Source organism: Numenius arquata, chromosome 1 (assembly GCF_964106895.1).
Source record: "Numenius arquata chromosome 1, bNumArq3.hap1.1, whole genome shotgun sequence".
NCBI classification, from domain to species: domain Eukaryota; kingdom Metazoa; phylum Chordata; class Aves; order Charadriiformes; family Scolopacidae; genus Numenius; species Numenius arquata.
Window position 1 is genome coordinate 139,344,987 of NC_133576.1, and position 60,948 is coordinate 139,405,934.

The 60,948-nt window shown below is 51.2% G+C and overlaps 2 protein-coding genes and 3 non-coding genes across 6 annotated transcripts; 1 reads left to right on the forward strand and 4 right to left on the reverse strand.

Annotated features, from left to right (window-relative positions):
• Positions 1 to 33,891: 33,891 nt before the first annotated feature.
• Positions 33,892 to 42,149, forward strand: SERPINH1 (serpin family H member 1). 2 transcript variants are annotated; one of them, XM_074150812.1, is made up of 6 exons: positions 33,960 to 34,013; positions 35,743 to 35,786; positions 37,938 to 38,551; positions 38,699 to 38,797; positions 39,109 to 39,341; positions 39,510 to 42,149. In XM_074150812.1, the coding sequence occupies exons 3-6, from the start codon at positions 37,969 to 37,971 to the stop codon at positions 39,810 to 39,812; spliced, it is 1,218 nt and encodes a 405-aa protein (XP_074006913.1). In that variant the 5' UTR covers positions 33,960 to 34,013; positions 35,743 to 35,786; positions 37,938 to 37,968; the 3' UTR covers positions 39,813 to 42,149. The 2 variants fall into 2 exon arrangements, with proteins under 2 accessions (XP_074006905.1, XP_074006913.1); XM_074150804.1 differs by lacking the exon at positions 35,743 to 35,786 and having other exon boundaries at positions 33,892 to 34,013.
• Positions 42,150 to 44,784: 2,635 nt separating this feature from the next.
• Positions 44,785 to 52,292, reverse strand: RPS3 (ribosomal protein S3). Its single transcript, XM_074145523.1, has 7 exons — positions 52,243 to 52,292; positions 50,833 to 50,963; positions 50,493 to 50,586; positions 48,302 to 48,396; positions 47,213 to 47,400; positions 45,811 to 46,007; positions 44,785 to 44,856 (listed from the first exon to the last, which is right to left on the reverse strand). The coding sequence occupies exons 1-6, from the start codon at positions 52,270 to 52,272 to the stop codon at positions 45,814 to 45,816; spliced, it is 732 nt and encodes a 243-aa protein (XP_074001624.1). The 5' UTR covers positions 52,273 to 52,292; the 3' UTR covers positions 44,785 to 44,856; positions 45,811 to 45,813.
• LOC141473554 (small nucleolar RNA SNORD15) lies at positions 45,470 to 45,606 on the reverse strand. Its single transcript, XR_012463576.1, has one exon. It is a non-coding gene; the product is annotated as a small nucleolar RNA SNORD15 (small nucleolar RNA).
• LOC141473543 (small nucleolar RNA SNORD15) lies at positions 46,336 to 46,483 on the reverse strand. The gene has a single exon (XR_012463574.1). It is a non-coding gene; the product is annotated as a small nucleolar RNA SNORD15 (small nucleolar RNA).
• On the reverse strand, positions 47,752 to 47,898 carry LOC141473550 (small nucleolar RNA SNORD15). The gene has a single exon (XR_012463575.1). It is a non-coding gene; the product is annotated as a small nucleolar RNA SNORD15 (small nucleolar RNA).
• Positions 52,293 to 60,948: the final 8,656 nt, after the last annotated feature.

The window sequence follows — 60,948 nt, forward strand, 5'->3', positions numbered from 1 at the left end:
CTGCCTTGAGGACACGTCAGAGGCTATTGCAGACACATCGGTGGGGTGGGGAAGCTGGGGCAAGCTGGGGCAGTGCAAGGACTCTTCTTTTGGACAGGGATGTACAGATATAAGGTGACCTGGTCTAGGAGTTGCTGCCTGGTGTGGGAACTGGTTGCCAACCAGTAGCCAATACACAGTGGGACCTGCTCTCCAGGATGTGTTCTTCTGGCTGAGGAGAAGGGCCAGGAGTAGATTTAGGGAGAAGGATCTGCAGAGGTGAGGAAGAGGATGGGTAAAGCCAGGGTTGGCGTCTTACTTTGGGGTCTGTGACGGGTGGTGGCACAGACCTCGTAAAGTTAAGGAGCTCAGTTGCACGTATCACAGATTTCAGCACAGACATCAGGAGATGATTATTGCCTGCAAGGATAAAAATAAGTGGTTTCTGCAGCAAACGGCACCACTGAAAAGGCTGCCAAGTTCTCGAGTCTGTGACCACCCACTGCAAATCCTACTGGAAAATTACGGAGAAACTTTCATTCGCTCACCAGGGATGAGGTGGACTGCTCTTCTGGAAATCTGCAATGTAAATGGTCATGCAGATACATAAATGGTCATCCTAAAAATGATATTCCCTCGTGCCATTGCAAGATGTGGGGGACAATGCTCTCTAACCAGTTTCATATGTTCATATAAACAAGATGTTCTCTTCCAGACCAAACGAAAAAGCTTTAGAAAGCATTCCAGGTAGTTCACCTGAAAGATCCCATGATGAGGATGTCTTGGTGCAGTTGAGATCCAGGTGCCTGTCACATTTCCCACATGGATAGACACATACCATTAGCAAAAGACAGGGATGAAGCATGGCTGGGCACTCCCTATCAGTGAGGCACTTCACCCCAGAACTGGTTGCATCTTCAAGGACCTCTTCTTGCCTGGTGTGACCATCTCTGCCACATCTCACAGAGATGCACCCAGTCTCAAGTTTTCCCATGGACAAGGCTGTATCTTGTTCGTTTACAGCACAACATTTGGATTTCTGCTTAATTAGTCCTGGTCTGGCAGTTGGTTGTGTGTGGCCTGGGGCCATGGAGCTGGGGAGCTGCAGCAATGGGTCCATCACCCTTCTGCTCTATGACCTGCTCTTACCACCCATTCTCTCCTTTCCCATTTCATGTGGGCTTCAAAGAGCCCAGGAGAAACCTGGGAGAGGAGGACGCATAGAATCATAGAACCATGGAATGGTTTGGGTTGGAAGGGACCTTTAAAGGCCATCTAGTCCAACTGCTCCTGCAATGAGCAGGGACATCTTCAACTAGACCAGGTTGCTCAAAGCCCCATCCAACCTGATGTTGAATGTTTCCAGGGACGGGGCATCTCCCAGCTCTCTGGGAAACCTGGGCCAGTGTTTCACCGTCCTCTGTAAAAAATTTCTTCCTTATATCTAGTCTAAATCTCCCCTCTTTCAGTTTAAAACTGTCCCCCCTTGTCCTATGGCTCCCCTCCCTGAGCAAGAGTCCCTCCCCAGCTTTCCTGGAGCCCCTCTAGGGAAGGGGCTCTAAGGTCTCCCCAGAGCCTTCTCCAGGCTGAACCCCCCCAACTCTCTCAGCCTGTCCTCACAGCAGAAGGGCTCCAGCCCTCAGATCATTTTTATGGCAGCAGCAGACAGCAGGGTCCTTCCCTGCTGCTCCAAGGGGGCAGGCCTAGAGCTGGGACGGTTGGTACCACCACGTCACCTGCTCAGCACCACACCTGGGCTGCCAACACCAGTGGGATTTCTTCAGCAGGGTGATTTCTAACCACTTAGCGACCTTTCTGCCTTTGGCTTTCATGCCTGGTTAAATTACTCAGTTAATTATGCTCTTCTGAATTAATTACACAAATAGGAACTCCAAAGTGTCTTACCTGGAGGTGAGACCTCCAGATTTACCCATCTTTTCAACAGCATCTCTGGAGCATTCTTCTTCCACCGTGGGTTTAGAGGAGCGTTGTGTTTTAGATATCCCTGGATTATTTTTAGAGTGAGGGATGCTCTGGGCACATGGTACCACTGAGAGAAACGCAGGCCAGGCTGTGGCCATAGAGGCTTTCTTCTGTGTGGATTCTCTAGTGCCTCATAAGGGTTGTGCTCGTATTCCAGCCTTTCCCCCATGGGTCATTTATAACTTCTCTCTGCCTGCCCAGTTTCACAAAGCTTGGAGGCTGCTACTGGCCAGTGAGTGTGCCTAAAATTGACTCCAAAAAGTGGGGTTTTGGGGACAAAGAAGCAGAAAGCGAGCCCACCTAAGCCTTGTTTTCCCTTTGCAGCAGAAGCAGAAGGCATGAGCGAGGCAGCGCCCGTGCCCATTGCTGGCCACTAAAGATTACAGGCTGGTCCAGAGCAGAAGGATTGTAGGAGTCAATCCCATGTAAGCCTTTCTATTTAAAGGAATAAACTACCCAGGAAAAGCAGCCTAAGATTAGAAACTCGCAGGATTTCCTCAAATTCCAGCCATCAGCCAGAGATTCAGCCCAGGGTGCGGGGGGGTTTATTCTTCTCCCGGTGCATGAATCCTGTGCCCCAGCAAAGTTAAACACGGATTACGCTCTGCAGCCCCATCACGGAACCAAGATCCACACTCAAAGCTGGTTTGATGCTGCTCCCTCTCTGCCTAAACCATCTCTGCCTGATTAATAAGTAAGTTTTTTAGGCAGGAGCGTTTCGGCTTTGGTGGAGAGGCACGAGCAGGGGATGTTTCCTACGAAGTCCATGCAATGGTTTCATGCTCAGAAGGAGACTCTTGTGCAGGAGGATCCTTCAGAAAATTTAATGTTAAACAGAGTGGGAAGCAGAAATAAATGCAGTGGTAGGATTGCCTCCCACGGTCGGCGATAACAGCACGAACGCGGGGAGGTGGATGGTGAGTTTTGCTTGATCTCGAGGCAAAATGCCACCAAAGTCAATGTGAAATGGAAGGGAGAGCTGATAGGGAAAAACCCAGAGGGTTGGAGAGGTGGTCACTGCTGGGGGAAGGAGGCAGAGGGGTTTGGTGAGGATCCAGACCTTGCTCTGTTACGGCGCTGGTACCACATAGCACCAAGTGCTGCATCCAGGTCCTGAAGATGCTCCCAGACCCGGCAGCACAAATAAACCTTTTTGCCTGACTCTCAGCGACTGCGAGCGAACGGCTTGGGCGCTGTGTCTATAAAACGGGATAGTGTCTCTCCAGAAGCTGGGGATGCTTTTTGCATCCTGGGGAGTGCTGGGGTTTTGGTACTTGTGCAGTTGGGTTTTTTTCTGGGGAAAAAAAAAAAAAAAAAAAAAAGAAAAATGACAAAAAAAAAAAAAAGAAAAACAAGGGATGTGGGTAAAAAAGAAAAAGTCACCTTATGCTTTGTGCCTTACTAGCTAGGAACTGGTCAAGAGAGGGGATTCTGCCCCTCTGCTCCGCTCTGGGGAGACACCCCCCCAGTGCTGCCTCCAGCTCGGGGGCCTCAGCACAGGAGAGACATGGACCTGTTGGAGCGGGGCCAGAGGAGGCCACGGAGATGCTGGGAGGGCTGGAGCCCCTCTGCTGGGAGGACAGGCTGAGAGAGTTGGGGAGGTTCAGCCTGGAGAAGAGAAGGCTCCGGGGAGACCTTGGAGCCCCTTCCAGTCCCTAAAGGGGCTCCAGGAAAGCTGGGGAGGGACTCTTGATGAAGGAGGGGAGCCACAGGAGGAGGGGGAAGGGTTTGACACTGAAAGAGGGGAGATTGAGATGAGATGTGGGGAAGAACTTCTTTGCTGTGAGGGTGGTGAGACCCTGGCCCAGGTTTCCCAGAGAAGCTGTGGCTGCCCCATCCCTGGAGGGGTTCAAGGCCAGGTTGGATGGGGCTTGGAGCAACCTGGTCTGATGGGAGGTGTCCCCGCCCAGGGCAGGGGAGGACTAGATGGCCTTTAAAGGTCCCTTCCCACCCAAACCATTCTATGGTTCTATGATTTGGGATTTGATTCCCGGCTCTGCTGCTCTTCCCTGACCAGGGTGAAACTCCAGCCTAAAAATTCTCCGTTTATCTTAAAGCAGAAAAAAACATAAAGCCTGTTCCTAATGGAAACGTGGGAGAACCTGGTAAGCATCATAGAGGCTCACAGATGTGCATGCAAGGGCGAATACAAACAATCAGCATTTTCTGAAGAAAACCACTTTGGGGGGAAAAAAACACTAAAACCCAACATTTCTAGCCTCACTGTGTTTAGGCTAGAAATGTCTGGAGGCTGGGAGCACGTATACAGCAGCTTCCACAGCACAGCCCACCGACAGCTCGCTCCCGTGAAACAGTCTTACCCCTAAACCAGGGACCGGAGGGGCTGAGGTTCCCCCTGGGTGGCCACAGCAGGAATACTCCTGCTTGGAGAAGCAATCTCACACCAGCACAGCTCCCCCTAGAGAGATCCTTTCCCTCTTTCCTTCTCCAGATCTCACAGAGTAAATACCACCGGGCACTTTTGGGTGATGCAAGGGTAAAGACTGATGCACAGAAAGGGTTGCAGCCTCCCAGTGTATGCTCAGCCCAGACGTGCATCCCCATAAAAATAAAGCAAGCTCCAAAAATGTAATTCCAAAGGAACCGGCAAGCCCTTTCCCCCACCCAGCACCGCAGCAGGATGGGAAGCAGTTGCCAGTGGTTGCTTTTTCCAGGCGTAGTCATGCACGCGGAGCGTGACTCATCCCCGGCAGAAATTTCCATCTCGCCCTGTCCCCTCCATGGGAGTGCTCCAGCCCCTCTGGAGCCTGGAGATTTTCAGCCATCCCCCTGGGAAGCACCAAGGAGGAGTCATGGGGGTGAAGGAGCCAAGAGCAGCCAAGAAGCAGAGACCTTCTCGGGCCCCAGCTGTCAGCAGTTGTGCAGACATGTCTCCAAGAGGCCACCAAGATCCCTGCTCTCTCCCAGCTGCCAAATGCATGTTCTGGAAAGGAGGAGAGGTCAAATACTGAAACACTGGGGAGAGCTGCCCCATTGTGAGGGTTGGAGGACTGGTCATCCAGAGGAAGACATCACATGTGCAAATTGTCCCGGTGATGGTCCCTAGGTGCAGCCAGGGCTGGGCAAGGTATGGTGAGGGACCTCAACGCTCCAAGGAAGCCTTGGGTCTATTTGCAAGCTCAGATTAGCTGTGTATGCACCAGACAGGTCCAGCCATGTGCTAAGAAGGAGACATCCAGGGATGACTGCACTACCAGGTAGCCCATGACTCATGGGATAACCATGTTGCCCACCCTCTGCCTCCGTGTCTCCTTCAGGACAAGCAGAAAAACCACAAGAGCAGGACTTTCCTCTTGCTGTGCCTGCAGAACACACCCTGGTCCTGCAGCCCACGTCAGTAGGAGATGCCGATACTGATGCTGCAGCAGCTGCTGATGGGATAGAAGACCTTCAGTTCACCACACAACGGCAATAAATCCAACCCTGCCTGAGTTACAGCACTGAAGTAGGTCTAGGGTAGCCTTGGGGGTAATCCTTGATTTCTCAAGGGGAGCGTAAGGTGAAGAGGCTGAAGGGAGATCTTGGAAAGCTGAAGGTGGAAGGAAAGAGTCCAGATGTGGACCTCATTTGCAGCAAAATCCCACAGAGGTCACCAACGTGCAGGGACACAGCAGCTACCTGCAGCAGGATGGTCCTGTCTGAGCTGGGCCAGATGTTTGCAGCCCCAGTCACAGCTCGTGCTGGCTGGGACACGTTTGACTTATTAACGGCATTTGGGCAATACCCTTAATAATATGCTTTAACTTTTGGTTAGCCCTGAAGTGGTCAGGCAGTTGGACCGGGTGATCGTTGGAGGTCCCTCCCAACTGAACTACTCTAATACTTGAGGGTTATGCTCACTAGGAGACACCGTCCTCACGAGAATGCCCATGGTCGCAGCAGACCTGAGCTACGTTGAAACCACAGTCCTATGTTGAAACCATCCAAAACTCAGGGCCTTCCATGGCTTCATCAAACGTTTTCACTGAGCTTCGTTGAGGGCTCACCAGGAATTTGGAAACCTGGGTGCAGTCCTCAGTTGCACCAGGGCACGTAACCTCACCCAGAGACTGCCGAGCTCCTCCTTAGGTGAGTCTGGTTTTCTCAGTTCCCCGCTTTGGGAGGCAGAGAAGGTCCTTGCTGCCATGAACGGGACCTTCTGATGCTCAGAGTTCTCCTCCTGCCTCGCCATCACCCAGGCTAGTCAATACTGTCCCAAAGTTGTCTCAAAGTCACTTTTTTTTTCTCTTCCATGTGTTTACTGCCCCTTCCCTCTCCAGAATCCCTACATATTTATAGACAGTGATGTCTCATCCATTGTTTTCTTAGACTAAACAAATAATTTTCACTTGGAATCACAGAGTCCTCACAAAGCCACCGAGACATCCCTTGCCCCAGGCAGGCCCAGTTATGGTATGTGTTTATCTACCATGTGCTTTAAGACCTCCTGTGATGGGAACTGCAAATCCTCTCCAGCCTCCTCTCTCTTCATCCTTATAATTTTTCCCTAATGTCTGACCTTAATTGGTAGGATTTAAGCCTGTAAAATCTCCTATCCATCCTGGACACGGGAAAATCTATTCCTTTCCACTTTGTACCAGCTTTTTCTATGTATTTGAAGGCCATTTGATGTCTCCACTTGGTTTCTTCTAACTAAAAATCCCATTTCAACACATTTTTCCTGATTTTGAATTTTTCTTTTTGCATTTTCCTGATTGCCAGTCTCTCCCATCATTGTTTTCCAAGACTCTTGTTGGTCCCCCCTATTTTTATATCTGCACCAGGCTGCATACAGCTCACCAGCCAAAGGTTCTCCAAGACAGACAACAGAAGGCAGACTGTTTGCAGAACTCGCATCCCAGGATGATGCTGACCTTTTTTTTTTTTCACATCAACACCATCTTCTCTGCCAGGTATCCAGCAACTGATTGGATATTAGGAAAAATTTTTACACTGTAAGGGTTATTAAGCCTTGGAATGGGCTGCCCAGGGAAGTGGCTGAGGCACCATCACTGGAGGTTTTCAAAAGACAGGTTGACATAGTGCTTAGAGAGATAGTTTAGTAATGTGGGGGGTTCTTTTGTATGGTTTTCTTTTTTTTTTTTTTATCAGAGTTAGGTTGATGGTTGGACTAGATGATCTTAAAGGTTCCTTCCAACATAGACGATTCTATGATTCTATGATACATCCATGTCCCCTCTCCAAACCTGCCATGACTTGAAGAACCCATCACTGCTCAACAGGACTCACTCCAGGTAGACTTGATTTTTCTTGATCCAAACTACAGGAACTGTACCTGGCATTTCAAGAAACCCTTAGTAGGGCCTGGTACAATGGCCTTAGTATTTCCCCACCTCCTTAGAAATACTCTTTATGAAAGTTACAGAGTTTAAGGCTGCAGATTACAGTTGACCAACTCAGTGGAGGCTCAACCCAAAGCAAAAACCTCCACTTGGGGCCGTCAAAAGAGGACCGAAACAGTTCTGAACTCAAGCAGATATGAACTGAGCCCAAGAACACATCTGCTAAATGCCCAGTTGGGCTTTCTTTTTAATGCCAGCTGTGCATTTTATGAAAGAGCTTCAGATTCAGCAGCCTGTATGTGAAGCCAGCATCTGATCCAATTAAGAATGGAAGTTCAGATCTCGGTACCGAATTCAAATCTCTGCGTTGCTCAAAAATATCTCCAGGTTGGTCCATCACAGAGGCGAAAATCTAATCACTGGAGTTTAGTGTAGGTGCTTTGGTGCTTGAACCTCTCTCTGGTTTAAAAAGACACACAACTAAGAGAATATACCATGAGGAATAGCAGCCTGGCTTAAGAAACAGGGTGTCTTGCACCAAAGGGATGCAATGGGAAAAGGCAGAAAGCAGTGGTTTTATGACCATGAGCTGAGTTTGACTTCAGAGCAGCAAAAATTCAGGAGGCCTGCACTGCTCGGACCTGTTAGGCTGCCATAAAGGAGGAGTTTTCTTGACATCTTTTTAGCAATACTCCTTCAGAGGAGCTCTGCAGGTGGAGGAGACATCCACGATATCATGGAGAGCTTTGATCTCCTCTGTCCCCCTCTCCAACCTAATAGAAAAATGGTAATTTAATCCAGAAGACAAGCATGGGCAGGACACCTGGGTTCTGGAGATGGCATCCAAGGTCCAAAGGGCTGAAGGCTGGTCTCCAGTGCACCCTGGTAAGTGACCCACAATCTCCATGGGCCTGTGTAAGTATTCCCAATTAAAAGTCTGGTGCTAAGAGGTCTTGAAAGCCTGGGAGTGGATGCTGCAGCCTGGAATTGCCTCTGATGTTATTTGGGTTCAGCTATGCCAAGAATGGCATGTGGAGATGAGTCTTCCTGAGCGGTGCTGGTGGCAGAGAGCTCTGTAAAGACAGCGTGGGACTGGCAGGTCAGGGGAGAGGATGGCTGAGCCTTTAGAGCTCTAGATTGGACACTGGATGCTTGAATTCACATTCCTGCTCTGTCAGACTCCCTGGATGTGCAAACCAGTCTCTGACAGGCATTGGAAGCAGCAGGAGTTTGGTTCCTCCAAGGATTTGGGCTGGTCTCTCCGTGCCACCGACAAAGTGGCTGTACAGGAAGAGGTATCCCAAAGGGTCTGTGTTCCAGCTCTAACGCTTCTCTGATCTGCTGAAAACATACTTCCAGATGCCTCCGAGGTTCTCATTTGCCTTTGCTCATGCAGCATCACAAACTTAAACATGCTGTGATCAGCCAGAGTCCCCCAGCCATCTCCTCCTCCTGATGTCCTCCAGACGAGCTTGGAGCTGACAGGGCTGGTGTCCATCCCGCAGCATGGGACATGCACATTGGCAAGTGCATTCCTCCAGCCCTCGATGGCATCTAACCCTGATGGACAAGGGCATGGCCTCCTCTGCATTCCCAGTGCCTCCCAGGCTTCTGCCACCCCTTCCCACCATCACAGCTGGTGCTGGGGATGGTGCTGCACCCCAGAAATGGTTGCATCCTACACAAATCCTGTTCTGGATAGAACAACAAGCCCTTTGGTCTCCTTGAGAGGGAAAAGCTGTTTAAACATTAGAAAGTGTTAGACAGCATGGGGTAGGGCCTCCAGCCATCAGGGTACTGATCCTCAAATCTGCTTTGGGAGGTTTTCTCTCCGCTGTGTTCATGATGGCTGCTCAGGAATTTCCTATGGGAATAAAGAGAGGTCTTTGTAGCCTGAACCCATCCGACTCTACCCAGGAGAAAAGGTTACAGGTATAATCGTAGAATGGTTCAGGTTGTAAGGGACCTTAAAGATCATCTAGTTCCAACCGACTGCCATGGGCAGGGACACCTCCCACCAGACCAGGTTGCTCAAAGCCCCATCCAGCCTGGCCTTGAACCCCTCCAGGGATGGGGCAGCCACAGCTTCTCTGGGCAACCTGGGCCAGTGTCTCACCACCCTCACAGCAAAGAATTTCTTCTTGGTATCTCATCTAAATCTCCCCTCTTTCAGTTTAAAACCATTACCCCTTGTCCTATCGCTCCACTCCCTGATAAAGAGTATAGCAGATAGTGATATAGATATGTCCCTGTCACAGAGGGACGTGTCCCCGTCTCCTGGGACGCTGGCTGATGGGCTTTTCATTCACCAGTTACGCAAAACATACCAACTCGCTGTTTTTCTGCCCTTCAACCCCCCCCCTACTCTGTGCAGACACAGATTGAATGTCAGTGGAAAATAATTCCTTTAATGAGTGTGCGGGGATGGATCAGCTGACTGGGGTTGCTTCAGTAAATCTCATGGTCACACAGCCCTAAATGCGCAGCGGTGTCTGTCTAAGCCTTTCCGTTTATAGGACAGAGCCGGGAGCCAAGAGGATGGAAATAAAGTGTTTGCAAGCAAAAGGCCATAGGGTTTAGAGGTGGAGCGAGACTTCCCAGGGAAAATGGGCTGCGGTTGCAGAGAGTTTTGCAGGGTGGGAAGCAAGCACGTACCCAGGCATGAAATGGAGCTGGTTGAACATCCCTACGTGCATCTGATTTGTTTTCCGCGCAGAGGTCAGGGGAAGGGCTGCGCTGTGGAATGATCTCTGCGGCACCGGGAGCGAAGCCCTGGGGTTCCTTCAGGAAGCCAAACCCCCAGCGGGGCTGGGACCTCCCTTCCCCAGGCTCGGTTGGGGAACGCAACATTGGAGGGTGGTCACAGGTGGGACGCTGGAAGTGTGAAACCACCTCCCTGCCTCCTTGATGCAGCCCGGTTCATCTCTCCGACCCCACGTCTCACCACCCCGTTGCACAGAAGCAGAAATCCAGCTCTGGAATAAATCACAGCTGTCCCCGAGACCGGGTGAAGCGTTGGCTTTCCCCGGGCGAGCTGCCATGCCGTGATAGAGCAGATCCTGCCTGGAAGGCGAGACCCAGAGCTGTTGCTCCTTGGGAAGCCGGCCTGTTGATGAACTATGTCAGTGACTAACATATGCCTTTAATTCCCCCTTCATTCAGCAGATCCCTGCGGGAAGCATCACGTCCTTATGAAAGACGAGCGTGAGGCACCCAGAGATGTGTGCAAGAGGCACTCGGATGGCTGGTAAATCACCACAGACAGGCTGTAATAATCATGGCAGGCTCTAATTGCTCTGTCCTGGATATATATAGGGTAAAATTTATTGCTTCAGCTGGTTATTCCAATACAAGGGGCTGTTAGAGCAGGTCTGAGTTACTCCGCAGGGATTTTCCCAACTGCTAGCAATTGCGAAGTCAGGAGAGGAGGGGATCTGAGCAGCAACTGCTCCTGATGTTTCGTTTAAAATGTCCATTCCCTGAGCATGAAATGTTCCATATCAAGATCTGTAGGGGTTTTTCGGGTCGATGGGTAGGTTTTGCTGGCATTTGCACCGACACCCCTGAGGCTGTCAGCTCCGATCATGTACTGCACGGCTCAGGGCTCGCTGGCGGTGGAGAAAATGTTTTGGTCTCCATCCAGTTCAGATCGAACTAATTAACGAAAATAAAACACTTCCCTACAAGCCAAACCCCTCCCTTTCTGGTTGGCGTTTGATGCGAGGCTGCAGTTTTGGATCAGACCTGGGTGGGAAACCATAAGCTTATCCCTGCAAGCCCCCTCTGATGGCTCCAGCCCTTATTTTCTTAATTTTTTCTGGTTTCTAGTGCCTTGTAGGAAGCCAGCCCTTCCCATCCCCTGCTAAAGGGATAGGTTGCTGTTTGGGTTGGGCTGTGCACCCAGGTACGTCCTTCGAGGGCACATGGACATGCCCCAGAAGCAGGAGATCTGGCCCCTCATGGCAGACTGACTACAGCAAGGGAGGGCAACACGTCCCTCTTCTCAAGACATCCACCATGAAGCACATTGGGATACCCAGAAGATGCCTGGATCTTGACTTTTGCACCCAAAAGGATCAACAATCCAGAATAAGGAAAAAACATCGCAGAGCAGATATTACCAACACCATCACCCTGACACCAGGGCTTAAATTGCACATCCCCCGAGGCACCTGTGACACAGGACACGGTGAGATGTGGCCTTTTCTTCTCTTTACATCACTCAGAGATGTTCCACGTTGGCTCCACCACTGCAAATTAAAGGGTTTCTGTGACTGCAGGGTTGGCCCTGCAGCTCCTCAAAGGGCTGCCCCCAGCTCTACTGGGGGGGGGGGGGGTTCTTCCTCCAACAAAGGTTATACAAAAGGGCTGAAAGGTGTGAAGAGAGAAAACATTGGACATAGATGGATTTAAAGGCAGTAGAGACAGAGGAGATGGGGTGGATGAGATTCAGGAGCTGACAGAGAGATGGGAGCACAGAGATCAAATTAACTGCTGCAGGATTAATTTAGACCCCGTTCCCATTCCGGTGGCGAGACACCAGCCCCGGGCAGGGCTTTCCCTGCAGAGACTCCCCCCATGCCTGTGGCTCTGCTGCCTCTGTCCCAGCGGTTCCCCACTGAGCAGTGTCCAAACACGGCTCCCACCAAACTCCTTGATGTCCCCTTCCTGCAGAGCACCAGGTCCCCGCTAAACCCATCCAACGTCCCTCTCTGCAGAGCTCGGGGCTGGCAGGGCCCTAAGTCTTGTCCCCCAGAAGAGGTCTCCCCTGGCTGCCAGGAGCCTGGAGACCTGCTGCTGCCTTGGGCTGGGGGAAACCCACTCATCCCGCTTCATGTAGAGGGGAAATTTAGATTAGATATTAGGAAGAAATTCTTTGCTGTGAGGGTGGTGAGAGCCTGGCCCAGGTTGCCCAGAGAAGCTGTGGCTGCCCCATCCCTGGAGGGGTTCAAGGCCAGGTTGGAGGGGGCTTTGAGCAACCCCACCTAGTGGGAGATGTCCCTGCCCAGGGCAGGGGGTGGGACTGGAGGGGCTTTAAGGTCCCTTCCAACCTGAACCATTCTGTCATTCTCTGTCCCATGTTATGGTCTCACTGCTCCCCCCACTGCCCAGCTCCTGCACCATCCCTCTGGGTGCACGGCGCCGCTGTCTCCAGCCTTCCCCTGCCACAGCCCACGCCTCTGACAGGTTGGGACCTTGGGATCAAGGACAACAAGTCGGGCAGTTGGTGGTGGCACGGGGCTCCCGTGGCTGCCTCGCCTGCAGACCACAACGTGCCACAGGTCAGAGGTAAAGACCTCAGAGCCTCCGTTTGCAGGGAAGAGGTGTCTCTCCTTCCACTTGCCGTGGGAACGATGCTCTTCCAGACCAGTCATCCCTGCTGCAAGGAGGAGAGATGATCCAAGAGCTTGTCTGGTCCTGGCAGCAGACGGGCTTTGACCTTCCTGGTGCAGGAACCACAGCTCTGGGGCTCATGGATGTTCACTGCCCCCTTCTTGGCCCTGGCATCCTTCTGCAGAGGGGCTGATATTGCTCCCACCCAGGGATTTCTGCCTTGGCTCCTGGCCAAGGGCTGCCTGCACATTCCTGAGCAGCTCCTGCTCTCTGACCCCACTGCCTCACCCTCCCTGGTGAGGGACAAAGCCTCTGAGCACAAAGCCTCCATCCTTTTGATAATGGTCAAGGATGGAGAAAATAAGTTATGTTCCCCTTCAAGGCCAGGTTGAGCAACCTGGTCTAGTGGGAGGTGTCCTTGCCCGTGGATCTTTAAGGTCCCTTCCAACCCAAACCATTCTGTGAATTTATGGTTTTATACAAGAGCTGCTCCAACTCCCTCCTGCCCTTTGCTCTACCTGCAAGGTTCTCCTGCTGATCCCGCCTGCCCCCTGCCTCTCTTTCCCTCCCTGCATGGGCAAGACACAAACAGTTCAGCAAGTCCTCAGGGCAACAGGGATTTGGGCAATCTGTGGAACCCTCTTCAAGACAAGAGGATCCTGCGGGTCCTTCAGAGAGAAGGAGAAGGACTCCCTCTTCCTGTCCTCTAGCAGAATAGCAACATTGGCCAAAGCTTTTAAAATTAAACCTGGAAATATATACGGAATCTCCTGGCGTGCTGCATGCTTGGTTTAGTGGGAGGTGTCCCTGCTTATGGCAGAGGGGGTTGGAACAAGATGATCTTTAAGGTCCCTTCCAATCCAAACCATTCTATTCTATAACTCTATGCTGCTTGGGCACCCATTCGATGCTGCATAATTTGGAGTCCTCAGTATCTGAAAGTGCATGGGGTTATCTATCATCGCCTTCTTCCTAGTGTTAAGTCTAGGAAATTTTAAATAATACTTCTCAGAGTCCAAGTGTCTTTGTTACCAGGATGAACCAGGAGAGAAGATGAACGCAGAGCCCCAAGGCATCACTCATGTCTGTGCCCCGCTCTGTTAGATGTTGGGCAGAAGGAACCCTAATTCGTGGAAATCCACCCCATTACCCCAAAAATAAACTGATATTATAGTCAGGAGTATTGCAGCCAGGAGGATCACCCCCTGCTCACAGCTGGGGGTGGGCTCTGACGTATCCCAGGGCACAATCTGCAGCAGAAGACAATACTGCTGGTGGAAAGTATCCTTTTGGCTTCCCATCAGCTTGGGGCTAGTGTTTGCAGGGGGGGAGAACTGTGCTGTGCTGCCAAGCTGTGCTGCCCCCCAAAACCTGTAGTATCAGAGCAGCATCAGCCCCCCAGGGCTGTGGTTGCCCCTGATAGTGTCACCCTGCCAGAGCGGATAGAGGCTGGGTGAATGCCCAGCTTGCTTTTGTGTCCCTCGTGCTGGGGAGTCACAGGTCTGGTTGCCTCCTCCTGGGAAAGCCACCAGCGTGTGTTGTCCCCAAAGTGTCCCCTTACCCTGCAAGAACCCAGAAGCACATCAGGGAGTCATGGAGAAGTGCCATGGATGCTATAAGCGAGCATGGCTGGGAGATCAATCCGCAGAGAGCACAGCAATCCCACGCTCTTAAATGGCAATGGTGTTTCCATGCAGGAAAAGCCAGGTCCCTGAAAAATCAGTGCCTGTTCCTCCTCCTGCCAGGCTCCTCTCCAACATCTACTGACAACTATATAAATACCATGAGCTCTTCTTACCACCAAGAATAATTTACCACCAGGCTGACTACCCCAGGGATGCTGAGAGCTCTCTTCCATCGCCGGGACCCTGCAAGCATTCGCAGATCCAATGCAATGAGGAGTGAGCCGACCCGAGCTTCAGGAATCTCCTAGAAAGGAGAAAGCCAAGGCAAGGATGTGAGGTCAGAGGACGGGAGAGATGATGGTTCCATCAAGAAGTAAGGACAAGAAAATGTTCCTGATGAAATGTGGTGCATGCAACCATCTTTGCTTCATTTTTCCCCTCCCTGGCCCCAGCCAGCCTTGTTTCTCCACTTGGCTCAGAAATACATATCCCTTATAGAATCATAGAATCATAGAATGGTTAGAGTTGGAAGGGACCTTAAAGATCATCGAGTTCCAACCCCCCTGCCATGGGCAGGGACACCTCCACTAGAGCAGGTTGCTCAAAGCCCCATCCAGCCTGGCCTTAAACACTTCCAGGGATGGGGCAGCCACAACTTCCCTGGGCAACCTGTTCCAGTGCTTCACCACCCTCACAGGAAAGAATTTCCTCCTAATATCTCATCTCAATCTCCCCTCTTCCAATTTAAAACCGTTACCCCTTGTCCTGTCACTACATCTCCTGACAAAGAGTCCCTCTCCGGCTCTCCTGGAGGCTCCCTTCAGATATTGGAAGGCTGCTATGAGGTGTCCCCGGAGCCTTCTCTTCTCCAGGCTGAACAACCCCAGCTCTCTCAGCCTGTCTTCATTAGGGGAGGTGCTCCAGCCCTCTGATCAGCTTCGTGGCCCTCCGCTGGACCCGTTCCAACAGGTCCATGTCCTTTCTGTGTTGAGGACTCCAAAGCTGGACACAGTACTCCAGGTGGGGTCTCACGAGCGCAGAGTAGAGGGGTAGAATCACCTCCCGCGCCCTGCTGGCCACACTTCTCTTGATGCAGCCCAGGATGGGGTTGGCTTTCTGGGCTGCCAGTGCACACTGCCAGCTCATGTTGAGCTTCTCATCCACCAACATCCCCAAGTCCTTCTCCTCAGGGCTGCTCTCCAGCCATTCTCTGCCCAACTTGTATTTGTGCCTGGGATTGCCACGTCCCAGGTGCAGGACCCTGCTCTTGGCCTGGTTGAACTTCATGCAGTTTCCACAAGCCCACCTCTCCAGCCTGTCCAGGTCCCTCTGGATGGCATCCCTTCCCTCCAGTGTGTCAACCAAGCCACCGAGCTTGGTGTCATCGGCAAACTTGCTGAGGGTGCACTCTATCCCACTGTCCATGTCTCCGACAAAGATGTTGAACAGCACTGGTATGGTGCCACTGGCCCTAGAAATAGCATTGGGAGCTCCTGCACCAACCTGTGGCCCCTCTCATCCTGTGTATCCCAGCTCAGGACCTCCGCTGTCACATCGTGCCTCTGTTTTTCCACCCTGCACTAGTACAGGAGAGGCATAAATATTTCACTCCGCACAGATAAACTGCTAGGGACATGGTTTAGTGGTGGATTTGGCAAGTTAATGGTTAGGCTTGATGATCTTAAAGGTCTTTTCCAACCTAAATGATTCTATGATTCCTGTTCCTAATGTTTATATGAAACTTTGGTAACACCAGACAAAGACATGCAGAAGTAAAATAAATTAGTCATAGCCACTTGGCTATGAAAAAAAAATGCAGTTACAACTACATCAAGTTAAAAAACTAAGCTTCAGGCAGCTCAAGACAAATTAAGACAAAGCAGGACTGGCAAACCCCATTCCTGAGGTCCTACAAACCCAGCAGAAAGTCAGCAACCTGGCCCTGGCAGTGGCAACGCTGCATCTAGTGGGCTACAGCCCCCCATAATGGAGAAGGAGGATCCCATGTAAGACCTTCATCAGGTCTGTGAATGCCTCGTGCTGAGTCTCTGGTGAATCACCCACTGGAGAGGGTGACACAGTGGGGTTGGGTTGGGAGGGATCTTAAAGATCATCCAGTTCCAACTCCTCTGCCTTGGGCAGGGACACCTCCCACTAGACCAGGTTGCTCAAAGCCCCGTCCAACCTGGGCTTGACAGGGAACATAACTTATTTTCTCCATCCTTGACCATTATCAAAAGGATGGAGGCTTTGTGCTCAGAGGCTTTGTCCCTCACCAGGGAGGGTGAGGCAGTGGGGTCAGAGAGCAGGAGCTGCTCAGGAATGTGCAGGCAGCCCTTGGCCAGGAGCCGAGGCAGAAATCCCTGGGTGGGAGCAATATCAGCCCCTCTGCAGAAGGATGCCAGGGCCAAGAAGGGGGCAGTGAACATCCATGAGCCCCAGAGCTGTGGTTCCTGCACCAGGAAGGTCAAAGCCTGTCTGCTGCCAGGACCAGACAAGCTCTTGGATCATCTCTCCTCTTTGCAGCAGGGATGACTGGTCTGGAAGAGCATCGTTCCCATGGCAAGTGGAAGGAGAGACACCTCTTCCCTGCAAACGGAGGCTCTGAGGTCTTTATCTCTGACCTGTGGCACGTTGTGGTCTGCAGGCAAGGCAGCCACGGGAGCCCCGTGCCACCACCAACTGCCCAACTTGTTGTCCTTGATCCCAAGGTCCCAACCTGTCAGAGGTGTGGGCTGTGGCAGGGGAAGGCTGGAGACAGCGGCGCCGTGCACCCAGAGGGACGGTGCAGGAGCTGGGCAGTGGGGGGAGCAGTGAGACCATAACATGGGACAGAGAATGACAGAATGGTTCAGGTTGGAAGGGACCTTAAAGCCCCTCCAGTCCCACCCCCTGCCCTGGGCAGGGACATCTCCCACTAGGTGGGGTTGCTCAAAGCCCCCTCCAACCTGGCCTTGAACCCCTCCAGGGATGGGGCAGCCACAGCTTCTCTGGGCAACCTGGGCCAGGCTCTCACCACCCTCACAGCAAAGAGTTTCTTCCTAATATCTAATCTAAATTTCCCCTCTACATGAAGTGGGATGAGTGGGTTTCCCCCAGCCCAAGGCAGCAGCAGGTCTCCAGGCTCCTGGCAGCCAGGGGAGACCTCTTCTGGGGGTCAAGACTTAGGGCCCTGCCAGTCCTGAGCTCTGCAGAGAGGGACGTTGGATGGGTTTAGTGGGGACCTGGTGCTCTGCAGGAAGGGGACATCAAGGAGTTTGGTGGGAGCCGTGTTTGGACACTGCTCAGTGGGGAACCGCCGGGACAGAGGCAGCAGAGCCACAGGCATGGGGGGAGTCTCTGCAGGGAAAGCCCTGCCCGGGGCTGGTGTCTCGCCACCGGAATGGGAACGGGGTCTAAATTAATCCTGCAGCAGTTAATTTGATCTCTGTGCTCCCATCTCTCTGTCAGCTCCTGAATCTCATCCACCCCATCTCCTCTGTCTCTACTATTTTTAAATCTATCTATTTCCGCTGGTTCTCTTGTTTTGGTGCAGCCTTTTCCATATGCTTCACTGACACTTACAGCCTGGAAAGTCCTCCTAAATATAATTGTTCTCCCAAGGGCAGGCATCAGCTCAGCCAGGGATCAGAGAGAGCTCCGGGGCAGCAGCACAGGGATTGTGCTGTTTCTTGTGGTTTTATGGCACTTTTTGAAGTATGGGAATCTGTCGGCCATGGCCAAACACAGCATGAAGTGTATTCCCAGTGCAGGATTCAGGGCGTGGGATTGGGGCTGGGGAAGGCAAGAGAAACCCTGGTGGCCGTCAAGGCTGGCGGAGGCTTTCGCCTTGATCTCACCCCGGAGGACAGGGATCGTGCCAGTCCAAGGTAGCAGAGGTCAAATCAAGGCCCACAATTCTGTTTATCCAAAGGACAACAGCTGAGGTTCTCCAGCTACTGGGAAAACGCAGGTGATGACATCCTACAGGACCTGCTGGAGAATCATAGAATGGTTTGGGTTGGAAGGGACCTTAAAGATCATCCAGTTCCAACCCCCCCTGCCCTGGGAAGGGACACATCCCAGCAGACCAGATTGCTCAAAGTCCCATCCAACCTGGCCTTGAACACTTTCAGGGATGGGGCAGCCACAGCTTCTCTGGGCAACCTGGGCCAGGGTCTCACCACCCTCACAGCAGAGAATTTCTTCTTTATATCAAATCTAAATCTCCCCTCTTTTAGTGTAAAACTCTTCCCCCTCGTCCTATGGCTTCCCTCCCTGATGAAGAGTCCCTCCCCAGCTTTCCTGGAGCCCCTTGAGGGACTGGAAGGGGCTCCAAGGTCTCCCCGGAGCCTTCTCTTCTCCAGGCTGAACCCCCCCAACTCTCTCAGCCTGTCCTCACAGCAGAGGGGCTACAGCCCTCGCAGCATCTCCATGGTGGCCTCCTCTGGCCCCGCTCCAACAGGTCCATGTCCTTCTTGTGCTGAGGACTCCAAAGCTGGTGCCGTAACATCTACTGCTTCTTTGAAACCTCTTATCCATGAGCATTTATTTGCACCAACTCTACATCAGCCCTGTGATGCCCAGGATGGTTCCTGCAGGGTTTTTTGAGTGTCTTCCCACCCTGCTGCCTGGTGACCCACCAGCCACTTCATAGCCCTGTCCACGCAGTGACCACAGACCTTCCCACAAACACTGTGCCTCGTCCTGCCATCAGGAAAGCCTGAGGTAGTGGAGAATCGCTTGATTCAAAGGTACGTGGTGACTCAGCGGCAGAGCCCAGAGCGGATTCATCATGCATTCTGCATTTTATGAACTTGCCTCCAGCAGATCCAATTATTCTATTAGCCAGAATTAGAGAGAAAATCATTGTTAAATAGTTAATTCATCAAGATAGGCGCTGACACAGTGACTGAAGAGATTTCTGAACTTGGGGTGTGTTTGAAAAATGAAGACAAAAATGGGGGCAAACCAACTAAGCAGTTTGTTCCGATGTCTTTAATTTGGTTTAATTCTCTTTGTCTGAAAATGGTATTTGAGGCTACATTAAGCCTCTTTTTCACTTGAGAAGAATAGTGAAACAGAAAAAGAAACAAAATGTTTCCTTCACATTAAGTGTTGTGGAACTCTCTTTTGGCTAGAAAATTGCCCCTTCTGACTTCATTTGTCCCAAACGAACAATGAATTTGATCTCCTGGAGTGACCCTTAGAACAAAATATCCACTCCTCCCAAAGCTGTGCTTGTAATGTGAGAGAGGGTTTGTGCATCTCCTCCACCATCAACAGAGCCCCACTTCTAGCAGGTAATTCTTCCCACCCTGGGCACGTAGGAAACATCTGATGTTTCATTTTGAAAGACACATGAGTTGTGTAGGGTCATGATGATCTATAGATACTTCCACCACCACTGAGGCCACTAAAATTTACTGCACTGAGGTGTCTCCTTGGTTTGCAGAGGAGAGAGGAGAAAACAGCTTCATCCATACCCAACGTCCGATACCTGCCAACCTCCAGCTGCTCATCGCTCATCAGACTCTTGCTCCAGACCACTGAGTAGCTTCCAGCAGCCCCCACATTGGTTCAGCTTTCTGCATGCCCAGAGATGGGGCTGACCCAGCAGACCCGATTTTGTGACCTTGGTGACCACATCGGTGACTTTCCAGACGCATGGATGCTGCACACATCAGTTTGCCTTTGTTTTGAGGTAATGGGGTTGGGTAAGGAGCTTTCCACCCAACATGGCAAGAGTAGACTGGAAACATGAACCACCAGCTCTCAGGCACTGCTCTTTCAGCCTCTTCTCGCTGCTGCACCCACACATTTACCCTTCTCTCCATGTGAGATCCAAACCTGCTTCTTTGTAAGGTGCCTCCCAATTCCCCCCTCAATTCCCTGTGCTGACCACCGAATGAATCAAACACAGGAGACTTTCCCAGCATCAAGACCAAGAAAAATTTCTTCCTGATGTCTAATCTAAATCTACCTTCTTCCAGTGTGAAGCCGTTAACCCTTCGTCCTATCACTACATGCCCTCGTAAAAATCAAACCTGGAAATGGGGCTTCAGAGGGTGTTCATGAATCAAGGTGAACAGGAGACACCAAATGTTCCGTATTTTACTCTGCAAATCCCTCAACACAAGTGGGAAAACAGATTCCCATGCCACTGCCATTTCCCACGTGGATGCTGTGTCTCGGAAGAGGTGACAAGGAGTCCTCCTAGAGCAGGACCATGAAGATAGTGCTTGTTATGTGGGTTACAGCTCACAGACATAGCACCAAAGGAGGCTGCTGGGGCAGGAACCATATATGGGCTTGAACTGGGATTCTGGATCCGGAGATCTTCCAACTATCTCCACCTGGAAGCAAATTCGGCTTGTTTACATATTTTACAGCATACAGATTACAGTTTCTCTGCGATTTTGCATGTCCAGCACAAAGCTTTGCCATTGGAAGCTGCAGTCAACAATAACCACAGCGGTGAATTACCATTAACAGATACCTGTGGCCTTGGAAGTTTAGGATTTGAGTGTGTCCCTTTAAATAAACTGCAGCCCTTGTGACACGTCCTGAACTATTCAAAGCTCAGGAGCTGCCTTTCATTCTTTGCTGCTTCTTCTCTATGTTCGGGCAGCAAATGAGCTTGAGATAAATCCCAGCTGGATGGGGCTGAGCCAGATCCATGTAGGAGAGGAGAAGGGCGGCTGTAAGAGGCTCCGATTCACAAGTGTTTTTCTAACCACAGCATCCCCCTGGGTACCAAACCAGGAGTGATCACAGGGAGATACAGGTCTTATCGTCAAAGCCCACAGAGTCCAGAAGTGCAAATGGTTTTAAAGACTGAATCCAAGCCGTTTGTGCACGGCTGGTAAACATCCAGCATCCCCCTGAAGGTAATCAGGAGTGAAACAACAGCCCTCATTCATCTAAGCCTCCTACCCCACCTCTCCCACGCTTGCCCAACCACCTCTGCCTGACGCTGAACAAGAGACCTTGTGTGCAACAACCAAATTCATCGACACCAATGCCTCCTCCAGTGTTGGAAACAGCCTGTCAAACCCCGGGTGCTATGCAAGAAATGTTTAATTTGCTGTGTGTTGGGCCAAGAGCATGAACGGTGCTGCCCCTTGGCAGCCCCATGCAAAAAGAGGCAGTTTGTGCATCTCCTCCCGCTGTGGGAAACAGACAGCTCCTTGCTTAAAACAAAATTTGGGCACCCACATTGGAGAAGGGTCATCGATCATGGTCCCGTGGTGGTAGGGGCTGCAAAAACACAAAGCAAGAGCCTGTTCCTGCCTGGGTTTTATGACAGCCTGACCAGAAGGTGGGAGAGAAGACGAGGATACAGAGGGATGCTCTATGGTTGTGAGGACCATGTAGCCAGCCTGGCCACGAGATCCATCTCTGTTGGAGAAGATCTGAGCTGGGTACCTTGCTTAAGTACAGCTGGCAAAATGCAGCTCGACATCCTGGGGAACCAGCTCCCCAGGCAGATCATCTGTCCAGGGAGCGAGAAGATCCTTCTGAGACTCCCTATAAAGTACTCAGCATCCTTTTGGAGAAGGGATGCAGCAAAAAACAGTAAAACTGGTACAGCACTCATGGGGCAGGATGCCTGGGTCTGATTCTGCCCCAGACTTGCTCTCCGTGCCTCAGTTTCCCCAACTCTTAAGCCAGGACAATCAGCCTTGCCCGATTTCAGACACCTGCAGATGCAGATCTTCATATGCAATGAGTCAGATCTTCCCTTGTGTGACTCAGCTCGCAGATGCTGAGTCCTGCATCACTGTGGCCATCTCCCATGGAACAGCTACGGGGCCTCCCCTGCTCCAGGATCCGTATTTTCTATTCTTACTACAGCCACAGACATCTCCTGAGTGCCTGACTATTCCCACAACTAAATACTTCTGTGAGTTTTTAGACCCATTTGGGAAGACCAGGAAAAAGACCTTGCTAGATTAAACACTTCTGTTAGGAATACAGGGATCATCACAACATCTTCCTCAGCGTGTTATGAACAAATGTAACCCCTGGTCTATGCGATGGTGTAAGAGAGAGAGAAAGGTCAGGGCATATTTATCTGCAGTGACCAAACTGCTGTTAATGCCCGCTAATTTCATAGAATCATAGAATGGTTTGGGTTGGAAGGGACCTTAAAGATCATCTAGGTCCAAGCCCCTGCCCTGGGCAGGGACACCTCCCACCAAACCAGGTTGCTCAAAGCCCCATCCAACGTGGTCTTGAACCCCTCCAGGGATGGGGCAGCCACAGCTGCTCTGGGCAACCTGGGCCAGGCTCTCACCACCCTCACAGCAAAGAATTTCTTCCCCACATCTCATCTCAATCTCCCCTCTTTCAGTGTCAAACCCTTCCCCCTTGTCCTGTAGCTCCCCTCCCTCATCAAGAGTCCCTCCCCAGCTTTCCTGGAGCCCCTTGAGGGACTGGAAGGGGCTCAAAGGTCTCCCCAGAGCCTTCTCTTCTCCAGGCTGAACCCCCCCGACTCTCTCAGCCTGTCCTCCCAGCAGAGGGGCTCCAGCCCTTGGAGCATCTCCGTGGCCTCCTCTGGCCCCACTCCAACAGGTCCATGTCCTTCTGATGTTGGTGCCCCCAGAGCTGGAGGCAGCACTTGGCAGGGGGTCTCCCCAGAGCAGAGCAGAGGGGCAGAATCTCCCGCTTCGCCCTGCTGGCCACGCTGCTGGGGATGCATAGGAACAACCAAAAGGCATTTACACTCCCTCCATCCCATCCCAGTTACCTGTCAGAGCCTTCAGGTTCCCGGCGGTCAGGACACCAGCTGAGCATAACAAGACTCGGCACAGCCCTATCTCTGCCAGACGTGCTGTGTCCAATGGCCAGAGGGAGATTTGCGAGGATGAAGTGAAGAAGAAACATTTTCCATGGCTGAATGTATATTTTTGTGCTTTCAGTGATGACCGGAGCAGCTACGGTTAACTCTGAAATGGGAAAAAGAGAAAAGCTCATTGGACGACGGACAACTTTCCTCCCTGCAAGTTAGAAAAGAAGGAAAATGGAAATCTAACAGTGGCTTTTGCTTCTAAAATTAACATAATTCCCCCGATGCATGAATGTGGCTCTGCAATACCGGCAGCACAAAGCCTGACGCTCTGACAGGACAGGGATCTGACCCTGGAAAAGCCTTTAATGTGTGGATGCAGCCCGTTGACATCTGGAACGAAACGCTGGCTAAAGATTACACTAGCAGGCATCGCTCCGCAAGAACGTATCAGGGTTGCATCATGTGGGCTCCTTGAATTTTCCAGAAATCCCGCCTGCCACCTCTTTCCTGCCAAGTTTTCACTGAAAATCTATATAGAAGCTCGGAAATACACACTGCGATTCTCCGCTGGCATATTTGAAACAGGCAGGAGAAATTTAGGCTAAGCACAGTATGTGGGTTTTGATGTGTGGGGTCATAGAAAAGATGTCTCTTTTTGCCAAGGGTCCCTCACACAGAACCAGTATTCTGGGATATAGGAAACTTCAGACAGACAGAAATGCAGGGTCACGTGTATTAAACACTGTGTGATGCTATGTATCTATCACGCACCGCAGAATGACATCAGAAATGGCATTAAAGTTGCAAAAAGCACTAATAAGCTTGGAAAGGCCAAATTAAGTTCAACTGGGTAACTTTCATAGAATCATAGAATTGTCTCGGTTGGAAGGGACCTTTCAGATCATTGAGTCCAACCATCAACCCAACACTGACAAACCCACCACTAACCCATGTTCCTCAGCACCACATCTGCCCGGCTTTGAAATCCCTCCAGGGATGGTGACTCCACCACTGCCCTGGGCAGCCTCTTCCAAGGCTTGACAAACCTTTTGGGGAAGAAATTTTCCCTAATATCTATCCCTCCTTTTCTCCAGGCTGAACACCCCCAGCTCCCTCAGCCGCTCCTCACAAGACTTGTGCTCCAGACCCCTCACCAGCTCCGTTGCCCTTCTCTGGACAAGTTCCAGCCCCTCAATGTCTTTCCTGTTGTGGAGTGGCCCAAAACTGGACACAGTATTTGAGATGGGGTCAACCACTTTTATGACACAGAGAGCAAAGAAACCCTCAAATGTTATTTCTCTGTTCCCATTGGCACTTGCTTTATCCTCCACCAGCAAGTCCCCTTGCCTTGGAGACTGGTCTTTGCCTTTTGCGAATCCACCCTAAACTGCCACAAGGGTTAAACTCCCCGACCAACATCAGACCTACATGAAGGGACCTTATCCGTGTGCCATTCGCCTCCCATGTGGGTGCTTTGCGGCATCCCAAGCAAAGACGCAGCAACTCAGACCTAGAAACAAACCGGTTTGGTCCCACCAGATCAGCACAAGGTCACCAGGGTTGCGGCAATCAAGAGCTTGTGGTCCCTGGACCTTGGGAAGGATGAAGCCCCTTCTCCTGTTGTATCTCTCTTGGGCAGCTTTTCCATTGTCTGTGTAAGAGTTGAAAGGAAAAAGAGGCTTCCAAGCCCCTTACTAAGCATCATTTTGCTTACACATCCACAGTACGTGGGCGATGAGAAAAGAACATGCTGTTTGCTCCGGCTGGACCGCTGCCCAGTGCAGGGGGGAGATGCCGAACCCGGCGTGTTCTTTCCTCAGATTCATCTTTCCCTTCCTCCTTTCCTGCCTTAAAACCGCCACACCGAGTCCCCCCGAAGTCCACAAGGAACCAAACCCACCAGCCCCAGCCCTGTCCTGCTTTCAGCTCCACCCCCCCCATCCCATCGGCATCACAGAAGCAGCAGAGTTTTGCAGCTTGGCTTGTTGGGGACCCCAATTCCAACATCCAAACCAACTTTGAGGGACACTGGTTACGATTGGTGAGACAGGCGGCTGTGTGCCTACACACACGTGGGCATGCGCACGCATGGACACACATGGACACGCGTGGACATGCATGGACAGGCTGAACCCGCCCCGCTGCCCGCCCCAGCGCAGCTCTGTGCTGGAAGCCGAAGATTGGCTGGCGGAGGATCTCTCTCTCCAAGCAAGGGTCGATTTTGGGGGCGTTTCTCTTCCCTCAGCTGGCTCCAGAATAAATGGTTTCCTTTTACATCCCATTTCCTTAGAAGAGGCCTGAAACGTTGCTGCGCTGCAGGAAGGGGGGCGGGCTGGATGTGGGTCTGTGCCTCCTCTCAGCTTTTTGACAGCTTCAACCAAATTTAAAGGAGAGGCAGAGAGCTCAAACCCTTTTTTAAGTTCCTATATGCTTCTTGAAAACAGGCAGCCAGGAAGACCTTTAATGTCGCAGCGGACGGGAGCTCAGCTTTTAACGAGACATCAGAGATTCCTCCGAGCAGCCCCTGCTCCGAGCAGCCCGACCTCCCCCTTCCTGGGGCTTTTCTGCTCGTATTTTTATAATAAAGGGTCAAAAGCTGGAAACGGCACGTTCCTCACTGCCTGCTTCGGGCTCCTCACAGTGGGGAAACTGAGGCTACGGCACCCCAAATCACGGCTCTCACCCGGCTCTGGCAGCCTGCCCTTGGGATGGCCCTGGGCCCTTCCTGGGGCTGACGTGGCTGAAAAACTTTCTTTTTTCTTTTTTGGTTAAATTTTGGGTGGATCCAGACCATCTCAAGTCACTGCGAGGCAAAAGGGAGGGGGTGAGAAGTGCATATCACCAGTCCAACCAGCTTGGAAAGGGAATCCCGGAGTCCTGAGTCCTGTTGGTTTGCCGCGACCTTAAACCAGAGCTCCTGTATCAGTGTAGAAAGAGCGTGGGACCCGGTGGCCACACGGGGACTCCCAGTTTGCCACCCAGGAATGCCAAACTCTTGCCCCCGAGCTGTGGCTGTCCACAAGGACCCCATCTCCTCCCCCCGAAGTTCCCGGGAAGGTATGGGATGCAGGGGTTTGCCATCTGACCTGCCGTGACCTGTGCTGGACCTCTGCCGAGGCCGTGCAGATGCCATTCTTTCCACCCGAAAGCACCGGAGGAATTTCCCCCCCGCCTGGACATGTTGGCAGGAGAACCCTGTGGATTTTGAACTTTCCTCTGGGAGTATTAAACAGGGATTACAAACTGGGATCAAGGGAGTCTCGCTCCTGCGTGCCCTGTGGGAAAGCTGCAGCTGGGGCCTCGCGAACCTGTCGTTCCTTGTCTGTGCATCACGGCATACCTGCGTGATACCAGGGATGGAGAATTCCCTGCCTTCCAGGGCAACCCTGACATTATTTTCCTCTTCCTTTTTCTCCTCCATCGCATCTGCTGAGGGAGAAAAAGCTGAGCAGTGCTTTGCAGAGGATGTGTGCACGCATGGGCTGAATTTGCACCTTTGGGGCATCTAAAGGTGATGCTCTGAGGGCTGAGAGGACAGGCTGAGAGAGTTGGGGGGGTTCAGCCTGGAGAAGAGAAGGCTCCGGGGAGACCTTAGAGCCCCTTCCAGTCCCTAAAGGGGCTCCAGGAAAGCTGGGGAGGGACTCTTGATGAGGGAGGGGAGCCATAGGAGGAGGGGGAAGGGTTTGACGCTGAAAGAGGGGAGATGGAGATGAGATTTCAGGCAGAAAGAAATTCTTTGCTGTGAGGGTGGTGAGAGCCTGGCCCAGGTTGCCCAGAGAAGCTGTGGCTGCCCCATCCCTGGAGGGGTTCAAGGCCAGGTTGGACGGGGCTTGGATCAACCTGGTCTGGTGGGAGGTGTCCCTGCCCAGGGCAGGGGGTTGGAACTGGATGGGCTTTAAGGTTCCTTCTAACCCGAACCATTCTATGATTCTATGCACCCACCCTGTGGCCTCCCAGAAAGCCAGGGGCCAGCATCCTCAGCTCTGGGCACAGCAGGCTAGCAGAGATGAGTTTGGCTCGTCACCGCTGCAGACCAGACAGGCCAGGGCACGGATCCACGGGACGCTCAGCCTTTCAGCTTCACTGCCATCCTTTGTGCAGTGTCTGTTCAGACAAAGCTGGTCCCTTCCAGCTCCAGCCAAACCGGGACCCTGGATTCTGCCCGAGTCCGGGAGATCGCTGTCTGCAAAGCGAAAACTCGGTGACGCCTTGAGCTGCGTGAATGAGCTCAGAGCAGCAAAGGAGGATGTTCCAAGAGGAGAATTAAAGCACCGATCCTGAACTTGCCCTTGACCTGAGCAGAGAAGCAGAATTGCCCCCCCAAAGCCTTTGCATAGGGGTACCCAGAGAAGCAGGGGAGCTCTGACCAGCTCTGGATGGGGAACCCCTCACCCAACACATCCTTGATTTGCCTAGAGGTGAGGCCGCGGTGTTTGAGTGCTACTGGGAACTCACCTGAGACTGGAGTCATACTGGTTGCCACCATCCCTGGCTCCTCACATGGCTCTGGGAGATGACCTCAGGCTGAATCCCTCCATCAGCCACGGCTGCTTCCAGGCTCCATCCAGTCCCATTTGTTCTGGTTTGGGGAGAGATTTGGCTGATGAAACCGAGACACATATACAAGTTCCTCTGCAATCCCAGACAAATCGGTGATAACACTGCTCTTGGGATTGAGAAATGGTTTGGGGAGGGTTGAACTGGTTTGGGGAGGTCTGAGCTGCCCTAGGGAGGGTCTCTTTAAGGCTGATTCACCTCCTCTGTCCATTCCCACTCATTAGGTGAGAAAATGATGCCCAGCAGATGCGGGCAGGAAAAGGGAGAAGCGCTGCAGAGGCAGGGGACCGTTCACACCAGTGCTGCTTTCATCTCACCCTTGCAGGCAGGTGAGATAAGGCTGTCTCCAGGAGACGGGACACAAAGGGGACGTGCAAATTTGGGAATTTAACTGTATCAAGGAGTCTCTCAGGCTTGTTGCATCCTCCACAGGAAGACTTAATGCACTCAAGGTGGAGGCTGCAAAGAGGATCAGTATCACCTCTGCCGCCCCCACCATGATCTTTGCAGGTCCCATGGGTTTTAATCCTCCAAGACCGAATCCTGCCATGTGCTGTGCTCCCTCCAAGAGATGCTCAGAACCAGGGTGGCTTCTCAGCTGCTCTTCAGTGCCAGACCCACGCTGGCTCTGAGCATCCCTGCCTTCCACATCTGCAGCACAGAGAAATCCCAGAGGTAAATGAGTTTACCCACAGAGGGAGGTGAGGCTCATAAGGACATACAAAAAGTCCTACTAAACCAGCGTGGTCCATCTAGCTCTGCTCCACCAGTGACCATGAGCAAGCAATTGGTTTCAGTTTGCCTGTGGTCCATTGCCCTTGTGCCAGCCCAGCACCCGGACCTGCTAGATTAGGGATGTTCAACGTACATCCCCATGAGTATCTACTTCTGGAAACAATTACTCTAATTTGTCTAATCCTTATAGACGAGATCCCATTTGCCTCCCATGGATGTGACTACGTGAAAAAGGACTGCCTGGGGTCTGTTTTTAAATGATCTCCTGGTAGCTCCTACCCAGCTCCATGCTCTTCACCGTGGGATCTGATGAACAGCTTTAATCCCCTGAGAGCTGCAAGAAGAGACTAAGAATCTCTGCTCTACAAACTGCCTTCGTGGCCAGCCTTGCTACAGACCGTGCTTGATCCTGGAAAGCAGAAATCCTGCACCAGCACTGCTTCACGGCAGCTTAGAAGATGCGAGATTCCACCAGGAAATATAGGAAAAACGAGGGTCAGTCTCCTGGGTCACTGCAGCCTCCAGGAAAGGGTAAACGTGCAAAGCTGATGGAGTTTATATTTAAAAAATTCTGTCCAAAGAGCCTGTTAGACTGCAGTTTTTGCTTTCGTTTGCTTTTGGAGAAATAAAGGGCTCCTTTAATATATAATCAAGTGAATTAGTACCACTGCTTTAAATAAGACAAGCCAAACGACCAGGAAAGCATCGTTCCAGATGTTTTACGGCTGGGCATGGGCTGTTTACCGCAGGGCTGGGTGTAGGGTTCCCAGTACCAGCGGGATTTCACCGTCCTCCACCCCAGCAGCTCCCCCACACCAGGCCCAGGCTGCAAATCTCCGGTTCTTTTGTCGGGGCGTGAAGGATCAGACCCATATCACAGACCGTTTGGTGGGGTTTTTAAAATTAAAGTGTGTTATAGCTCGGTAAGATCTGCAGCCCCCTAAATTTGAAGGCTCCCCGGGGGAGCATAACCCGCACTCAAAATAACTGGCCGCAAAAGAAATGCGAGTTTTGTCCTGGGCAGCCGGAGGGGAGGAGTTGAGCTGGAGAAGTGGATGTGTCTTTTGGCAGCTGGGCCCTCTCATTAAAGGAGCGGAGGAGACGGAAGAAGGCAACTCCCAGTATCGCTCCCCCTTCCCGGTCCTCTTCCCCATCCCACCGCTGTCGGATCTCCGACGTGGCACTGTGGGGGCTGGGAGAACCGGCCAGTCCCATCGCGCGGTGGCCACAAAAACCTCCCCCCCACCGTCCCGCAATGCAGATCAGCCCCGATTCCTAGCAATTTCACCCTAGAAAATATGTTCCCGGTCAAGATGAAGCTGTTTGCTGACCTTTTGGTAGAATTTACTCGTTTTCTGCACATTCGCATCCTGAAGCACCGCAGATTTATAGAGTAATGCACTCAGGACTGTGTTGTCTCGGGGGGGGGGGATGAATTAGCAGTGTGGGACAGTTAGCGATAGCAGGGATAGGGGGGAATATACGTTTAAAAATCAGGCGAAAATGAAAAGTATCTATATGCTGAGCTGCCCGTCCTCAAACACAAAGAACTATTTATTCAACTCCAAATTCCCGTTATTGAGGCAAAGCCATCAAAAAGGACTGAAGCACAGAGCCCTGCGCTTGTGTCAAAGGAGTTTGGTGCCGGGATGCATCAAAAGAGACCGAGATTAAAAGTTTTAGAGTTTATTTTAAACTTGACTAGGAAGAAAAAAAAAACCAACATCTTACATGGGAAGTAATTACACAGAAGGGTTCGAAGGTGGAGCAATGCAGAGCTTGGCAGAGAAAACCAGCTGACAGTGGAAGTTTAAAGGAGCTTTTCTCATTTCTCAGCTGGTTCATGCTGCTGGTACAGACCAGTAACATTTCACCTGAGTATTGATTGTTTGCTCTCTGCAAATTCAATTTTTTTGCTATGGCAACGTGGAAATAAAGCAAAGATTGTGCTATAAAACCCTGGGGCCACATTCTGATCATTTATGCAGACACAAAGCCAAGAAAATTCCTCCAAATGTACACTAGGGCTACAGAAAAGTATGGGGCTCAAGGTACTTCAAACCTCTCTCTCTCCCACTGAATCCCTCCCAGAAGAAAGCCGATCTCTGAATGTCACTGCTGTGAAGCCATTAGGATCGTTTAGGCACATTATCATTAAAACCTGCAGCAAAAGGTACCTGCTGGAATGCAAAAAGCCCAGGGAAGATGTCAGCCGGAAACATGTTTTGTTCAGGTATTTCTTTCTCCACACACGCCACTGAAAAATAAAAAAAAAAAATAAAATAAAATTGAAATAAATCACAGAAAGCAAGGAGCCTTCAGGCATCTGAAATGACTTCGTGCTTGGCACCCCAAACGTCACCCAGTGAGTGAGACCCCTTGGCGCTTTTACCCTGTAACAGCTTCAGTGAAATGACACGGCATGGATCAATTCAGCCATAATCATAGAATCAAAGAATGGTTTGGGTTGGAAGGGACCTTAAAGACCATCCAGTTCCAACCCCCTGCCCTGGGCAGGGACACCTCCCACCAGACCAGGTTGCTCAAAGCCCCATCCAACCTGGCCTTGAACCCCTCCAGGGATGGGGCAGCCACAGCTTCTCTGGGAAACCTGGGCCAGGGTCTCACCACCCTCACAGCAAAGAAGTTCTTCCCCACATCTCATCTCAATCTCCCCTCTTTCAGTGTCAAACCCTTCCCCCTCCTCCTATGGCTCCCCTCCCTCATCAAGAGTCCCTCCCCAGCTTTCCTGGAGCCCCCCCCTTTAGGGACTGGAAGGGGCTCTAAGGTCTCCCCGGAGCCTTCTCTTCTCCAGGCTGAACCCCCCCAACTCTCTCAGCCTGTCCTCGCAGCAGAGGGGCTCCAACCCTTGGAGCATCTTCGTGGCCTCCTCTGGACATGTTCCAATAGGTCCATGTCCTTCCTGTGCTGGAAGGTGATTGTGAACAGATAATAATAAAGGCGATTGGGAAGGGATGAATGGGACAATCTTTGGCCCAGTCAGAAGCAAACACCCAGTGACCAGAACAAACCTCCCATTATCTGCCACTGCGGTCATCAAGGTTGTGTTGCTGCAAACCACACTACGAGCAGAATCATGGTAGAAACAGACATTTTGTTTTGCTCTTAGAGCTCTGGGGAGCTAGTTTATTGCAGCTGGTGGAAAGTTTTGTACAGGGAGGGCTCAAAGACCTCTCCTCATTTGAATCATGGGATCAGAGAATGATTTAGGCTGGAAGAGACTGTTAAGATCATCGTGTCGAACCATCAACCCAACACTGACAAAACCACCACTAACCCATGTCCCTCAGCACAACGTTTGCCTGGCTTTTAAACACCTCCAGGGATGGCGACTCCACCACTGCCCTGGGCAGCCTGGTCCAATGTTTGATAACCTTTTCGGTGAAGAAATTTTTCATAATATTCATCCTAAACCTCCCCTGGCTCAACTTGAGGCCGCTGTCCTATTGCTTACTTGGGAGAAGAGCCCAACACAGGCGTGGAGTGTCTACTCACATGGCATCACCTGAATAAAAACATCACTTTTTGATGCCATCTTCTAGAATTAGGGGACTGATGCTGTGGGGGAATATGGACAGTGGAAAGACGAGATGATCCCAGGGCAAGGCGCTTGCAAGATGCTGACCCAGGTCTCTGGACAGAATGTTCAAAGCCAGAAGACTAAACCAGGTGCTGTTTTCTACTATAGTGATGAGAGGTAGCAAACTGCCAAGCCCCCTGTCTTCTGAGGGAAGCAGAGAAACCTGCAGAGGCAAAAGCAGCATCAAAAGAGGGGGTAAAAATGAAATTACATGGTGATTAGAAGCAAGGGAAGACGCAGACATCAGTTAACACAGTGATGCAGCATCCTTCTGCTCATGTGCTTAACCATCAGTGAGGATGGTGCTTAATTCCTGGGTGGAACCTGGAATATCACTATATTGTAATTGCCATTAAAAATATCCCGTGCCCGCTTAAAATGTGACAGGGTTGAAACCGAGTGGCGTTCAATACGCGTGACTCAGCGCAGAAACTTCTCTATGGCACATATTTTGCTGCGAGCGCTCTCAGCCAGGCAGTCTGGCACCGGGCAGCGCAAGCATTTAACTCCTTCAACGTTACTTCGGGGCTGTCAACATTTGCTGCCGCAATGTCTTTCTAAACTGCCTAAATTTGCCAGGCGTGAGGATTTTTGCCACTGTGTTATGCTACAGTGAAGAGCAGCCCCCAAGCAACCGGCTCATCTCACACCTACGGTGCAGGGGGATATCTGGATGCGATGGGGGTAAAGGGTTCACCACTCCATCAGCTCCAGGTGCTGGGGAAAAGGAGAGGTGAGTGTCAGTGCAGGTGGGGAGATGGATGGAAAACCAGTGTCTGCGGGATGACAAGATCAACATGAGCCAGCAACGTGCGCTGGCGGCCCAGAAAGCCCCCCGCATCCTGGGCTGCATCCCCGGCAGCGTGGCCAGCAGGGTGAGGGGGGGGATTCTGCCCCTCTGCTCCGCTCTGGGGAGACACCCCCCCAGTGCTGCCTCCAGCTCTGGGGCCTCAGCACAGGAGAGACATGGACCTGTTGGAGCGGGGCCAGAGGAGGCCACGGAGATGCTGGGAGGGCTGGAGCCCCTCTGCTGTGAGGACAGGCTGAGAGAGTTGGGGGGGTTCAGCCTGGAGAAGAGAAGGCTCCGGGGAGACCTTAGAGCCCCTTCCAGACCCTCAAGGGGCTCCAGGAAAGCTGGGGAGGGACTCTTGATGAGGGAGGGGAGCCATAGGAGGAGGGGGAAGGGTTTGACACTGAAAGAGGGGAGATGGAGATGAGATGTGGGGAAGAAATTCTTTGCTGTGAGGGTGGTGAGACCCTGGCCCAGGTTGCCCAGAGAAGCTGTGGCTGCCCCATCCCTGGAGTGGTTCAAGGCCAGGTTGGATGGCGCTTTGAGCAACCTGGTCTGATGGGAGGTGTCCCTGCCCAGGGCAGGGGGTTGGAACTGGATGATCTTTAAGGTCCCTTCCCACCCAAACCATACTTTGATTCTAGGATACAGCAATATGAGGAACCTCTCCACCTGCCTGTAACTTGGCCATCACCAAATGCAGGTCCTCTTGGGTATCCGTAAAGGGGGGATGTTTCAGATGGCAAGATGTGGCTTGAACCAGGTGCAGATGTCAAACATTCACTGTCTGTGACTGCTCTGGCCGTGGCTGAAGCCCTTTGCAACACCCCTGACTTCATGGAGGATGAAAAAATAAATAAATAAATAAATAAATCACCCGCTTCAGGCAGCAACAACCATCCAGCCTCAAGAGGTGCCAGGAGGGGGGGTGGAATAACTTGGGTCAGAGCCCCGCAAAAATGTAAAAGCCACGTTTTAGATTGGGAGAGCCTTCCATAGCCCTGCTGGGAGCAGAAGAACGAGGAAGGACCAGGCGTTCCCCCCCCCCACCCTTCCCAGCCCCCTGGACCCCTCCCAGCCCCCTGGACCCCTCCCTTGCAGAAGCAGCGGGGCCGGGCGCTCCCTGCCATTGGCGGCGGGGCCGGGAGAGTTTTACCGGATCCTCCCCTTCCTCTCCCTCCCCAGGCGGTTTTTTTTTTTTTTTTGAGAGGGTTTTTTCCCAACTTTCCAGAAGTTTCTCCCCGGCCCCTTATATACCCCCTCCGCGGGACGGCGAGGTGCACAGGGGGAACAGAGCAAAGCAGAGTCCCGGACCCGCATCACCCCACCGAAGGTAAAGTCGGGGGGGGGGGTTCCGGGGGGAGTCCCGGGCTCGCAGGACCGCTGCCAGGCAGGGATGTGGCCAAGCTGAGATTGCGGCAGACGGTTGGGTGTTAGTTTTGGGGTGCTGCATGCTCCTGGCTGGCCCCATAGGGCTGGGAAGTCGTGTGTGTGTGTGTGTGTTAATACAAGGGGGGGGGGGGGGAAGGGAGGTGCATGGGGGGAAAGGAGGATGCATGGGGGAAAGGGGGTGCATGGCGTAAGGGGGATGCATGGGGGGAAAGGGGGTGCATGGCGTAAGGGGGATGCATGGGGGGAAAGGGGGTGCATAGGGAAAGGGCAATGCATAGGGGGAAGGGGGTGCATGGGGAGAAAAGGGGGTGCATAGGGAAAGGGAAATGCATGGGGGGGAAGGGGGTGCATGGGGAGAAAAGGGGGTGCATGGCGTAAGAGGGATGCATGGGGGGAAGGGGGCGCATAGGGAAAGGGTAGTGCATGGGGGGAAGGAGGATGCATGGGGGGAAGGGGGTGCATGGGGAGAAAAGGGGGTGCATGGCATAAGAGGGGTACATGGGGGGAAGGGGGTGCATGGGGGTAAAAGAGGGTGCATAGGGAAAGGGCAGTGCATGGGGAGAAAAGGGGGTGCATAGGGAAAGGGAAATGCATGGGAGGAAGGGGGTGCAGGGGGCAAAAGGGGGTGCATGGGGATAAAAGGGGGTGTATGGTGTAAGGGGGTACATGGGGGTAAGAGGGTTGCACGGGGGGGAAAGGGGGATGCGTGGGGAAAGGGGTGCACATGGGGACAAGGGGGGTGCACGGGGGGGAAAGGGGGTTGTATAGGGGGTAGGTTGCATTGGGGTGGGATGGGTGTGGGGGTATGTGTAGGGTCCAGACTGCCCCCATAAGCTGGCTCTTTTTTTTGGAGAAAAGGCAGTAAAAGATTCCCCCCTCCCCACCCCCATACACCACCACCAGTTTGCAGTGAAGCTGCACACCCCGGTTTTCCCACCCGGGAGAAGCTTTCAGGGGGTGAAGAAAGAGAAGAGGGGGATGAGAAGGGAAACGCCGACTTGGTCCAAGCGGTCCCGGAGCAGCCCTAGCTGGAGAAGAACCTCCAGCCCCTGCTCCTGCCCAGCCTGGGAGCCTTCGGGACCCTGGCCACCAGCCCGGCACGGGAGGGAGACCTCTCTTTCCAGCCTCCCTGCCACCAGACTGACTAACCCTGTCCTTCTGCCGCCTTAACAAAGTGTCACATCCCTCTGCTGACATGGAAATGGCCTTTTGCTTGCATCCCTCCATCCTTTGTCTTGGCCAAGGGAGAAATACAGTCCTGGAAGGGGTGTGTGCCTCTGGATGGCTGTCGTGGGCGATGGCACCTCCAAATCCTGCCCAGAGAGAGGGTCCCTGACACCCCCGAGGAGGTCTGCGGGATGCCACGTTGGCACAGGGGCGTCCCCCTTGACGTCCCCCCTAGGGCTGGGCCCTAGGAACTTGGGAGAGGATGTTACCAACTGCGCATTCCCCTTAACTCCCTCTATTTTCACCCTGGGTTAGGAATTCTCAGCCGTAAATCCAAGGATGGGCAAAATTTCTCTTGTCTGGCCGCCGCAGGATGCGTCACTCATCGCAGCCCGGCCAAATTTCTCGCCGCTCTCTGAAGTAATAAACCTTTTTTTGAAGCCGAGGATGTCAGCCGCCCGGCGCTCGCGAGAGAACTACTCCTTGTGTCTGTTTTCTTTCAGAATGAAAAAGGCAAACGTTGACCTCCCTAGGAAAAAGTTTCAAGGTATCTTTAGAAATAAAAGGGGAGAAAAAAAAAAAAAAAAAAAAAGAAAATAAGAGAAAAACCCTAAACCCTCAGATTTTTAAATGCCTGCCACCCCTGATGCTGTCTGCACCTTAAAAAGTGTGTCAAGGGCAGTTTTGAGCCTGTTGCATGAGTTTTTGCTCTTAGGTGGCCGGGGATGGCTCTTCCTTCCAACGGAAGGCTTGTTCCCAAAAGGATTTTAGGACACAAATTGCCTCCCATTCCGAGGCTACGTAATTCCCACTCTGGCAAAGGGTCCCTGGTGCAACTGCGCAGCCGCTTCCCTTCGGGCTACGTGCGTGCTTCCTTCCATATGTAATCCCGGCGGGCCCTTCGCTTCCTGCGCTGTTGGCTTTAACCCTGACGCTGCCCCGTCCCAGCCCTTTCTTCTCTGTCCGCTTGCAAGGAGCAGCCTTCCCAGGCTGGGTGGGAGGAGAGGACCGAGGAACGCGACTCTGCCGTAGCCTTGGGCATGGTGGAGCCTTGGGCGAGATGCAGCCTGTCGAGAAAAAGCTCACTTTGGGCAAGAAAAACTCGCTTTGGGCACGAAGGTGGAATTTAAGCCCCGGGGATCTGCCATCAAGGAAGGTTTGCCATCAAGGCAGGGTGAAGTCAGGAGGAAAGGGAGGTCAAGGGACAGGTTATGGCCTCCAAGGCAAGGCAGGATGAGGTCCAAAGAGCTTTCAGGCACAGCGTTTAGGACTGGTCAGCCTGCAGATTTATCAAGGTTAGTAGCTCAGAGTCCTCACTGTGGGCACCTATGTTGGGATGAGATCCATCTACCTAATGCATGAACATACTGGGAAGGGGCTCTGCTAGGTGAAAGGAGGGGTCCACCACCTTCCTCTGCCCCAGTATCTCCCTGACGGGACTGTACAGGCAAAACTAAGTCAGCCAGAGCTCAGCAGACAGCGGTGGATCTTCTCAAGGGGTTCCTCTGACTTAGCTTGGTGGAAGCTCATGTGCTCCATCTAGTGTCTAGAAAGCTGAGTGTTTGGGTAGCAAGCTGGGGTCCCCAGAGAGGACAATCCCTGCCTTACACTGGCCACGATAGCCCCTGGATCGATGGAAGCACTGTTCTACGTGGCCCTTGGGCACCAGAAACATTCTGCTTTTAGCTTTTCCAGACCAGGGCAGAGGTTTGACCTGCTGCTCTGGGAACAGGATTATCTGTTGCTTCCATTCCCTGGTCTCTCCTTAAATCATTTGCTGACGTGAACAAATAGTAATACAGTAAAATTGCTTAAAATAAGCTTTTGTATAAAAATGCACAAGCCCCGCATGTCAGAGTGCGGCCTGGGCTCTTGGAAGATTAATTGTTGTTCAGAGGAAAGCCCAGCATGGACTTGGGATTGTTGTACCCAGGATGACCACGAGCCAGCAATGTGCCCTTGTGGCCAAAAAGGTCAATGGCATCCTGGGGTGCATCAAGAAGAGCGTGGCCAGCAGGTGGAGGGAGGTCATCCTCCCCCTCTGCTCTGCCCTGGGGAGGCCCCATCTGGAGCACTGGGTCCAGTTCTGGGCCCCCCAGTTCAAGAAGGACAGGGAACTGCTGGAGAGGGTACAGCAGAGGCTACGAAGTTGATCAAGGGAATGGAACATCTCTCTGATGAGGAAAGGCTGAGGCACTTGGGTCTTTTTAGTCTAGAGAAGAGAAGACTGAGGGGGGATCTCATCAATGCTAATAAATATTTAAAGGGTGGGTGTCAGGAGGATGGGGCCAGTCTTTTTTCAGTGGTGCCCAGGGACAGGACAAGAGGAAATGGGCACAAACTTGAACATAAGAAGTTCCATCTCAACCTGAGGAGGAACTTCTTCACTTTGAGGGTGGCAGAGCCCTGGAAGAGGCTGCCCAGAGAGGTGGTGGAGTCTCCTCTGGAGACATTCAAAATCCACTTGGACACATTCCTGTGCAACCTGCTCTGGGTGGACCTGCTCTGGCAGGGGGCTGGACTAGAGGATCTCCAGAGGTCCCTTCCAACCCCTACCATTCTGTGATTTTGTACCCCAAGTGAAGTGTTGATGCTCTGTCACTGAAACTTAGGAGTGGGTTTCACTGGAAGAGCCCCTGGGGTCTGTGAATGCTCCAGGAAGGGGTTTGAATCATGGTGAGCTCTTCTTGCCCAGCAGGTCCTCAAAGGTGTCCAGTGCTGCTGAAACCATGTGGATTACTCTGGTGCTCACCCTCTGCGGCCTCGCTACAGCCGTGCCCTCGGAGGACAGGAAGCTGAGCGACAAGGCAACGACGTTGGCTGACCGCAGCACGACATTGGCCTTCAACCTCTACCATGCCATGGCAAAAGACAAGAACATGGAGAACATCCTGCTGTCCCCCGTGGTCGTGGCCTCTTCCCTTGGCCTCGTGTCCCTTGGGGGCAAGGCCACAACTGCCTCCCAAGCCAAGGCAGTGCTCAGCGCAGACAAACTGAACGATGACTATGTGCACAGCGGGTTGTCCGAGCTCCTGAACGAGGTCAGCAACAGCACAGCTCGCAACGTCACCTGGAAGATCGGCAACCGCTTGTATGGCCCTGCCTCCATCAACTTTGCTGATGACTTTGTGAAGAACAGCAAGAAACACTACAACTACGAACACTCCAAGATCAACTTCCGAGACAAGAGGAGCGCCCTGAAATCCATTAACGAGTGGGCAGCCCAGACCACAGATGGGAAACTCCCAGAGGTCACGAAAGACGTTGAGAAAACTGATGGGGCCCTCATTGTTAATGCTATGTTCTTCAAGCGTAAGTTCTATCTTCAGCTCTTGATAAAAGTCACCCAAAATCTAGCTCAGGCTAGGTTTTGGCAGCCCAAATGCGAGTAGTTAGGAACTGTGCATGAAATTATCACCCATTCCCTTTTCTTACAAGCTGGCTTTCTTTCTCCTGTAGCTCACTGGGATGAGAAGTTCCACCACAAGATGGTGGATAACCGTGGCTTCATGGTGACCCGTTCCTACACCGTGGGAGTTCCCATGATGCATCGCACGGGTAAGTTGGCAAACCTCCTGCCCCATATCAAGACCAACCGGAGCTGCACTGATTCAATCTCTCTGCGAGCAGAAGGAATCCATGTTTACCCAACAGTACTTGGATGTTGGGAATAAATCCCAGCTCATCACACAAATGGGGAGACACAGTTTTGAGTTGTTGCCAACTCTGATAATGCTGGGCCAGGTCCCAAAAGAACATTCAGACTCAGTTCCCTTGCTGGTCAGGGAAATTCTGGGGTGAATTCACAAGGTTGTGGGTGGCTTTGCCTGTGGCTGCACATCTCACCATTTCCTGCTTCTGATTTCAAGGTCTCTACAATTACTATGATGATGAGACAGAGAAGCTCCAGGTGGTAGAGATGCCACTTGCTCACAAGCTCTCCAGCATGATCTTCATCATGCCAAACCACGTGGAGCCTCTGGAGAGGGTTGAGAAACTGCTGAACAGGGAGCAGCTGAAGACCTGGGCTGGCAAGATGAAGAAGAGATCAGTGGCCATCTCGCTGCCTAAAGTCATCCTGGAAGTCAGCCACGACCTTCAGGTAAAGGAGGTCCTTCAAGAAAACAGTTCTTTGGGGTGGGAGAGAAGATAGTGGGATGATGGTTATTTGTGCCTGTCATCCTTTTCGCAGCTGCTAGTCTAACCATGGCTGGAAAGGATTGCACTGCGTCATCTCTGGGAGGGTTGCTGACCTCTTTTCTTCTCCTAGAAACACTTGGCTGATCTGGGCCTGACAGAAGCCATTGACAAAACCAAGGCTGACCTGTCAAAGATCTCTGGCAAGAAAGACCTTTACCTGTCCAACGTCTTCCACGCTGCTGCTCTTGAATGGGACACAGAAGGGAACCCCTACGATGCTGACATCTACGGCCGAGAGGAGATGAGGAACCCCAAGCTTTTCTATGCTGACCACCCCTTCATCTTCATGATCAAGGACAGTAAAACCAACTCCATCCTCTTCATCGGCAGGCTCGTGAGGCCCAAAGGGGACAAGATGCGTGATGAGTTGTAGTTAGTTGTGGGTTTTTTTGTTGTTCTTTTTTTCCCAGAGCTTTGGTTTGTGTGTTTTTTAGTGGGGGACTTCAAAACAAGGGGAAACACTATTTTGTATCCTTCTCGAACTATGGGTGCTATTCAGACCAGGGTGCATTGTGATGAGAAACCAGCATACACTCTTACCTCACCCCAAAATACTTATTGCACAAACCCACCTCCAGAGAGGAACAGGGCAGCCTGGCACAAGAGGGGTCACCGGGAGTGGAAGGGAACTGGCACACACTGTCTCAGCTGAGATGTTCAGGCTGATGCCTAGCTCTAGAGTTTAGCCTCCTACTCAGTACCTTGCTGCTGCCATCAGCCCTGCAAAGGCACAAGGCCTCCACCTTTCCATCTCAAGCGCTTCTGCATGTTGACCTCTGCCCCTTTTCTCCCTCTTTGATGCTCCCACCAGAGCTGCTCTGATCGCTTTGCAGTCATTCCTTGCTTCTCTTTTCTATCATCAGAGCATGAAGAGCCAATCCCATGGTCCAGTGCCCTCCATGGCAGCAGAGTAGGACCGTAAGCATGGAAGAACAGAGATGGTATGGAGTTGTGCCCTTCTGTTCTCCCTAACCCTGCTTTGGATGACTGTTAGATGCTTCAACCACAGCAGCTCATCAGCTCCTAGCTAGAATCATAGAATGGTTTGGGTTGGAAGGGACATTGAAGACCATCTAGTTCTATGGGCAGAGACACTTCCCACCAGACCAGGTTGCTCAAAGCCCTGTCCAACCTGGCCTCGAACCTCTCCAGGGATGGGGTAGCCACAGCTTCTCTGGGCAACCTGGGCCAGTGTCTCACCACCCTCACAGGAAAGGTTTCTTCCTAATATCCCGTTTTCTTCCTAAATTTCTTCCTAACATCTCATCTAAATCTCTCTCACTGCAGAGCCAAGCACAGCTTCGCTCAACACTTCAGAAGTGGCTTAGGAGTGTCAGCAGAGAGGCCAAAGAGCAGATGGGCTTCTAGAAAGATAAACCTGAGGTCCCTTCAACACTTGCATGACAGAAATAGCTGTGCTCTATCCCTCTGAGGATCACCAAGGGGACTCTTGGGCTAACATCTGGAATTTAACATCCTGTACCAGGCAAAGAGAGGAAATCCACCTCTCTTGGTGCTTCTGCATCAACACATTGGATTGGGAAAGAGACAGTTACCACTGTGAAGGTTCTCCCAGTTATGACCAGGGCTGGTACATCAGCTCCCATGGCAGGCTAAGGGACTTCTGCTGGCTTCTCACAGGGAGGTGGACCAGGTTCACTTCCACTTTCCTCTCTAAATACACAGCTTTAGAGCTGCCATTACCTGACTTCCTAACGACCTTTTTCCTGAAGCTCCTCTCCTCCATGATACTTTAGCTCCCTGTTGGCTGACCTGGGTAAGGGCATGCTGAAAAACAAATGTATTTATAGTTATACTCTTATTTATGTCCGATAATTAGCAAGTTTCACAGCCCGCTCCAGCCTAGACTTGGAGGCTATTCCTATCTTCCTCTCTTTAAGGGATATCATCAGGTTAATACCATTTAAACTGATACGATTCCATGAGCACTAAAGCACGTGTCAGGTAAACCTTGCTACGCACTGAGAGACATCATAAAGCAAGTAATGACAAGATTATTGAGACGAGAGAAATCTGTGCATTGCAATCCAAGTGCCAGTTATTTGGAACCAGTGACCCCACTGCTTTTCTTTGTTTTTATTTCCCTGACAAGGTGCTTACTGTCAGGTTGCTACATAGAAGCCCAATACTGCATTTTCTCAGACCATCCACAGGACCTATTTCCATTTATTTATTAAGTTACAACAAAAGTCTCTTATTAGGTGTTTCCTAGAGGCAAAAAATACAGCAGCTCACAGCCCCAAATCTGACCTGACCATGGTTTTCAAGGTTACACAAGTGCAGAAAAGCTTATCCAGGCCCTAATTCCTATCCAAGCCAGCCAGAATGGGAGACTCTTGTCCTTAAACCTCTTCCCAAATCCTAATTCCCAGGTGTTTTCCCCACTGTGTCGGGAAGTAGGAGGCCATCCACAGGGATGTACCAAAGTGCACAGGAAGCCTGAAGCCCCGTGTGTATGCGAGACACGACCCAGTGAATCAGTGCACAGGAACCCACACGCTGTAGCACGTTCTGGAGGATGGGGGGTGGGTGGGTAAAAAAAGGGGTGGGGGTAAGGCAAAAAACACACTGTGGGATATTGTGAATAATTTGCATCATGTGGATGCAGGCGTCTGATGGCTTTTATTGTCTGTTCTTCTACCACACAGTGACTGTTGTATAATTTTGCAATAAAAACTTTTTTTCAATGAACCTCTGGCAGCCACAGTCCACTGCAGGGTTTTGGGTGGAGACAAAACACTCTTTAAAAAGAGCTTGGAGAGGTTCCTTGCCATCCTTAAATCTAATCCACCTTTCTTAATCTGGTAATTATGGACAAAAATGACACTTAATACACAAGAGATGAACTCCGAAGTCCGTCATGGGAAAGGAACACTATTAGCAGGTCAGCTTCTCACTTCACTTTTAAATTTTTCCATGAAACTGCAAGAATTCAGCATCTTTAATGCTTCACAGGTAAAGGACCTTCTGCCCTGCCATTTAACAGAGCAGCAAATGGCTGTGAAAATAGGGCAGTGTAGGAATAAGAAGTGAACCATTAGCCACAGGGACCAGCCTTCCTGATCCTATAACCACAAGCTTCTCTAGCTGGGATCCAATCGAGGGAAATAGAGGAGGAAAAAAGAACCCAAAGAACCCACACCACTGCTGTGGCCACCACAGCTGGAAAATCCAGCAGCATGTCCTTCCACAGCTGGGAAGAGATTAACCTGCTGCCCATTCACACATGAAACCTTCTGCCACTTGGTCACAAGTAAAGCTAAAGCCACAGACATCTCCCCTTTTTTTTTTCCCCCCTCCTGTGCCAAAATAGCGCATGTCTGGGATGGGCAGGCACATACATCCACTTCTCAGACTGGGAAAGTACTAGGTGGTTGCCAAATCAGTGCCTTTCACCACACAAAAATCACAGAAGCCATCTCCAGCGCTAAACAAACCAGCCCAGGAACCCCATCAAAAGCAATACTGAAGTAAGTTAGAAGCCTTCCAGAGCTCCTGAGCTCCTCCTGCCCTATCCCCAGCTCATCCTGCAAGAAGCTTTAAATACTCATCTTACACACAAGTGACTAAACATCTCTTGATTCTACCAGTGATCAGCACTGATTGTCTGACGGACAAACTAATGGACCAGGCTGGAGGGTGTTAAACCAAAAACTCCTTGCTGGAGAACCACAGGAACAATTTCTAGCTGATCATCATCCAGCACATCGGGATGTTTAAGAATTTAGACACAAAATGCAAGGCCTTGCGCTGTGTGTCACTCTTCTATTGCTTCGGACCCTCCAGCTTTCACACATTTCCTGCTCCTAAAGTGACAAAGGTGGTCTGTCACCTTTATTTTTTCCAGAAAAAAAAATTAAAAATTCACATTGGTGTTACTCTAACACTTAAAATGTAATAACTTTTTTCCAAAGCTTCCCACCGAAAGATGTGCACAGAAACCTGAAATCAGATTCATTCTCTGACACTCCAAGAAGGCACATCTGTCTTTGACACTTAACCAGCTTCCCAGCCAGGCCAGTTTCCAGGAGGCTGTCAGAGAAGCTGGGAACAGGAAGGCTGAGGCTCACACATCCTCACACGCTGCCAGACAGGCCGGTTCCTGACACTGCCAGTTTGAAATTCCAGTTCGTAAGTCACCTGCTCCTGCAGAGAAGCCTTCTGAAAAATGGAAATCTAGATGTAAAAAGCTATTCCTGTGCAATAAATTTTGCAATTTGTATGGTTTTTGTTAATGCAACAAACAGGTTCTGAGTTTCTCGAAATCTGAGCAAAACAAAGCCTTGATCCTGCACATACGATCTCTTAGGATGCATGTAAGTCTCTTCCCATTACTGCACAGGACTTCGGAAAACACACTGGGAAAGGAGCTGACAGAACGAGAATGAAACTTAAACTGCCTGAAACTTAACCAAATGCTCACTCTCGCTGCTTCAGCTACAGGGCTTTAGCTTGACTGCACAAAACAGCACCAGAAGTAATTCATATAGCAACAACAGCAGTGAAAACACATCCCTGCCTTCAAACTATGCATTTCAATAGCAAAAGTAGCCTTGTCATCTACTATCAACTTCAGGATCTATCCATTATCCTACAGCTCATTAAAGCCAGTTATAGCTACAGGGAAAAATTAATGGACTGGCTACTCGAGCCTCAGAGGAAGACAAGTTTTTCCCAAATTACTTAAATATTTTTCCATCTCAAAGCTTAGGAGAGAAGGTTTGAAATCCGGAGTGTACAGCTTTTCCCCCAGGTAATGTGTAAATTAAACTTAGATGTTTGTCTCACCCCGTATCTCCACCAACTAAGGTTACCTGACCCTAAGATACAATAATGTAAGTTTACATAATAATATAATGTAAGCTCTGATGTTCCTATACGGTCTACACCCCTGAAAGTCACATAATGAATGTCTTTTCAGTGACGAGGGAAACTGACATATAGAGGTGAAAAAAGCATTTAGCAAAATACAGTAATACTTCAGTTGAAGCCAGGAAGGTATAAACTACTGCAACTGCTTTGGACATTGCTAAAAAAGCTCCCCCTTCTGGAAATCTTGGAGAAAGGGACTGGTATATAAGGGAGCAGTACTACTCTAGTTCATGGAGAATCATTCACAACCCCCTAAATACCACATTTCTGCTCTAGCTCTACCTAGAAATCAGTATTTTGTCTCCACTTCATTTAGATCAAGGTCTGGTAAGTTCACTCCAAAAGGGTAACACAAGCTGGAAGAAACGCAACAGAATTCCTTCCATACCAAAGGTGGGAACAAGGCTTTCCTGGAACACATCTTGCCAAAAGAAAAAAAGCACCTCCACAAACACTGTCTTTTGTGATTTTATTAAGAGATGTTTTCAGGACAGCCAAGCTTCTGGTTGCAGATGTTACAAACCCTACAATAAAAAAAAAACAAAACAATAAAAGACTGAGTGAGATGGTGGCAAACCATTTCCCATAACCATTCTCCTACCCAAAACAGCGAACAGACTCCAAGAGTTCAAACTAAACAGCATCTCTCACTTTCTGTGTTTTAGCCAACAATCCCCCTTTTCCCCACAGAAGGAAATCTTGCTCATCAGCTTCTTGTTTCACTGCTGCCCTTGTTCACACAAGGCCAGCTTCAGGCAGAGAACGACGTAGCAACTAAGGAAACCTTCTGGAGGAGGCCTTAGGCCCCGTGCCTCCTGCTGCTTTAATTAGAAAAAGTGAGAAAAACTTTTAAAAGCAGCAAGTTGTCCATTTTCACTGGGAACAACCCAGAGCAGGTCTCAGACAATTTCAAACTATCAATTTCTGTCTTAAAAGCTACTCATTCAGGGAGATGGGATTTCAAACCTTGATTATTTACTCACAAAACTACCTTACACATTGCACTCAACGTTATTGGCTTCTAAATCTATCCCAAACTGGATCCCATGGGGGAGGACACGAGGAATATATAACCTCTGCTGTCAACGGCACGCTGGTAGCAGGTGGTAAAATGTAAAAACATCCAAGGCATCGAATCCTTCTCAGACAAATGCATCAAAGTCACTCAAATTGTGACCTAAGGTCCCCAAATCCATGCTATAGGACACAACAGGATACAGGGCACTTGGACAAGGATATTTCCTTTCAGACTCGTCATCTCATCTTCACTGAAGGGTGCACTCAGCTGGTTTGCAGCCTGCCTTAAACCATGCCCCCCCCCTTCTCCCAGGGCAGTATTCTAAAGCCAACCCAGCTCGTCACCACACCCGGTACAACACAGCAGCTTTTCTTCCCAGTATCCCACCTTCCCAACAAGTTTTTTTGGCGATATGACAACCTTTCCCGCATGGATTCTCCCACCGTGCGCAGGCACTTACCCCTCAGGCAGTGGGAACCGGCTGAGGCATGGCTGGCTGTTCTGGTTTGCCACCTTTCTGTTCTGAAATGGGGGTGGTAGGCAAGATCTCTTCTTTGGGTTCCACAATGCTGACGTGGTCTGGCAGAGGCTTTTTGGGGCCAATCTTTCCACTTGGGTCCCAGGGCAACATAATCTTTACTTTGATTCCCAGTACTCCTGCGAAGAGTGACAGACCACCACAGACATGCTCATTTCACAGAAAAATATCAAGCAGGAAGGGACAAATCCCAAGGTTACAAAATATTACCTGAATCAAAAACACCTCCTGACAGCACTGCAGATGCAACCTCATTAACACGAATAGCTACAGCTTAAAAATATAATTATTGTGCATTTACATCCAATTCCTTGCCTTTGCTAACTGCAGCCTGGGATCACGATGAAAATGTGTTGTATCTTTAAGTCATACTAATCCTTATTTTATCCCTCTCTTTCCTGCAGTAACTCAGTTCACCTTCCTAGAAAACTGCACTTTTTTGGCATCCCTTCTCAGACAAATGCCTCAAAATCATCCAATGATTAGGACGTCCTGCCCAAGGCAGCCTGAGCACAGCACCACAGAACGTGGCACTGAACGGGCTGCGATGACACAGGGACATCCCTTCTGACTCGTCATCGTATCATCACCGAAGGGAAGGTGGAAAATAGCTTTGTCAGTGCCAGTATCCCTACATCAGGTGTTCTGCAATTAAATAACCTAAAGCCAATTAAGACACAGAAGTCATTTGTGTTTTTACCAGGGGGAAGGACACATGTAAGCAGGCTTGGCTGGTTTAGCTGGGAAGACTTGACAGAGCACAGGAATGGGGGAAAACTGTCTGACACTTGTTTTTTCATAGGTCTTGTGGTACCAATGTTCTGTCTGGCCACTCCCTGGGGGCTAAGAAAGCCAGAATTCAAACCATCAATAGCTCTTGAACCTAATCAATGGACACTTGAATTTTAAGTAGTCTTGTTACTAGACCCAAGGGCCACAGGACACAAGCCAGTATCTGGAAAAGTAGATGACGCAGGATGACTAGATAAAGCTCAGCTGAAGGCCCCTTCTCCATTTCCCATTCCCATACACAAATGCAAATAAAGTTCTACTTCAGATGTAACATGCAAACTCCACCAGTAAGGGCTCAGTTGCAAAAGCCCAAGAAAACAACAGATTTTCAGAGTCAGAACAACTATTGGTAACACAACTGAACCACTCTGCAAGATCAGTGCTGTGTCAAAATCACATGAGTTACCACCACACAGGTGGGAAATCTCCAACCTGCAGGCACAGGACACCAGGAGTTGAGATCTTCTGGCTCTGAAGCACTGATAGAAGGAACCAACAAAGCTGCAAAGGGTCCCACATCCCAGGCACTCACCCTGCCGGAGAAGGACATGACGCACGGCTGTGTCGACATAGTAATTCACCGGGTCTCCACTGTGGATCATCAAACCATCCACAAACTTCATGGATTTGGCACGCTGACCTCGGAGTTTGCCAGACACAACCACCTCACAACCCTTGGCACCGCTCTCCATGATGAAGCGGAGGACACCATAGCAGGCTCTGAAGAGTGAGAAAAGCGACAGCCACAGCATTACTCCCGCTCTGCCAAATCCACGTGGCTCTCTGGAGGCTTTTTACACCAATTTCACACACAGGCAGTGACAATTCAACTGGTTTTTGGTAAAAAGCCTTCTCAATGCACACCCAAAGTTCTGTCATTGCTACACAAAGAAACAAAAGATCTTCACACCATTTCAGAACTGTTAAACCCAGGGTAACAAAACTCTGGTGACTTATGGGCCTTGTAAGATTGTGGAAACAGTGACAAGCGCATATTCTTTGTAATAAAAAAAAGCAGCTCCAAAGCTGAAGGTAGCCAACACACCCACGTCAAGAGCACAGCTCCTCATCCCTTCTCAGACAAATGCCTCTAAATCATTCAATGCTGACAGGATGCTCCCGCTGAAGAACCACACGCAGCATCACAGAACATGACACCGCGGAGGTACCGCAACAAGAGCCACCCCCTTCTGACTCGTCATCTTATCATCACTGAAGGGATCCGAGAAGCAAGGCCACTGTCACCTGAACTACAATTCGGCCAGAAGGCTTGAAATTGTGTTTCACTCTTCCACCCATTTATTTACAAAGGAATAAACACAAGCTTTATACACACCAGTCAGAAAACTCGTAATCTGATCTACTCTAAGTCTTCAACTTTTACGTCTGAAACATTTCCTAGCAATTACTATCAAAAGTAACCATGCAGTACATAAAAAGCTTCTATATAGTAGAATTATCAAAAATATGAAATATTTTTTTATACCTCTCCAAGTACAGCGTTATCAGGTTAAATTTTCAACTACAGACAAGTTGGCAAGGAGTTGTTTTTTTTTTTTTAAATGGAATTTGAATCCCACATTTCCTCACTGTGCCATCCCGTTCAACTTGCTCTACTCACCGACGCACTGCTAAACCTCCCAGAAGCTTGTACCGCAGGGACTCTGCCTGAGCGATCGCACATAGACCTCTCGTGGCCACCTTCTCGGCATAGAGCTATGAAGGAAAAGAAGTAAACTCAGAAACAGGGCTGTATATCAAGATAGTTTTAACATAACAGAACACAAGGGCTTAACACTACTCTATGCCCCATCCTACACCCAGTTCAGTTAGTCCTTCCACATTTACAGGCAGAAGGCTTTATCCTCAGACACTACACTCCCTTAACTCCTTTGGTGCCTCCCTCCTACACCTGGCAGAGCTGAGACACACTGATGACATTCCACAGAAAGTCAGGAGACTTTTAGAACATCACATTTAGAACAACATTTAGAACAACATTTGGAAAACAAATCATATGAAGAGCGGTTGAAGGAGCTGGGACTGTTTACTCTGAGGAAGAGGAGGCTGAGGGGAGACCACATCACTCTCTACAACTACTTGAAAGGACACTGGAGCAGTCGGTGCTGGTCTCTTCTCACAGGTAATTAATGACAGAACGAGAGGGAACGGCTTCAAGCTCCAACAGGGTAGGTTTAGACTGGACATTAGGAAAGAATTTTTCACAGAAAGAGTGGTCAGACACTGGAACAAGCTGCCCAGGGAGGTGGTTGAGTCACCATCCCTGGATGTGTTTAAGAGCCATTTAGATGTGGTGTTGGGGGATATGGTATAGGGGAGAACTTTGTAGAGTAGGGTAGATGGTTGGACTCGATGATCCCAAGGGTCTCTTCCAACGTAGACGATTCTATGATTCTATGATTCACGGTGCAGTCCCAAAGAGCTGCTGCTTCCAACAGCCCCAAAACATTAGGTATCATTAGCGGGAGGGACCCAGACAACCAAAAGAACCTCATTTGAGACAGAGTTTTTACAACAGATCAGTTACCTAAGTTTGCTTAAATATTAACATCAAACCTAAGAAAAGGTTTGATTTTTGAAAGCTGGGAGCGAGTGAAGTGTCTTAAATCTAACACCTCCCTCCAAGAGACCAACGTCTGATACTTCAGAAGAAGCAGATATTTAAAATCAGGCACACCATATTCCCAGAGCTGACAACTTATGATGCGCTCCATGAGAGTTCATGCCATTGAGGATGTTTAAGCATTTGCTGTTGGTAATTAGCCATCTTCTCTGTAAAACGTGATCCAGCAACACTGGTTGAGCTGAGCAACTTGTTCTAGAGGAAAGTACTAGTAAAGACACCGGATTTCAAATGTTAAAAGACCAGAAATTACTGGTGTATCAGTTTGCTGTCTATTTCATTACAGCATCACACTCAAAAAGGGCCACGCAGGACACAAAACAGGGCCACGAAGATCATCAGAGGGATGGAACACCTCTCCTATGAAGGCAGGCTGAGAGAGCTGGGGTTGTTCAGCCTGGAGAAGAGAAGGCTCTCGGGAGACCTCATAGCAGCCTTCCAATATCTGAAGGGAGCCTCCAGGAGAGCCGGAGAGGGACTCTTTGTCAGGAAGTGTAGTGACAGGACAAGGGGTAATGGTTTTAAATTGGAAGAGGGGAGATTTAGATGAGATATTAGGCGGAAATTCTTTATTGTGAGGGTGGTGAAGCACTGGAACAGGTTGCCCAGAGAAGTTGTGGCTGCCCCATCCCTGGAAGTGTTTAAGGCCAGGCTGGATGGGGCTTTGAGCAACCTGCTCTAGTGGAGGTGTCCCTGCCCATGGCAGGGGGGTTGGAACTCGATGATCTTTAAGGTCCCTTCCAACTCTAACCATTCTATGATTCTATGAAAAATCTCAAAGATCCTTTTGCACCAGAACAGTTTCTTTGTAAGGACAGAGGCATTATGAATTCAATAAGGGTAACAGTAACACACGAAACCCAAACATTATTAAATATCATATCAATATTGAGACAGCAGCATTCTCTATAAAATATTTACAGATAAGTCAAGTTTCACCTGCTTCCTCCTTGTTGGAAAATCAGAGAAAACCAGCTGAAGTGACAGCACTCAAAATACCAAACCAATCTGTATTTCAGTGCAAGAGTGTTTTGTGAGAACAGGTAAAACACACCCCAAGTTATCTTCAAGTGAAACCGCCTTTCAGCTGACAGCACCCAGGCAACACGCAGAGCCAACAACCCACTGCACAACACACCTACTACTGTTTTAACCAAGAGAGTTTTACCTCAACGCTTCCCTCAGGGAAGCCAAACCTCTTCTGCACGACAGCCGTCAGCTCCCGGATGCGGCGTCCCTTCTCACCCAGGACATTCTGAGTTCTGGAAAAAAGAAAGTACAACACAACTTAAAAAAATGTCTCCAAGTCTGAGCCTGTAAACGTCCCAAAGAGGTTCCAGACTGAGTATCTAACTTAGTTCAGGAGTTGTAACGCTGCTGCATCACTAAAGATCACTTCAGGATCTCTTTGACAAGTAGCTTCTTGTAATAATATTTACCACTTTACACTTGAGCATCCCTTACAGCCTCACACAGCACCCGTGAGTCAACAGAAGCATGTCAGTTACCTGGTGGCAAGTATGATAATCTCAGTCCTGGTTGGAGTGACCCGGACTTCTACGCCGGAGTAACCATCTTCAGCCAGTTCACGAGTCAGAAACTCATTCAGCTCAGCTTTGAAGATACCGTCGGCGACAAACTGAAAAACAAATAGACCAAGTCATAGAATAATATCATAGAATGGTTTGGGTGGGAAGGGACCTTAAAGATCATCCAGTTCCAACCCCCCTGCCCTGGGCAGGGACACCTCCCACCAGACCAGGTTGCTCAAAGCCCCATCCAACCTGGCCTTGAAACCCTCCAGGGATGGGGCAGCCACAGCTTCTCGGGGCAACCTGGGCCAGGGTCTCACCACCCTCACAGCAAAGAAGTTCTTCCCCACATCTCATCTCAATCTCCCCTCTTCCAGTATCAAACCGTTCCCCCTCCTCCTATGGCTCCCCTCCCTCATCAAGAGTCCCTCCCCAGCTTTCCTGGAGCCCCTTGAGGGACTGGAAGGGGTTCTAAAGTCTCCTCAGAGCCTTCTCTTCTCCAGGCTGAACAACCCCAACTCTCTCAGCCTGTCCTCATAGGAGAGGGGCTCCAAGCCAAGCTCTGTTGAAGCGCTCAGCCTCAACACAAGGTTTTCATAATCTGAGTTTAGGTGCAATTCATTCCTGGGTCCATCCTGCAGACTCTTCCCCCAGGGAGAGAAGGAAGCAGCAGCAGGGAAAAATGAAAGCCTCTCCTGAAGTTCCCAGAGACAATTCACTTCCAGCAGGAGCCTACACCACTGACTACAGCCACACTTCATGCTGAAGGCTGAAATCACAGCTCGTGGTGATACTTTGACTCTATATGAATTTACGTAAAATAATTAGAGAGAAGTATCTCAGGGTAATATCACCTTACCAGCCCCACAGGGGCCTGCTGCTAAGGCTCCCACTTCCACCCTGACAGTGTACAGGCCCCAACTCTCCCTCCCTCTCCAAGACAGCAGCCTCCCAGCCTCGCTGACCTACAGAAAAGGGGACTCACTAAACCCAAACTCTCTCCGCTAACAGAAGAGGTAAAAACCGAGCAAATTCATCAGCTTCCAGCGCCGCTCCGCGCCCCTCAGCACAACTCCACCCTGCTTCCCATCCGCACACAAGCCCAGAGACCTGTGCGAGCCCCATGAAAGGGCTGAGGCGGGGGGAAACCACAGTTCTCCTCAGCCCCGGGGCCCGCGCAGGGTTCCCCAGCCCGCTCCCTCACCCCGGCCTCCCGCCGCCATGTTCCCCGCCGAGCCTCCGAGCCCCATCCGCCGCCATCCTCCCGCATCCGCCGCCATCCCCTCGCCGCCGCCTCGCCCCGGCGAAGCCCGGAGCCGTCCCGCGTACGACCCCGCCGATATGGAGGGGCCCCGCGGCCGCGTCCAGTCGGGCGGCCGCCCTCACCTTGCGCTTCTTGGAGATCTGCACCGCCATCTTGAGCCGCGCCGCCCGGCGGAAAGGAAGGAACAGGACCTCAAGGGAGGGCTATATCCGCCTTCCGCCGCTTCTCATTGGGCCGACAGCGTCACGTGGTCCGCCGCCGGGGGGTCGATGGGAAATGTAGTCTTTAACGCGCCGCCATGTTGGGGAGGCTTAACCCTTCCCCTGTCAGTGAGGATTTTCCGCTTTGCCAGGCTGCGGTGAACGCCCATAGTCGGCATAAAAATGGCTATAAAACCGCTATAAACGGGCACAGGAGTTGACAGCGAGGTAATTCACCCCGATTTTCTACGTGGAGGCTTGCTCTGGTGATACAGAGGCCTTCTCCTCATGGCCACCCCAGGTGTGAGGGGAGTGCAGCTCGAGGGTGGGTGGGAGGTGAGGGCAGCAGCAGAGCCGCTCTCCTAACAGGCTGCTTCTGCCGTTGTAACCTCTTTTTTTAGGCAGTCAAAGATGAAGGAAACACCCATCAGGAAAAAGGTGTGAAAAATCACAGACAGGCTATTTGGTTATTTCCAGGGAAACACCCATTTTCTGCTAGAGGATGTGGTATTGTTATCCCATAACTCGCTGCTTTAGGTAAATTTTAACAATAGGTATTAACTATTTATCTTTAACTGTAAATAGAGATGATAGCTAGCTGTAAACTTAAAACTATTGCAGGTCTTTCCTACTGCTTCCGCAGCATCTCAAGCAACAGGGCTGTGGTGCCTCCCTACATGATAAACGATTCAGTAAATAGGACAGGGCAGTCCTTCTGTGGAGTTTTTTCACTCCTATGATGGTATCATCACATCTGCAGTCTGGGCACCGGGTTAAATCAGTAACAGCAGGATGGGATTTCTCACTTGAAACTTCTGCGGTGGCCAAAGATGGGGAAAGTAGCGAGTTTTTTTGAAACAGTTCAGGGATTGCAGGGGATTGCAGAGGTTTGGTTGTGCCATCTTAATTAGAAATTATAATACTGGGTAGAATTGATACATGAAAACACTTGGGAAGAATCAGCAAAGGGAAGTCCTGCCTTGCAAACCACCCAGAAAGCAGCCAGAAGACAGGGGGATAAGGGCAAAAAGGTTGAAATAAGCTGTTTGGCTTTTTGTAAGGCTTCTTCTGGATAGCTTTGCCCAAGACTTCAAAGAAACTGAGCAGCCATGGGCAAAGGCAGGGGCACTGCACAACTCTGCTCCTTACATGGATGCTGCAGGGGGTCTGTGCAACAAAATAAGACATTAAATGTCAGAATTATCAAATCATAGCTCTGCAAATAATTCTGTGGTGTGCCCACTGGGTACGTCTGATCCTCTGTTTCCAAAAGGATGGAGGAAACCTGGGAGAGAGTCAGAGCGGACTGGGAGCACCTCTGCATGAAATAAGTTGTGCAGGTTGGGACTCAACCTGGGAAAGATACAATGTGGTGGAAATCTACGAACCCACACAAGCTTCAAGAAGATCCACAGGAAGGACATGGACTGGTTGGATTGGGGCCAGAGGAGGCCACGGAGATGCTGGGAGGGCTGGAGCCCCTCTGCTGTGAGGACAGGCTAAGAGAGTTGGGGTTGTTCAGCCTGGGGAAGAGAAGGCTCTGGGGAGACCTTTGAGTCCCTTCCAGTCCCTCAAGGGGCTCGCTCCAGGAAAGCTGGGGAGGGACTCTTGATGAGGGAGGGGAGCCATAGGAGGAGGGGGAAGGGTTTGACACTGAAAGAGGGGAGACTGAGATGAGATGTGGGGAAGAACTTCTTTGCTGTGAGGGTGGTGAGACCCTGGCCCAGGTTGCCCCGAGAAGCTGTGGCTGCCCCATCCCTGGAGGGTTTCAAGGCCAGGTTGGATGGGGCTTTGAGCAAGCTGGTCTGGTGGGAGGTGTCCCTGCTCATGGCAGGGGGGTTGGAACTCGATGATCTTTAAGGTTGCTTCCAACCCAACCCATTCTATGATTCTATGATGAGCAGGGTCTGATCGTTCACAGTCCTCCCACGAAGGCAGTGGGAGGCAGAGGACAAAGGCAGTGGGAACTGGGTGTTTGCTGCAAACAGGTTTGTCATATTTTCAGTTTTCTTGAGGCTTTTTGTTTACAGAAAGAAACTGAAATACGTTTCTCCTGAGCCAGCATGGCTGCTCCCTCATTTGTTGGTAGCTGACGGTAGCAGATTTCAGGTTAGGGCCAGCAGTGTTCAAAATCAGATGGTTGATGGCCATTGTGTCCCCAACAAGAAGCATTGCCACAAGTTGCCAGGCAGCCACCTTTTCACTCTGCTTCCATTTTTGGGCTGGGCTGCTCAGGTCATGCAAAGAGCATGCATGAGAAAAGAGCAGGTCCCCATAAATATGCCAGGCAGCAATCAGCATCACTGTGGGAACAGTGAGGTGGAGAAGGCACCTCTGGAGCTGCTACTGACCCTTGAAGGGAGGACAGAGCAGAGTGGGACCTCCGTCAGCTGCTCTGAATCCACCTGGGAGCGTGGCTGAGGGTGTCTGACACGGCCCAGCTGTGTTTAAGCTCTCTCCCAAACAGGGAGGGAACACCAGTGCTGGGAAAACATCTCACTATCAAACACCCACCCCAGCATCACCCATAGGGTGCAATGGGGAGGCAGCAGCGCCTGGAGGAGCCAACTCTCCTCTTTACCAGGGAAAGGACTGTTTTGCCACTAGATGTCAGTGGAGACAGCTTCCAGGGCGGGAAAACCTTCATGTCTCTCCTCTCCTCCCGCTTCTCTCTTCCCCAGGGATTCATTTGTCCAGGATTTGAGGGATGACGGAGGCATCGGTGAGACACAGCCCACGCTCCACTTTCCTGCCGGTGAGGGACTTGTGTCCTCTCTTGTTGTCACCAAACACCTTTCCCTCACTCCTGGTGTGTCCAACTACCATGCCTTGCCCTCAGCCAACTCCTTCCCCTCTCTCTGGGCCTGTCCAAGCTTGGCTGTCCCTCACCCTCCCACCTCTCTCCTCACCCTCTTGCAGAGAGCTGTGATCTCTCCAGAGAGAAGGGACACAACAGGACATGCTCTCCCTCATCCCTGTCCCCCTTTCCTGCTCCGGTTGTGCCCGCTGTCCTCTGCTCTCGCTTTTGGGCTGCCAAAACACGCTGATGTCAGTGGTCTCTCTGGTGGCCCCATCCTTGTTTCATCTCCATGCTCCTCAAGTGCCAGTTCCTGTCCATCGGCTCCAGCAGTTTTGTTCTCAACGGGGACTTCCTCTAGGTCAAAATTAGGAGCCACAGCTCCATCAATCTCTACCCGATCTCTCCCTGCAGGGACTGAGGCTGTGGCCAGGCTGGAGCCAGGTTGACCGTGGATGAATTTGAGGGTCACTGGGGGCCCCAGGGTGCAGATTGGGCTGATGTAGTGTGGACAGAAGTCTGCTTAGGTGGAAGCGGACAGAAGTCTGCTTAGGTGGAAGCAGACAGAAGTCTGCTTAGGCTTCTGGTGCTCTTCTCCAGCTGCATCCCTGGACACAGACAAAGCCAGCTCATGACCAGGTGGCAGAAGAGGTGCTGCTCCCTTCCTAGTGCTGTATAAATCACCAACGACACTTCACCCAAGCCTGTACCTGCAACAAATTGGCCTGGATGTAAGGCACCCTAATTTCTATTCCTTTCATCTAAGCCTGCAGGTTGCTCCTCGCTGTGTTTTCTGAACTGATCCCTTGAGGAACCTGCTGAGCCTTATCCTCTGGAGGAGCTGGGGCCGTTGGGCTGCATGGAGCCGTGGCAGAGCTGCGGGGGAGGTCAGGAGGATGCCCAGGATTTAAAGCAGGTAGGAAAAGGGGGCAGGGTAGCCACCTTGTGAGGAGATACTAAAGCCAACAGGCCAGGGATGTACCTCGATCATCCCTAATCCATCTGGATGGACTATAGGACCAACCGACACAGTGTTTCTGCGCTGGATACAATCAAGTGTCCAGTGACCTTTCCCCAGCCCATCGCTGAGCCACAAGATGAGCAGGAGAAATCTCAGCTCCAAGGAAAGTTTTCCTTTTTTTTTCCTCCAGCATGATGCACTATCGCATTTTCCCTGGCAGTGAAGAGGTTTAGAGGAGCTCCCCTCTTTCCTCCCTCACCCCTGCCCCTTCCTCCCCCCTCTCCCTGGCCCATCCCGCTGTTTCTGGAGCCCGGCTGTCAACCAGCTCCCAGAAACGATCCAACACAAACACACATATATTTTGGAGGAGGTTATTTAAAGCCCTGCTCATTTCCCTGCTCCAGCCCAGCTCCACAGCAGCCCACGAGCACTGAGGGCAGCAAATTGCAGCTGGGGGATGGGACCAGGCAGGAACATCTTGCTCAAAAGACCACAAAGGTGGTCAGGTTTGGGGTCACACTTGGAGAATCCACGATCCCTGCACTGTGCCAAGTTGAGGGGACATCTGTGTTTGAGGTCCTCACCCCAGGGTAATGCCAGACCATCAGGCACCGGCTTTGGAGAAGTGGCTGAGGATATCTCTGTACAGGGAGAACCCATTAACCGAAGACCCCATTAACGAGGGTCTCAAACAATTGTTAAGCAAAGACCCTCCTAACCTGCACAAAACCCACTCTCTTCACTGGTTTCCAGCTTGGAACCATGATACTTCCAGAGCAGGAAGTATCTGCCCAAGATCATCTTATGTTTTTTTAGGCTGAGTTTACCCGGGAGGGACTCAACCCATGTATTTCTGGATCATATAAAGACAGGGAAAGGCACAACATTAGCAAAAAGCCTGGCCCTGACGTGCATCGCCTTTTCCATGCCCTATTAAGGAGAAACTATGTGTTGTGTCAGCATTTCAGGGTCAGCATTGACAACCAGAGCCAGGGTCAAGCTGCACCCTGGTACAAAGCAGGGGCCTCGGTGGCGTTAGGCAGCAAGGGAATGTCCCCTCTCCCCCCAGACATGGCCCAGCTAAGCCAGCGGGCTCCAAGCCCCGGCCTTCCCAGCCGGGAACATTTCAGTCCCTTCCACAAATAGCAACGTGGGATTCCTCCCTCAGCTCCAGCCATCCCCGTCTGTGGCCCAAGCCAGCCAGCGTGGCTCCCAGAGATACGTGGGGATGCTCCGAGATGCTGTTTGCATCCAAATGGGGATGAATTCATGTCTGCTCCATCCCTGCCCAAGTGGAGGCTGGCAGCATCCCAAAAAGGCTGTGACATGCCTGCACCCCTCACCCCAGAGAGCTCAAATCTGGTCTGGCAAAGGAAGTCCCTTTGTTCCCAAGGCCCAAATGGATGGAAAACCCCTTGGGGTTGTGGCAGCAAAAGGAACAGGTCCCTAGCTGCATCCTCAGAGCAGTGCCCTTGGCCAACCTCGGGGCTCCCCCATCATTCAGGAGCGGGATAGAATCATAGAATCATCTGGGCCGGAAGGGAGCTTCAAAGGTCATCTAGTCCGACCCCCAAATGAACGGAGCTGGTCAGGAACGGAGGAACGGAGATGAACGGAGCTGGTCAGGAAGGCACCAGTGATCCCAGCTCTGCGGCAGAGGCTGGCCTCGTTCCACTGCTGAGGACCTGGGGTTAGTCCCCATAGGCTGCCACAACCATGTAGCCACCAGCTACGGCTCCACTTGGGACACTGCCTGGCTCCCAGGCATGGGATGGGCACCCTCAGCCTCCCATCTGCCCCCCAACTGGTACTAGTGTGGTGAATAGGACTAAGGAAATGATTGTCCCCCTGTACTGGGCACTGGTGAGGCCCCACCTCAAGGGCTGGGTCCAGTTTTGGGCCCCTCACCACAAAAAAGACATTGAGGGGCTGGAGCTTGTCCAGAGAAGGGCAACAGAGCTGGTGAGGGGTCTGGAGCACAAGTCTTGTGAGGAGCGGCTGAGGGAGCTGGGGGTGTTCAGCCTGGAGAAAAGGAGGCTGAGGGGAGACCTTCTCGCTCTCTCCAACTCCCTGAAAGGAGGGTGTAGCCCAAGGAACAGGCCATGAGAGAAGAGGAAACAGCCTCAAGTTGCACCAGGGGAGGTTTAAGATGGAGATTGGGAACAATTTTTAAACTGAAAGAGTTGTCAAGCCTTGGCAGAGGCTGCCCAGGGCAGTGGTGGAGTCCCCATCCCTGGAGGTGTTTAAAAGCCGGGCAGACGTGGTGCTGAGGGACATGGGTTAGTGGTGGGTTTGTCAGTGTTGGGTTGGTGGTCGGACTTGTTCTGAAAGGTCCCTTCCAGCCTCAACCATTCTATGATTCTAAAACCCCCACTGCAGCCCCCACCTCCAACACTCAGATCTCCTCTTGGATTTGTAACACAGGTTCCATGGGCAGGAGCAAAAGCAGGGGATGCACGAGAGGGATGTTACCCCCAGACGTGGCACTTGGCGGCGTCAGGGACCCCCTTGTGCCCCCACCGAGGGCCCCTTGCAGGTGCCGGGGGGTTTCCTCACTGTGGGGGATGCCAGCTTGGAGCAGGTCCGGGAATCAGGAGTTTTCCTGCTTCCCCCCAGATCCTTTCATTGCCCAGACAGCAACATGGTTTATGGCAGCCGAAGGCCATTGAACAGGCTCAATTAAACCGGCATCCCTGCGTTTTCTCCCCGGGAACCTGGCTCCCGTTCAGAGCATCCAGGAGGGGCTGGCAGCCGTTTGCAGTGAAGGGGCCAGGACAGCCAGCAGCTTTCCCGGCTTACAGGCATGCTGGATTTTGGGATCGCCTGTGCTTTCCCTGGTGTGATGGCAAAGGGTAGCGTTGGGAGCAAATGTCCTGCCTGTGAAGGTCCTCAAGTGCCACTGCTGCTGCTTTCACGTGGCAAAACAACGCCGGCACTGCAAGGAGATCCTGCAGGCACCCACGACCATGCTGGCTCTGCGAAGGAAGAAAGCATCAGGGAAACAGCCTTGGGGACATCAAAACCACACCCAGACAGATGGGTATGGGCAGCAGCACAGGGCCTGCCCCTTCCCACTGTGCCGAGACAGCTATTCCCTAGTGACATGGGACAGTCACAGCCAGATCCGGCCTCTTCCACCTGCGCTCACAGAGCAAGATGCAAACTGAATTTCACGAGAGGGAGGGAAGCGAGGTAAAACCTCGGTCCTGGGGTCCCCCGAGCTCAGACACCTGCAGGATTTGGGGTCACGAAATGGGTCCCAGGACAGGACAGACCCGTCGCCTCTCTGGATATGCCTGAGGAGTTCAGAAACTGCCCTTGCAGGAGCCCGTTTCTTCTGATTTCTCTCCCTGTGAAAACAAGCCGCCGTGGTGCAGTCCTTGGGGCCACGCTGTGGGGGGATTCCGACAGCTTCAGCAGACACCTTGTCTCCATCCACAGCAGACCCCAAAAAAGCCCCTCAGGTCCTCACTATGGATTCTCTTCCGACCTCTGGCTCTGAGGATGTACCTCCTTCCCCAAGAAGTTTTTTGGGGTGTTAGAGGGATGTCACTCCTGCCCCTAAAATACCCCTTTTGTAGCAGCTGAGCTTGTCTGCTCAAAGCTGCAGGGATGGAGCTGGTTAAAAGGAAAGGGTCTCTGCTTGGAAGGATCCATCTGGATATAAATTTATTGAGGAGGACCAAGATGGCCTCTGCAAGGAAAGAGCTGCCCCCAGCAGCAAGAAATCTGATGATTGCTATTACAAGAATAACCAAATCATATAAAGGAGGAGAAAAAAAATAGACACACCAGTCAGCTCCCAACCACGTTTCTCAGTGGCAAGGAAGCCCTCCTGTGAGGGGGTGGTCCCAGGAGAGAATGTCTGCTATGGGAAACGGAGCAGAAACCTCAGCCCAAGCTGAAGTCCTGCTGTGAGCCAGGAGCTGCGTTGTGGTGGCTCAGTGCTGCCAGGACCAGAGGAGGGGACCAAGGATGACATCCACAAAAAGCCAAGGGCAGAAGCTCTCTTCGCCTCCCTAATGGAAGGTGACGAGCAACATCCTCATGGAGTGTTTCATTGTAAAAGGAGCTGTTCCCCTGAAACAGAGTAATTTGAGCACAAGCAATCCAAAATCCTTGGATGAATATCTGTTCAGACACATCATTCAGACTTGTTTCCATTAGTTTTGCACATCCAGGACAAGGTGCCAGGACAGGGCATGAGACCCAATGGGTTGAGGCATCTACCCAGCCTTGTGGCCATAGGATGCTGCTGTGAGCAGGTACTATCATGGCCTGTGAGCGGTCCCAAAACCAGGCCATCACCACCTTCAGAGGGATAGGCTGCCAGTTCTGCCCACACTCCCGAGAGCCCAACACCCATCCAAAGCTCCCAGGCCCTGATGGAACTCCAAGAAACAAGACCAAGGTCAGTGCTCCAAGTTAAGCCTACATCCACCACCTTTTTTTACAGGCCTAGAAAAGAAAAAAATCATCCAAATCACCATCCCGGCAACGAGCAATTTCATCAGATGCACCACAGAGTTAATGAATTTTCCCAGCGAATAGCTGTGGAAAATGAAACCCGGGGTAGAGATGGACAAGAGGAGATAGTTTGCATTAAATGAATGGGGACCGGTCCTGGAAAGTAATTCAAGTAGAGATATGATGAATTGCAAGCACCAGTTGTAAAGCATTTGTAAAGTCTGACTCAGATGGGAGTTTTATTGCCAGAGCTGGAGTATTATAGTTTATTGCTGCAGTTGGAGCAGCTGCTACCGTTCGAGTTGAATTGCTGTGTCTGTTAAAAAACCCCTCACTGAGTTACAACTCTCTGGAAAAGCTCCTGAGAAATGTCTCCTGCCCCCATGGAGCCAGTCACCTTACA

Bases quoted from the DNA above. Each gene is read 5' to 3' on its own strand.
- SERPINH1 (XM_074150804.1), top strand. From the start codon at position 37,969: ATGTGGATTACTCTGGTGCTCACCCTCTGCGGCCTCGCTACAGCCGTG. The intron at 38,552-38,698 runs GTAAGTTCTATC...TTTCTCCTGTAG, and splicing joins TAATGCTATGTTCTTCAAGC to CTCACTGGGATGAGAAGTTC. The intron at 39,342-39,509 runs GTAAAGGAGGTC...TTCTTCTCCTAG, and splicing joins AAGTCAGCCACGACCTTCAG to AAACACTTGGCTGATCTGGG.
- RPS3 (XM_074145523.1), bottom strand. From the start codon at position 52,272: ATGGCGGTGCAGATCTCCAAGAAGCGCAAG. The intron at 50,964-52,242 runs GTGAGGGCGGCC...TTTGTTTTTCAG, and splicing joins AGATCTCCAAGAAGCGCAAG to TTTGTCGCCGACGGTATCTT. The intron at 47,401-48,301 runs GTGAGTAGAGCA...CTCACTCTTCAG, and splicing joins GGAGGTTTAGCAGTGCGTCG to AGCCTGCTATGGTGTCCTCC.